The sequence below is a fragment of the Rattus norvegicus genome, chromosome 15 (genome assembly GCF_036323735.1).
Source record: "Rattus norvegicus strain BN/NHsdMcwi chromosome 15, GRCr8, whole genome shotgun sequence".
Taxonomy (NCBI): domain Eukaryota; kingdom Metazoa; phylum Chordata; class Mammalia; order Rodentia; family Muridae; genus Rattus; species Rattus norvegicus.
Window position 1 is genome coordinate 87936261 of NC_086033.1, and position 72089 is coordinate 88008349.

The window sequence follows — 72089 nt, forward strand, 5'->3', positions numbered from 1 at the left end:
CAGGCCGACAGGAGCCGGATGTATATCTCTCCTGAGAGACACAGCCAGAATACAACAAATACAGAGGCGAATGCCAGCAGCAAACCACCGAACTGAGAATAGGACCCCCGTTGAAGGAATCAGAGAAAGAACTGGAAGAGCTTGAAGGGGCTCGAGACCCCATATGTACAACAATGCCAAGCAACCAGAGCTTCCAGGGACTAAGCCACTACCTAAAGACTATACATGGACTGACCCTGGACTCTGACCTCATAGGTAGCAATGACTATCCTAGTAAGAGCACCAGTGGAAGGGGAAGCCCTGGGTCCTGCTAAGACTGAAACCCCAGTGAACGAGATTGTTGGGGGGAGGGCGGCAATGGGGGGAGGGTGGGAAGGGGAACACCCATAAAGAAGGGGAGGGGGAGGGATTAGGGGGATGTTTGCCCGGAAACCGGGAAAGGGAATAACACTCGAAGTGTATATAAGAAATACTCAAGTTAATAAAAAAAAAAAAAAAGAACAATCAGGAGGCTGTTGGAACACAGGAGCTGTCAAAGCACGACTAATGTCTACAATGGCAGAACAGAAGGAGTCAACACACCTCAGCTACTGACAGAGATTGAGATAACTGTTCTAGTCCCATTTCCCTTACTGTGATTTAAAAAAAAAAATCCCGCACATTAAAAACACACTCCACACAAAGCAATTTTAGGAAGAAAAAGCTTGTTTTATGTCATAATTCCAGGTTACAGTCCACTGTTGAAAGGATTTCGAGGCAGCAGGAACTTGAAGCAGCTAGTCTCCACACTCACCACAACAAGACGCTGTTCTGATGAGGGCTAAAAGCTATACTAGTGTATGGCATAAGGGTAAATATTTATAAAGCAGTTTGGTTCTGTATTAATTTAGCAAGATGATAATAGCAGCTACTACACTCCCAGCCATGGCGTCTTTTTTCAGATTTAGGCCCAAGAGTGAGTTACTCCTTATGTACCAGGCTTTAATTCTAAGTAAAAATCTGTTGGCGATTCCTGTACATTCTGCCAGACTGACTGTTCTTGGAGCTTACAGGATTGACAGGTAGATAAGACTGTAAGTGGCTCTTTTCCCCTGCAACCTGCAAAGCACTCCAGCACTATGAAAGCTAACTAATAGGAGGAAAAATTTTGAATCATCTATCAGCTTAATATTACCTTGTTCTGATATCAAAGTGTGTGGTATCTTCAGTAATAAGCGTTTACTATTACAAGTCTTGTGGATCGGGAGTTTTGTTGATAGCTTGTACTATTTCGTGGGACTCAAGGCATCCCCCCAAATCTGACAGTAAGCACCCCACATCTTACAACGAGCTTTTGGGTTAGCCTTTGACTTCACCCTTCATCAGAAATGCTACTTTGTGTAGAGGTTGGTGGCTAATACAGATATTCACAACTGGTCAGAGGGTGGCAAGTCGGTGATTGTGAAATTCATGCACCTAAATGAGACCTGTATGTTACACACACACACACACACACACACACACACACACACACACACACACACACCTCCTGCAAAACTCAGGTAACATCATGAAAGAGGATGTGGAAAGGTGGGAAGAGCTAGAAGTCATGGGAGGTTTCTGAAAAATAATGAATGTTCTCAGATATGGCATGACCATTGCACTCATGCTCTCACAGAAGCTGTGGTTGGTGCATAAGACCTATATTAGGTCAGCGTGTAGAGAGAAGGATATCATAATGTCCCATTCCTAGCTGGGGAGCCATAGATGGTTGACTCCGTAGAGAGGGAGGGTGTTTTCTTTAGCAGTATGACCAGAGGTAGGTTAAGCATCCTCCAGTAGGTGACATGCATAAGAGAGAAAGAGACAGGAAAAAAAAGAGAGAAATGAATGCATGCTTGCTGACTTGCTTACTTGTTCTCAGTCTGATTTAGCCACTCCTATGCAGTTCAAGACCCTTACTTAGGGAATAGTGCCATTCACAGTGGGCTGGGTTGGTCTTCCCATGTCAATTAGCATAATTAAGACAACCACACACAAGCCAACCAAGGTAGACAATCTCTCATTGAAATTTTCTTCCCAGAAGAGTCCAAGTTGTGTCATGTTGGCCAAGTTAAATATTGCAATAACCTAGCAGATTAAGAGAAAGTCAAATCTTGGATCACATTCTGGCCTTAAATTGTGTTTTGATCTTTTAAGAATCAAATATACTTTTTTTCCTCACTCTTGCCAAGGAACCCTCTTATTAATTCCTAGCTTATTCCTCATTAATGATCTAACTTGGTTGTGTAAATAAATCTTTTGGTCTACCTATAAACTTAAAAAACAAGTTTTTGATTCATGTGTTCTATGGATTAGAAAACTGTATTTTGACTCAATTTCTCAGAAGATTACAAAGCAGATATTGGCCAGAGCTGTATGTACACTTACATCTAAAGAAAGGATCAAACTTAAAGACCTTTTGTTTTGTTTTATTTTGTTTTGTTTTGTGTAGAGTCATATTATTTGTTGGTGGTTGATTGTTTGGTTTGATTTGGTTTTATTTACTCTAACCCAGGCTGCTCTAGAACTTACTATATAGCCCAGGTGGCTTTGGATTCATGACAATCCTACCTCAACCTCCCAAGTGCTATGGCCCTAAGAGTTCCAGTTCCTCTTGGGTATTTCCAGAAGGATCCAACAATTGTCAATTTGTCTTGTAGACTTCTCACAAGTGGATCATTTGATAGGCAGCAAGCTTCCCCAGAATAAGAAGGCAAAAGATGAAGGTCTCTGTTTTTTTATAAGCTTGTTCAAGAAGTAAATATCTGCTTTGATATAGTTAGATAATCAGAAAAAATATCACTAGGTCCAGTTCATCCCCAGAGATGGGATACTGAGAGGAGACAAGTGGTCATTGGAAGTCATATGAGAATCACATATCACAACTTTATTCCTGGAAGGAATCTGAAGAGGCATTTTTTATATAAACCAGGACATAGGATGAATGGTGAAGAAGGGTTACTTACGAGTGTCCTGCCAAATTCTTTACAGCAGTGGTTCTCAATCTTCCTAATTCTGTGATCCTTTAATACAGTTCCTCGTGCTATGATAACCTCAACTACAAAATTATTTTTGTTGCTACTTCACAACTGTAATTTTGCTACAATTATGAATCATGATGCTTTCTGTGTTTTCTGATGGTCTTAGGTAACCCCTATGAAAGGGTCAATTAACCCCCAAATGAGATGTCACCCACAGCACTCCTTTAGAGAGCTCAAGTGTACAATGTTCTGAAAAGCTGTATGTGGACTTGCCAGCACTGTAATTATTGATAACCAGTAAATTAATCAGTTCAGAGAATAACAGAGTATGGAAATTATTTGGTGATGAGGATTCCAAGAAAGTCAAGATAGATACAGCATATGCCATATACGTTCAACACTATCAGTTTGGTTCTTCTTAAACAGTGCCAGTTGTGTCCATGGGACATAGTGTTAAAATTTGGAATGGATGGATTTGATTGACAGTATTTTGTTTAACTCTTGCCAAGGGGATATTGTTGCCATCAAGGATGCTTTCAACTACCTCAATCACATGGTCTATATGTTCCAGCGTGGTTCCACACATGAAAACCCCATGACACAGTGAAGGCTGATGCCCAAAGGGGTCATCAACAAGAGGGTTATCTTCATGTTTCAGGAGGGAGATCCTGTCAACATCAACTGTGGTAATTCTGGAGCTAACTATTTTATGGAATCTAATGTTATCTTCACTATTATAAAAATGGCTGGGGACCTTCTGAAGGGTGCTACTAAAAGTGTCATCATCTTTATCCTTCTGCTAATGCCCCCAGGTTTGTAATGGTTGTGATCCATGCAAATTACAGCTTGGTCCAGATCATTATCAGTGCTTCATATAACATCAAACCCATAGCTTCCCTGGCCAAGGTCATCCAGGATAACTTGGGAATCATGGAGAGACTTATAACCACAATCAATGCTATTAACACTACCCAAAAGACTATGGGAGGCCTTTCATTATAGGACATTATGATGTAATAGCCAACAGGCTTCCCAGACACCATCCCTGTGTCCACTGATGCTGACAAGGTTGTAGGCTAGATCATCTCAATGCTGAATGGGAAGCTTGCAGTCTTCTAAGTTGCTGTGGTCAATGTGTTCATCATGGGACCTGACCTGCCTTTTGAAGAAAGCTGGTAACTGTGATAACCAAGAAAGTGGTCAGACAGGTATTGTATGGTCCTCTAAGGGATATCCTTAGGTCTCCCCCAGGGATGAACTGGACCTAGTGATATTTTTCTAATCACTGAACTATATCAAAGCAGATAGTGTTTACTTTTCAAATAAGTTTGTAAAAAAAAAACAGAGACCTTCATCTATTGCCCTCTTATTCTGGGGAAGCTCACTGCCTATCAAATGATGTACGTGTGAGAAGTCTATCAGAGAAATTGACAATTGATGGGTCCATCTGGAAATACCCAAGGGAAACTGGAATTCTTAGGGCCATAGCACTTAGGAGGTTGAGGTAGGATATCCTTAGGTCTCCTGAAACTTTAACAGTACATCCTCTCTTTCACCTTTGATGCTGTTGTGGCTGACATCTCAAGGAGCAATTTGCCAAGAACTTTTCTTAGTACAATAATAAATTTTGCTACAGTATCAAGGTAAAGGTCTTAAGGTCCACATAACTTCTTAGAGTTAAGAAGCCATAGATGATCCATCCCAGCGAGAACACAGGAAAAAGAGAGAGAACCTGGCTCAACTCCTGCACCACACTGAGAATGCCTCAAAGTTTACATCTTAGGTCAGTAGAAGAAGGGTAGAAACTTGGGGAGCCCTACTTTCTCACATCCCATCAACAACTCTCATGACATCCTGCACTAGCTCCATTTCAGACCAAATATATTGGAGAAGTTATTGGTGTTCTATTCTTGCCACAATAACAGAATGTCTTAAAATAATACAAGTTTCTTATCTTGGAGTGCAAAAGATCAGTGATCTTAATAGCCAAGTGATTGTAGGGCAATTGGAGTCCTTCTAAAGGCTATATATTGTTTTCCTTTCCCATCTTCTTGTGTCTGTAGGCATCTTTGTGGCCCTTACTCTTCTATGTTTGACTGCTGAAAAACTGAACTTTCTAAATCACGCCTTCTCTAACTGTAGTAGTTCTGCTTTTAATAAAGGTTGTTTTGATAGATGGAGACTACATGGTGATCTGAGATAATTTATCTCATTAGTTAATTACATTAGAAAGTCCCTTTGGCAAGGTGAGTATTATGACACATACCTATAACTTCAACTCTTTGAGTGTTAAGTGTAAAATTATGCATGTATGCTTTGTGGTTAATCGTGAAGTCATACTTATTTCAAATGAGCACTGTTCTCTTTTCTGTCTAATTGAATAATGGACTTCTGCTATTTCTCTTGTATAATCAAACATCTATGCTTTTAATTTAACACATGGAGATTCACAGAGTTCACTATACGTTACCTCTAATGGTAGCATATGATAAAAGATGTATGTTATGTATGCTTTTGTTTTTATAACTCTAAGTCAATAGGAGGTTGGGGAGTCAAACTCTTTTTGAGTATTATTACCCATGGAGGTTTGAATGAGTATCCTAGCTCACGGCTTCCATAAGCTCAGATACTTGAATGTGTGGTCCCCAGTTGATCAAACTATTTTGGAAGAGTTAGAATGCCTGGCTCTGTTAGAGTAGGGGTGTCACTGGCACTGAGCTCCGAAGCTCTGAAATTTCAAAAGCCTACACTATTCCTTGCTAACTCTGTCTTCCTCACATGTGTCTAATTGAGATGTGCCCCCCACCATGCCTAATGGACTGCTGCCATGGCCCCCCACCATAATGGTCACAGACTTTAATTCTCTGCAACTGGAGGCCCAAATTAATGTTTACTTATGCCTTGGCCATGGTGTTTTGTCATGGCAAAATAAAAGCAGTGAAGGCATTCCTTATTTATTTATAAAATGCATCACTATGGGGCCTATTTTTCTACTGTACTAAAATGAATATATTCCAGTCACGTGTTCATGGGATCAATTGAAACATTTAGCAAAAGAATGCACATACTTCAATTACCATTTGCTGAAAACACACACACAGAATAGACAGTATCTGTTGACTGTTGACAGGGTGCATGTATGGTGATAGAACTTGTATTTTTATCAAGGAAATTATATCATAATTAGGAAAAGTAAAGAGAGGCACAAAAGATTCTTTTGGTAATTGAGGGAATTCATTATAGGGTAGAACAACTTCTAAGGGAAGGAGGGACACATAGAAGGTAGTAAATGTAAACACTGTAAGATTTATAAGGAGTCTGGAGAATGTGTTTAAAATGCACTGCCTACATACATAAAATTTGCTCAGAAGTAGTGAAAATACTACTTAAATATTATAGTTTAAAGAATCACAAGGAAATAAAACATTTTCCCGATACTTTCTCATGGAAGGAATAAAATATTCTATTCTTGGGTTTTATTTATTTTTATGCAGTATATTTTGGTCATATTCTTTTTCCCTCTTCCAGCTCCCCCCAAATCCTCTATTTAAAAAAAAAAACTACAAAAGCAATGAAAAATGAAACTTAAAGAGATAAACGAAACTTAATACAATAAAAATCCCAAGACAAACTAAACAAAAAGCACACAAAATACCACAGACAGATTCTGTGTTGTTTTGCCCAACTGGTCTTGGCCATGGGGTGCTGTGCCTTTTAAAACATAACTTTACCATGAAAGATTTCAAACATAAGCTGTAATTTTTTTCTCCAGCTTTACTGGACTTGCTTTATCTATCCACACTCCTGGCCATTACTTTTCCAGACTTTATAAGGAGAATGTTTTGGCTATGTTTTGGAGATGGCTTATTTGAAAGATGCTGTCTTAGATACATAATTCTTACTATGGAGGTGGACAGCAATGAGGTGTACCAAGGATGCTGACTTTGCTCCCCATCCCTGACCCCTGACCGCTGTTCCTAATGTTTGTAGACAGGGACAACAAAACTGTATCCTGGTCTCCTGGGCTAGGTGACGTTTCAGCCCCTCTACTAATGTTTAACTACTTTTCTCCAGCATTATGTACTCATATCTTCTTTCTAATCAGAATAACTGCCTTGTTAATTCAAGAAAACCAAACACCAGCCTTGTTTGTGCCTATATTCTATATTGGCTTCTAACTGAAACACTAATACTTTCTTATCTTTTTTACAATTACTTGGCTTCATTTTTTTCCACCATATTCAGAAACCCTTTTGAAACCTTTTCTCAATATCTGTTAATGTTGCTCTTCTCTTTCTTGGAAATCTCTCTCTCTCTCTCTCCCCTCTCTCTCTCTCTCTCTCTCTCTCTCCCCTCTCTCTCTCTCCCTCTCTCCCTCTCTCCCTCTCCCTCTTTTCCTGTCTTCTTCTCACCCTCTCTTTCTCCTTCTCTCTCTCCCTCTCTCCTTCCCTTTCTCCCTTCCTCCTCCACTTCCTCCTCCCCTCCTCCTCCTTCTTCTCTCTCTCTCTCTCTCTCTCTCTCTCTCTCTCTCACTCTTGCTCTCACTCTCTCTCCCCCCTTCCATATGTTGAGATTATAGTTTGTATATTAAATCAGGGTGTTTTAATTTAATTTGTATTATACGGTTTGATATTTTATGAACTTATATTTTCTGGAAGCTTTTACTCGAAATTTGTCTGCTGATTTAATTTACATTCACACGAATCTAGGAGCTTGGGATTAATTTGGGATTGCTATTGGGAGGTAGTTATACCTGATATGGTTTACCTTACATCACAACATCTTATAATTAATAAATTACTCAATTCTCCATGCAGATAGACAGCTTTAGGAAAAAGGGAATCATTAAAAAATTTACTTACCAGTTTACAATGATTTACCAGTTTGCCCTCAGTTCTATTTCTGTCCAGTTGTTGCTCCCAACTTCAAGAAACCAATTCTTAAAATTAAATTTCCCAACATTCTTTGTTTGCTGGATAGGAGGACTTGGGTGGAAAACTGGGGAGTAAGAAAGGTGGAAAATGCCTCTATATTTCTGACCAACTTTTATTGAAGCAGTTTGTGTAATAAATGGTATCTCTCCAAAATTCTTCATTTTCTGTCATAAACCCTGCCAATCAGATGTTCTTACAAAACAGAGCACCTTCTCTCTCACCCCCATCCCTCGCTACAATGCCCAGTTGGTCACACACATACACACATACACACACACACACACACACACACACACACACACACACACACACACACCTCTGTATCTTCTCAGTCTGAGGGGTTTTAGCAGCTTTTTGCTGTGAAATCTCTGGGTTGCCTCTCAGTTCCTGGCTTGCCTTCCAGCTTTCTGAACACTTTCCCCCAACACATTTCTACACTTAATTCTATATATTAAAATTTAAAATGTAAATGGCATGGCCTGGTGTCTGTTTGATGGCTGCACTATTACTGAGACTCTATCCAGGTCTTGTATCTTGCTTCTCCAAAAGCATATTGTAGCCCTTTGGTTATCAGAGATCTGCTTGGAACGAAAGAGGCTTTAGAATTTGTGCTGGTAAGCAGAGAACATTTATATGAACCTAATGTCCATGTGCTCAGCTTAGAACACATACAGTATCTCTGTAGGAACATTTTGATCTCGTTGTTAATCTAAGACTCTTCTCACTGTGATACAACTTTCCCCACTTTTCACTTGGATGCAATTGTGTTCCTGTGACACCATGCTGCCTCTGTCCTCACAGATCTGACACAGAACCAAGTCACTACCACTGCCCAGACAATGAGGAGAGCTTGCTGTTCTTTCCTGGCTCCAAACAAGTGATGAAAGAAAATAACAAATTTACTTGGAGAATCAGAAACTCAAAGCTAAAGAATCTATGGACAGGAAGGGGACGGGAGCAAGAAAGAAAGAGACTCAAGGATGGACCATGCATACTGCTAATGAGATACCCTTCTTCGTGTCCTGCCTTGGCTTTCTGTGGAATCTACACTCCCCCAGTCGCCACTGCTCCTATAGCCAGGCTTTCAGCAGCTGGCAGTCCTCCAATCTTGCACTTCGCCTCACACAACGATCTAATGTTCACGTATCGACTAGTCTCCCTGGTGCCAGGGCAATTCCTCAACATTGTTTCATTTAGAGTGTTGATTATTGTTTTGTAGTGTGGGTGGAGGGTTCCCGTTATCAAACTAAACTCGCCTATACAGAACGTACTTCACTGCAGTGCCTGTACACCTGTACATAGCTCCACATAGGAGCTAATCTATTTTAAATGTATTTCTATATAAAGATTCGTATTTTAAGCGTACTCAACTACACACATCACATGTTAAGGATAAGGCTTATGGTGTACCTAGACAGCTTGTAAGTAAAATTGTGTGCTAGCAATTTGGATGGGAAATAACTTGCATGTAGTGTTTGCACATAGAGCATATATACTCCTCTGACTTAAGACACACCCTCTGCATTTGATCGTGGTTATGGGGGGTGTGGTACATGGCAAAATAAGACGATATTTATCACCGCCATTTGGTTTTTACAAGAAGAAGGACCACATTGCCACATTTTCACTTAAATACGATACTTCACTTTTCTTTTCTTGGCTGTCATTGTCCTGGTCTTGTTTATGTGGCCATTTCTAGGAGAGACTGTTTTATATCCAACTTCCTGGCCTTCTTACCTCTTGCTGCTGTTACTATTTACTTGCCAGAACTTGATGGTGTGGTCCTATGGCTGAAGACCCTACCTACTTGAGTCATAAAACATGGAGACGTCAAGCTAACATCAGTCTGGCAGCATCATAGTTAATTACATGTGAGCTTTCATGGTGCTGAAAAGCACTATTAAACATGATTAGAGGAGGGCGGCCGCACATGGAGTCTCACAGCAGTTCTGATCCATGTGCAAGACTGTGCAAGCTCAACCCAAGCCAAATCCCAGCCTGAGGAAATGAGGAGAGCACACAGTGTCCTAGTCAAGGGGGCTATGGTAATTGATTCCTGCTGGAGGAAGGGAAATCTGCCTTGACATTTCGTTCTAGCAACAAGGAAAGTATCAGATTACCCTTGTACAGCCTGCCCTATTCTTCACTTACAGGATCCACAGTCTAGGGATGAAAAAAAGTTAATTATAATTAGAACTACTTTATCACCTTTAGAGTAGAAAGGAAACACTCTCACAAAATCTTAGGCAGTGCGTTGACTCTTACTGCCCGCAGCAATGACTCCTTGTGGAACACTTACATTAATCAGGGCAAGGGACTCCAACTGTAGACAGGTAGAAAAAAATGCTCAGTTAGTTCTGAAATATATGGCTCCAGAGGTCTGCGCTGTCTGACTCAGCCTGTCAACCACTGAAGAGTTTGCTGGCCGGCACACATACCTTTCGTTTATCATAGGTCATCCCCTCTTCTGTTCTTGTTTAGCAAGCACATAACTGATTCCCTCTTTCCTCCAACCACTCACTCAGTTTTATTGTTTCCCTCTGAACCTCCTCCAACTTGTCGATGTATTTCTTTTATCAAAATGCCCCCTGAACTGTTGTAAAATCATCTGATAATTTTTTGATGGAACTAGTGTTAATATTAAACAGCCCCCCGAGCGTCAGCACATTTAAATCTGCGAACGACCTTCAACAACTTCGGCTCCCAGTCTCAGGCGGTTGCCTTCCCAGTAGGTCTACTTTACACATCTTCGCTGACTTTGATTACTCTGAGTGCCTTTCTAGACCATTCTGAAGTGATCGCTAAGGTTCACAGTATGGTTTTTGTTCTGTTGGATCTTTGGGTAATCCCATTAGGAGGAGTAATAAGTAAACTTACAGACGACTTTCTATGTCCTAGAAGGCTGGCCTACATGACGTTGACACAAAAGCTTTGAGAGGCAGGTAGCCCGCTGCTGTGTGGAGGAGGAGACGTGGTGGTCTTATTTAGTAAGTAAGATGACACTGCTCAAATATGAGATGACCTTTAAGTTTAGGCACTGTTCTGTGAAAGAAATGAACTCTTTCCAAGGGACGTTCCACTGCTGACTACCCAGTGTAGCATTGAACAGCACAGATCATGCAAGTAGAAGCCAGCAGTTGGAAGGACCTCAGGCATTACGCTGTCAGGAAATAAGGGAGCACTGCCGCATTACCAGGAAGCCTAGAACCAGCCAAGGCTGTCGTATGAGTCGGTCATGAAAAGCTTTAATTTTAAGAGAGCAACTATGACTCAGTGATAAACAAGCAGAAGCAAGAATCTGAGTTGACAGGATACAAACTGGCATGCTTGGCTTTTTACATGGGCATCAGAGATCAAAACAAAACAACAACAACGAAACCCTCAGGTCCTCATGCCTGTACCACAAACACTAAGCCACGGGGCTCATGAAACAACTCTTTACAGATCATTCACCCTAAATTAAAGTCCTCAGAGTTCTGTACCTCTGTTGTATCAGACACTGAAGAATAGCAGAACACTGTAGTTTGAAGAATATATATATTATATAATATATATATATCTGTGTGTATATGTATATGTGTATATATAGTATATATAATATATATAATATATATATTTTTTCGTTGCTCTTTAAAAGTATATTCTGAAACTGTAGATAGTCAAACTCGGGAGTCAAGGGAACATGGTATTCTTAGGAAGGACCAGGGTTTGATTCTCGTCTCACACGCGTCAGCTCATAACTGTCCAGGACAGTTCCAGGCAATCTGGAACCCTCTTCTAGTCTCCAAGAGGCATCAGACACGTGCATGGTACACACACATATATTTAGGCAAAAACTTCTACAAAATAAAAATAAACCAACCTATTTAAAGGGTATTCCAGAAGGTTCTGTTGGGCTAAACCACGAAATTCAAGCCCTGGGGCAAGTTGTTGCAGGTAAAGAGTGAATCGCGGAGTGTTTGTGCTTCTGAGTGGATTGAGTTGGATCTCTTCATTCTACGTCATTCTCCATCTCACAAAGGAAACCTGGAGTCTCCCAGGCTGTGAGTTGTTTTTTCTTCCCCCTTAAGGTTTATTATCCACACAAAGAAGAAATGCCCCACTAGAGTAAATAATTTGATAGAGTGTCTCAGATAAATATTAATTTAAAGTAGCTGATAAATGAATGATGGCAGTGGTTTATAATGTGATTGGAGCCTTACTCAGGATAGAAGAATAAAGACAGGGATTTAAGCCAGTGGCCATGATAAATAGCAGGCGATCCACTTACAAGGAGTCATCCAGGAACGCAACGAAAGGTCAATATTAAGTCCCAGCTTGGGGTCTGATAAGGACTGAATGTTTGTGTCACTTTCAGCTTGTGTTAACATCCTAACCCTCAAGGTGACAGTACCACCATCCCCTTTAGGAGGTAATAAAGTTTGTTTGGGTCACTGTGGGGTTCGCGTCCCCAAATCAAGTCTCACAGGGCTTCTTCACCTCTGCCATCAAATGAAGCTATAGTGAGAACAGGTCCTCGGTTACTGAGTCTATTGGCACATTGACCCTTGGTGTTTGATGGTGTCTGAGCCTTTACAACCGTGAGAAGTAAGCTTAGTTGATTGGTTTGGTTGTTTTTGTTTTTGTTGTTGCTGTTGATGATGATGATGATGATGTGATCGTGGTGGTACTAGGGATTGAACCTAGGACCTTGTATCTTCAAGATAAGCTATATCTAGCCCAGATTTTTCCTGGTTTGTGATAATTTGTTTTAACATTATGAAGAGAACAAGACAAGAGCTTAGCTAAACATATTAGAAATGTCATTTTTAATACTTATACCCACAGAGAAGTGTAGTTCTTGCCCCTCATCAAAGAAGCTTTCTTTTTGGAGAAGACAAAGCATTGCAGAAATCCACAATTGGTGATAATGTAAAGATCATCTGACATGGGGGTTCGATTCCAAGTTCATACATTTAGGGATCAGGAACCATCACAGAAGAGGGGACAGAAAAATTGTAAGAACTGAAGGCCTAGAACAGTTACAAAGGAAAGAGAACATGAAGCAGAGGTAGTATAGAGGATGGATGAGGTCTGGAAAGAGGTGGGGCTGAATATGATCAAAAATATGTTGTATGAAAGTCTCAAAAATTGATAAAAATATTATAATTTTATAAATTTAAGAGGCATTAATTGGCTAGATACTAGGAACATAGGTAAAGATAAAGATCTGGAGCAAATGGGTTTGTGAAAAATAGCAATATTAAGAAATAAAGAACGTCAAAAGGGGAAGATGAAGTCTAATATATTTGGAAATAAGTTCATTTCGAACCCCTATATTTAATTCCATTCCATTAATAATTCAGCACAGCTGGGAAGAAGCATTTGGATAAGAATAGTACTTAAAAAGATTTAAATATAATCATGATGAAGTTAAAAAAAAAGGTAGATAGGATTTTGCCAAACGAACCTGGAGAAATTGCTAATGTCATTGGGGCTTCAAGTTCTGCCAACCGTTGTCATGGGCATGAGTTATTCAAACTTGCTTTCTCTTTGTTCTGTGGTTTCAGTTCCTTGCATGGAAATCTTGTTCAAAACTTGAAGTGCATTATAGCAGGGACGGTAATGGCAAATCTTCATTGCTAAGTTGACCAAATTGAGAATCACATAGGTTGAACATTCTTCAGGGACACAAGGAATGAGGGAATTCAGTGATTTTAGAGAAATGTTAGGAAAACAACTTACAGCCTTAAAAATATTGACAGATAAAGGACATTCAAAAGTAGATGCAGACTTGCACCGAGATGAAGAGAACAGAGGGTGAAGAACGGGTAAGTCACACACACAAAGAACCTGGGTGGAGAACAGACGGAAGTCAGCCCAGACAAGGGAGCAAGACAGCCATCAGAAAGACAATTCCTCAGACAAGAGGTAGAAAGGATGGTGCTCATGGGAAGTGCTAGAGCAGCTTTTAATGTAAGGAATATGATAAGTTTTATAGCCCAAAAGAACTTGAACTTGGAAATTCACCAATTCACATAATAACTCTATACATTTTTATAAATTTCAATTCTATGACTTGTGTGGTGACAGGTGATAAATCAGCTTAGTACGGAAACACAGTCGACAGAAGAGAAGGAGCACAGGCTTAGGGAAAGGATTGCTGCATACTGGCTCTGACCATAATTAGATTTTCAGAGCCATCTAGCTTCTTGTAAAATTAGAGAATATTGGAACACTCAGCCTTAAATTGTATGTCGCCATAAAATTCCCCCAATCATGGATCAAGGCAGAAAGGGTTTAAGAGCCAGAGAAGGTCACCAAGGAAACGAGATGGACTGTGAGACACAAAAGGATCTATGGATGTGTGAACTCACAGGGCCTGCATGGGTCTGGACCCAACTGGGGTCCTAGAGCAGAAAGAAGTGGACACTGACCCAGAAGCTTCCTCCAATTTATAAACACTTACAAATAAACACTTAGTTTTCTCCAAGGCAGTCTCACTGGATAGAGTGAGGATAGGCCCTGCCCAGCAGGAGATTGCCAACAGAAGAGGAACTCAGAGGTGTCTAAGGGTCCTTGTTCACAAACCATGCTGTTTTCTTTTCCTCTCTCTTCAAACTTTACCATTTTTAATTTTTAAATCTCTTTTTTTCTACTCTACAGGTCCTTTGCATGTTACGTTATGCACTGTGGCTTCCAGTGTCATGGCTTTCTGAGATTCCTGAGTGTGTGCAAGGGCGGGTCTCTTCATCTGTGTCTGTATCTTGTGCTTCTTCTTGGTTTCTTTTCCTTCTGTTTGTTGCCTCCTATTCCGATGTGTTTGGTTTTGTTTTATCTTATGATGCTTTTTTATCATTAACCATTGGAGAAAAATAATTTTGAGATGTAGTTCTTGTAGTAATTAAGTTCATAAGGCTTTTTAATAAGGGATCATTGATATAGTAAGGGCTCAATGATGAGTATTCATGTTAATGCTATTAGTTTGCTTTTTAACCACTTGATGTTAGTATTAACCAGGAAAGTTTTAACATCATACAAATAATTGTGGATTTCTCTATTCTTCTAAATGCTGTTTTTTTTAAAGAACTATTAACTATTAACTCAAACCATTAACTATTTGGTTTGAGAAACACTGAATTTGATGCCATAGTTTCTAAAACACTTTCCCTTTGAGAAACAGTCTTATTACCTCTTTTATTTTTAAGATTTTAATATGTTCACATTGATTTTGCATTTCTTTTTGATTAGCCAAGACCTCCAATATACACTGCCTTCCTTCCTTTCAAATTTGTGACCTCTTTTTCCTTCATTGTTGTTATGTGCACACAGGCATCGGTATGTATGTGCTCAGTTTGTGTAATGTTACTGGTATGCATGTTTTCAGGGGTGCCCATTTGGTTTTGAATAGCCAATTGGTGTGCTCTTCCCTGAGAAATATCATTTTTCCTGCTCTCAGCATTTCTTAGTTGCCTGTAGTTTTTGATGTAGTGCTGAGGCCTGTGGCTTTTCTCCTGTACACTTTGGCATGCCTATTGTGGTTGTCCTTCCCTGTTCATCTAATGTTAGGCAGCCATATTGGGGAGGCTTTATTGGTGTAGCTTCTACATTACTAGGAGATACAGTATCACAGCAAACTCCCTGATCCTCTTACAATCTTTCTGTCCCCTCTGAGCCTTAGGGGCAGGAATATTTTGTAGTTGTATCCTGTGGGACTGGGCTTCACAATCATGCATTTTGATTAGCTGTAGTTTTCTGCAATGGTTTCCATCTGTTACAAAGAGATGGTCCCTTAATGTGGGCTGAAGACTGCATGCTGTGGGTATGAGAGCAAATATTTAGACTGTCATTAAGGAATTATGCTAGTTTGGTAAAATGATTGTGGTTATCCTCCAAGACCCATGATGTCATTAGTCCTGATAATTGGCTGTGTTTTATGTATTAGGCATGATTTTCCTGTTGTTGAAAGAGTCTTAAGTCCAACTAGAGAGCTGTTGGTTACTTCCAAGGTGTGTGTACCACTATATCCTTAGAGTTATGCTGGCCATAGTGAAAAACTCAAAATATTAATTTTTTTCTTCAATAAGTAATTTAATAGAAAGAAGTTTCTTTTGTCTACTAACCATGTTGCAGAAGCAGGGAGAGCTGCTTCTTCTTGTTCTATCTCTTAATTATAAAATCCCTCTTAAATCTATTCCCATAAGAGCTGACTCCGAGTTCATGAGAGCCAAAGAGCTAGCCCCACCCCTCACTTAGGCCCTGCCCCTCACCTGGGCACCATAGTAGAGCTGGCCCTGGTGGTGAGGGCATGGGTGAGCTGGCTCTAAGTGAATTAGAGCAGGAGAGCTTGTCACGATGGCGTGAGTACAGGAGAGCTAGTGGAATGACCAACTCAACTAACACTCGAGCCCAGATCCACCACAACATCTACCCCATCTACAGACTGCCGGAGCTCATGAAAGAGTCAGGCATAATAGATGTCACCCAGGTAGAGAGCACTATGTGAGACAGGAAGCAAGAACCAGGCAGGCAAGGTTCACTCTTCTTATAACAATCAATTTCCATAGTAAATAACGTCTACAAGGGTCTGCCACTCTAAGACCTGAACTAATTTTTCTTTTGAAGACATACCTTTGGAAGTGTCTACCAGTGAACATCGGCAATTAGGACCAAGCTTCCAGGACACGGGCTTCTGGAAAAATCATATATACACAATAGTAGCCTAAAATCATAGCATGTATAGTCCAGCTTATCCAACTGTTCCATGGAGGTCTCTCCATCAAAAGTCAGTTTTATTAAACATCTCATTCCAACAGTAGTTCTTCCTCCTCTACTGAAGTCCACTTACTTGGTACATTTAGCGAAGTCTCATAGCCAACAAGAATTCAGTGGTCTACGGTAGAAATTCTAAAGTGCCCCAGGGATTGGTTTAAGCTCAGGATCTATTTTCTTTTTTTTTTTTTTTTTTTTTGGTTCTTTTTTTCGGAGCTGGGGATCGAACCCAGGGCCTTGCGCTTCCTAGGTAAGCGCTCTACCACTGAGCTAAATCCCCAGCCCCAGGATCTATTTTCTACTTCAATTATAACTTGGGGTAAATGACTTCACTTCTCAAAACTTCAGTAACTCATACCTATAAAATTATTAAAATAATTATCCTACTTCTCCTGAGCAGGCTTTGAGGGTTAAATGAAGCCATTCAACATTAGCAACTTTTCTGGTAAAGGGGTGATTGGGCGATTACCATTAGCATTTTCTTCTGGTGACCTCAGTTCTTTCTCTAAATTAATTATTTGGATATATAGTGTTTTTACTAGGTAAAATATGGTATTTAAGAAAAAGTTACAGACTTGTGGTCTAAAGCAGTAACATTGATATTTGGCAAAATTATGAACAATATCATTCTTAGTAAAAATGTATAGCTCCTTAAAATTTATGTGATTTAAATGCTTTTAATCATCACTATAAAATTTTCCTTTAAAATAATATTGAAATGAAAAAAAAAAGTGCCACACCTGAAAGGATCCCCAGAAGGTGCCACATGGGCCAGGTGGGCAGATCTAGACTGAGATGACCCCAGCTCAGCGCCACAGTGGGCAAACCAAGCCAACGATGACCTCTGCCTGGGGCCACAGGACACAGGTGGGGCCTAACACTCCTGAGGTGACCCCAGACATCGAGAGGCACTGACACCACTAAGATGAACAAGTAAGTAATGGAGAAATGGGAGAGAAAGAAGCAGAAAGATGTGGACATAATGAAGAGAGTCCGAAATGGAGACTCAGGGGGTGGCGAGAAATAGACTGATGTGAATAGCCAGTGATGCCATCTAAGGCCATGGTGAGGTCCTGGCTCATGCTGACACCAAGGGCCAGTCATGTCTGTGTCTGTGGCTCTGCAGCTCAGGAGTCTGTTACCATCAGAGGCAAGGTAGACATCCCTGGTCTGGGCTGCTGCCTGGGCCATGTTGATCTCTGAGGGCTGTGCAGAGCTGGCCCACTCCTCATCCGGGCAATTGAGGGAAAGCTGGACCTGGGCTACGAGAGCAGGACAGCTGGCCCCACCCCTTGCCAGCTGCAGTGCAGACCCATACCTCACCCAGGAAACAGTAGAGTTCGTCCTGGTTGGGGGAATCGGGGTATAGGGGCATATTGTTGCAGATTACCCAGGAATGAATATGGGAGAGCTGTCCCTACCACTTGTCTGCAGCTGGTGGTGTGGGCAAGGGAGATGCCCTTCCTACCCTCTTGTCCCTTATTACCTGCACCGAGTGGAGATAACAGTCCTGGGGTCAGGAGAGCAGGAGAGCTATCCCTGTCCTTCACTGACCACAGAACTTAGGAGTGGGCCCTGTACCTCACCTGGGCAGAGCAATAGAACTGGCCTTGATGGTGTGTGTGTGTGTGTGTGTGTGTGTGTGTGTGTGTGTGTGTGTGTGTGTGTGTGTGTGTTGATGGTGAACCAGTCCAGAAGGCATGAGATCAGGAAAGCTAGCTCCGCTCCTTGCTGGCTCTGGAATTGGGTGACCTAGCTAGGGCAGTGCTGGAGAGCTCACCCTGGTGGTGTGGGTGCAGGAGAAATGGAGGGCTGACCTGCTCAGTTTCCTCCCAGGTACAGATCCAGGGCTTTGATTGGCCCACCCCAACCTCTACCTCACAGATGAACTACTAGAGCATCTGAAGGGGCTGGTCCTTCAGATCCAAAGCTGCAGGAACTCCCTGACACAGGGCCACAAGAGGATATGGGAGGAGTCCTAGTGAGGATCCAGTATTTATAGAGTAGCAGGAGCCAGAGGCCTCAAACCAGACCAATGACTCATAGCAGTGAACTTTTGCAAGTAAAGAAGTGTGGTCAAAGGGCATCACTGCGGGACACACGTGCGATACTACAGCTTCCACAATGAGAGTTTTTTTCTCTTTTGTGAGGGAGGTTGCAAGGGCAGGGGGTGCATGTGAAGGGGTGGGAGATGAGTGGGATTGGGGTTCATGATGTGAAATTCACATCAATAAAAAGTTGAATAAAAAATACGAGTGTTGGCATGTCTGTGGAGAAAGTATGACACGAGTGTAAAGCAGATTAGCACATCGGGGAAGAACTTGACAGTGCCTTAAAATGTTGAGCCTAGGGTTTTGTGAGTTATTTCCGGTTCTCAACTTGACTGGATCTAGAACCATCATGGAAACCCACTTCTGGGTGCATGTATGGGATATGATCAGATAATGATGAGGAAGAATGGCTCAGCCCAAACGTGGGTGCCATCATCTCAGGGTCAGGGACTGAAAGAATGGTCAAACTGAGCTGAATAGCATCAGACAGGAAGCTCCTGACTGTAGGAAGCAGCTTCCTGACTGCAGATGCAACGCGACTGGCTTTCTCACTGTGCAAGCATCAAGCCTTCCAGATCATTCTGTCCTGTACCCTCACACTGAGGAAAAAATCTTTCTGGGTTTTTTTTTATTTGCCAATTAGAATGGAAACTAATACAAGTTACCCTGTGACTTAAAAGTTTACCAACTAGTGAATAAATTACAGTGAAAGAATGAAGTGACCACTGTTTAGCAATGAAGAGAGATAGAGTTGGTGCCTAATAGTTCATAGAGGATCCTCAAACATATGCTGGTTGAAAGGAAACAGGTACGAATGAGCACATATTGATGACTCCATGTGTGTCCGGACTAGGGGAACCCACAGACATACCTATGACTATCCATATGTGTGTATACATACATGTATATACATGTATATATGGATATACATATATGTGTATACTTATATGTATATATACATGTATATATGTGTGTATACATACATGTATATATGTGTGTATATGTATATACATATGTGTACATCTATACACATATATATGTATGTATATAATCTGGGGACTGGAGGTGAATGTAGAGAAGGAAGGAATGCAAACCGCGTGGCTGCTACCCATACAGAGTTTAACTTTAGAGGGCAGGGACGACTGCTCATGCAATTAGTTCAGCTAATTGAGACAGTTAATGAACTGTTTTCAAGATGTTCCCATAGTTACCCATTTGACCAACCGATCGAGCAATGTCACAGGTGTTTGTGCATAGACATTAATGTCAGGCTTATTTATAACAGTAAAAACGTTAAAATAGAAAAAAAACCCAAATCTATAACGCCTGTCAATGGATAAATAATTTTATCAAATGCTAATATTACCAAAGCCCGCTGAACTGTACACTTAAAATGGATGAGTTTATAACAAGTTGTGTACTTTAATATAGTTGATTTAATTCTATAAACAATTTTACTTAATAAATTTAATTTATTTATGTAATTGAAATTTAATTCCATAAGCAACCACTTTTAATTTGTAGATGAAAATGTATTGAAAGCAACTTGCAAAGAGTCATTGAGAATCATTTAGACGAACAATCTAAAACTAGATTTTAAAAATTCTCACTTTAAGTCAAAATCACTTTTAAGCTGTGTGTCTAATTTTCAGAGCAAAGTGCCAATAGCAGCAGTATCTGGATATTTGCCGTGCACCAGAATCTGCTTCAGCCACATTAGCTCTAAGATGAATAGAGGACATCTAGATCCAGTCAGGAGGCATTAAGGCCCCTTCACAGATAAACCAATTAGACCAAGTAACTCTCCCAAGGTCACAAAGTTGGCAGAAAGCTAGAGAGATGTCAAGCCTGCCCCTATGATATTAAAACTCAGGTTCTGTCTCAGTCTCTACAGGACCGTGCAATCTCGCCTCTGTTCTTCTTACTGCCCTCCCTCCTTGATTTGGGTAACTCTTTGGCGGAGCTCAATGTGAAGGCCTCCACTCCTCAGCCACATGCCAACCTGATTTCAAATCAGGCTCTTAGACCCACTTGTACCCTTAGTCCTCATCACAGCGTTTCTGCATCTTTGCTCCCCCGTCTCGATGTTCCACAGCTGCTGAGTCTTTTAGTCACTGTAACTTCAACATCTAACACTGTATTTAGTATTTTGCATTTATTCAATTTTTTTTCATTAAATGCATTAGTAAGTCGATGAATGAATTAAGCATCAGCGGCAACTGATTTGCTATAGTAAGGAGCACCAGTGCTTAAGAGTAAGCTGTCCAACTGTCATCGAGGATGTTTGTTAAATGAGTTATGTCCCGATCTCCAGCTATGGCAAACATATGGAGATAAGTAGGTCCCAGTTTATTTTCATGTGTATAGGAGAGAAAGAGAAGATATGGTATGTGGTATATGCATGCGTGTATGCGTGTGTGTGTGTGTGTGTGTGTTTATGTCTGTGTGTGTGTGGGTCTGTGTATCTGTGTGTCTGCATGTGTCAAAATGCAGACAATTGTGAATAAAGGGTGAAAGAAGGATGTCTGGTACCCTTCTCTTCGTTCTCCACCTTATTCCTTTGAGATAATGTTTCAGTGAATCTGGAATTAGGTGGATCAACAGCCAGCTAGTGAGCCTCCTGTCTCTGAACCACTCAAGCCCCTAGGACTGTAAAGTCATTGCTGATGACCGTGCCCGCCTTTTTACATGGGTTATTAGATTGGAACTTATGCTCTCATGCTTGCAAACAGAGTGCTCTTACCCAATAAGCAAACTCTTCTGTTCTATGTCGTGTCTTATTAGCCTCCAAAATAGTGAGTTCCATTAGAGCTTTTCATATGTGTGTATGTATGTGTATGATGTGTGTATGTATGCATGTATGTATGTGTGTATATATGTGTGCATGTGTGTGTATGTATGTATATGTATAAATGTGTATATTTCTTATTTACCCCTCCCTATCTCTCCTTACCTCCTTCCCTGGTCACTTTCTTGCCTTACATTCTTCCTTATACCACTCTCTATCACTCTCACCATCTCCTCTCTCATATATATGTATACATATTCATATACATAAGAGAAATCATGAGACATTTTATCTTTTCCTTTTTTGTTAGAACTCACTATTTAGTCCTCTAAGACAGGCATTCATCTGGGTAATACAGTGCAGTATTTTAAGTCTTATATTATTTGTAGCAATAATTATAATCAAGTGTTAAAGGACTGTAGTGACGATAAGGAATTATATGTGCGGGGTGTTCATATTCTCTAATCCATGGGTTAATTTTCATGTGCTCCTGGGGTGTCTCACAGATTTTACTTTGGACCTTGTGAAAAGCCCACACATACTTACAATCTTCACAAGGAATCAAAGTCTTACCCATGGCATGTTTGATTCTTCGGATGTGATCAAAGACATCCTTGCTCACATTTAAAATATCTTAGGAAAAGCACTTCCTTTCTCTCGTATCATCGGAGTTATGCGAGGCAGACAGTCTCTGACACTCAAGTGTGATCATTCATTCTTCCCATGTCACTATGATTTTCCTCACCTGAGATAAATGTAGTGTGACATATTGATTATTCATTCTTGGCTGTGGGAGGGGATTCTGCTCATATTGATCGAACTGTTTAGGGATGTGTGTTTATATAGATGTCATGTGATGGATCATAAAGATGTGGCCCTACTAAATTATGCACTATGCACAGCCAACAGGAGGGGACTTGGGGCTTAAAGTCTGCCATGGGAAGGGCTAGCCTCCTATTTGTGTGCTAGCGGTATTAAGAGATCGACAGTGAGTCTGGCTATCTTAAACTGAAGTGTCTCTCCTTAAACGTATTTACTGGATTTTCAAGTTTTCTTACTGAATTTAGAACTTACACATCATAAAAGTTACTTGTTTTAATACTACAACTCAACCTTTACTTCAAATTCATTAAATTGACCATCACCACCATAACCCATCCTGGGATTACAACCGCCGTCTCACTAAGACCCCTGATGCCCGTTCATGGCTACTTCTCATTCCCTTCGTCACCTTCAGTGGCCACAGCATACTTCATGTCCCCAGAGATTTGTCTTTCATATGAATTTTGTATATGGAATACATATTAATAATGTATCCTTTATATTTAATTTTTCTACTCTTTGGTCATTTTGAACATTTTTAGAACCTCTGTATGTCATACCCACCCTCCCCTCTCCTCTCACCTCCTTCAAGCCCTATGGTTCTCCGTTTTGATACTCCTCCATGCTAGCTTAGCTGTACATTACTGACACACACTATTCTCTGTGAGCCCTTAGAACATTTTGTCTCGCTATTCAGCATTCATTGTACATGGGGGTGACTTTCAGGTTATTATGAATATTGTGCTCAATTCCTTTTGCAGATACATATTTTTGCAGTTATTTTGAATTGACACCCTGGAATGGAATCACTGGGTCACATCGTAGCTCTAGTTTCAACATCTTAAGGAAATAACCAACTGTTTTCAAAGTGGCTCCAGTATTTCATAATCCCATAGTGTCTGAGGGCCCCACTTTGTTGTGTTGTTTTCAACATCTTCTGCTGTGTTTATTTGTGTTACAGCTTTTGGTAATGGGTCTGAAGGGTGCATTACCTTCATTTTAGTTTGCATTTTGCTATTGAGAAATGATGCTAATTTTTAAAAAACATATTACTTTATTATTGTGTGTATGGGTGTCCGTGTGCCTCTGTGTACACATGTGTGTATGTGTGCATGTGTGTGCATGTGTATGTTTCTCTATGTGTCCAGCAAGAGACAACTTGTGTGAGTTGGTTCTTTTTTTTTTTTTTACCACATGTCTCCTACTACCCACCTCACTGGTCTGAGGATGTTAAATGTCTTTTCTTGTACTTTTTCCGACAGCTTCATATGATTCTTGGTGAAACATTTACTAAAGTTGTTCATTCAATTTTAAACTGGGTGTTTAATCTTCTTACAATTGTGCTGTGAAGTTTGTTTATAATTTTTTACACAAAATATTTATTCTTGTGTATTTTACTGTGGGGATGAAGTGTGTGTATGTGTCTGTGTGTGTGTCTGTGTGTGTGTGTGAGTGGTGTGTGTGAGTGGTGTGTGTGTGATATGTGTGTGTGTGTGTGGTATGTGTGCATGTGTGTGGTGTGTATGTGTGTGTCTGTGTGTGGTGTGTATGTCTGTGTGTGGTGTGTGTGTATGTGTGTGTAGGTGTGTGTATGTGTGTGTATAGTGTGTGTGTGTGCGGTGTGTTGTGTGTGTATGTGTGTGTGTATAGTATGTGTGTGTGGTGTGTGGTGTGTTGTGTGTGTGTGTGCGGTGTGTTTTGTGTGTATGTGTGTATGTATAGTGTGTGTGTGTGTGGTGTGTGGTGTGTGTGTGTGGTGTGTGTGTGTGGTGTGTGGTGTGTGTATGTGGTGTGTGTTTATGGTATGCTGCATGCATGCATTCATGTGGGTAGAGGCTAGGGAACAATTGAGTGCCATTTCTCAGAAGTCATCTACCTCGTTTTTTGATATAGGCTCTCTCACTGATTTGGATCTAGTTCATTAGGCAAAACTTGGTAACTTATGAGTACCAAATACTTTTCTTTTGCTATATCACTATACAACATGTTTATTACATGGGTTTTGGGTATCCAATTCAGATTTTGATATTTGCATGAAGGTTTTTTTTGTTTGAGAAATTGATATTCTTAGTTCATACATTGAGTTCTGTCATCTGTTTTGAGTTTACATAGTGTAGAATGAGTGTAGTTTGGATATGCAGGCATCTTCAGAGCATTTGCTAGGGAGTCAGTTATCACCCCCATTCAGTCGCTCTGACTCCTGTGTTGATTCCCAAGTGGCCTTATGCATTAGAGCTTATTTCTGTGTCTCAATTCTGTTCAGCTGATGTATATGTCCACCTCCAAGCCATCGCTCCACTGCTGTAGCAAGTTCTCAGTCAATGGAAACTTTTAACCCAAGAGACTAGCAATCCATGGTTGAATTTACTCTGCATTTTAAGTCTTTGGGAAAATACATATGTTTATAAATAACTAAATACAGAAAGATAAAGAAAATATTTTTTTAAAGAAACATGAGTACAGAAAAGTGAGGCACACATCATTACATGACTTCCGTGGTGCTATATCTCATTTTTGTGACTCAAAACTTGTCAACAATGAAGAAAAACATGGGAGCATGAACATAAAATAAGTTCAATAAAAAATGTACTGTGATTCCTTAGGCACAAACACAACTATTTTTGTCTCAGACTAGAGGGGATTTTGTCTGGTGTTCATGTAATTGAGGATAAACACTGTAATAAAACCATCCTTTCTTTCCATTCTTACCTTGCATCAACCAGGAATTGGTTCACTACTAAGTCATTGTCCCATACATTGTATTTCTTTCAACCTGATCTAATGAACTTGGTGACAAAAATAGAGAAAGAACGAAAAGAAAAAAAAAGGAGAAGAAATGAAAAATGGCATTTTCCCTGCAATAAGAACATGCCTTCTAGATATGACAGGGAAGCTATGCTCCTTAAATCTCAGCAACATGGTCAATTAACCCACAATGGGTTATCCAATCCAAAATGGACAGCCCTACAGATATACATGTAAGGACCACTGTACAGACCCAGCAGGTTACATTTCTATGCTAAGTCCTTTATGTGTATGTACAGCAGCAATAGTTAAAGAAGAGGAGGCTGCGGATTTGGAATGAGTTGGGAGAGCAGACGTGAATGGCATATGAGGAAAGAGAGAAAGAGAGGAAATGATATCATTACATTTTAATCAAATAAAATATTGTGATACTATGCCATAAATTAAGATCAAAATTTCTGTTTATAACAAAACCTCAAGCAAACAGATATTTTGATAAGGTTATTTTTCTCATTCAGATAACTAACCCCATCCACTATTAATAAGATGAGAGGAACCTATTCTTCCAAGGCATAGTCAAATTTTACAACCAAAAGCTGAATATATAGACTCTAAATCTAATATACCATAAAATCAAGAAAGATAATATAAGCAGACAATCATTCTAAAATCCAGGCAATTTTCGTTAATTAATACCGAGATTCTGTCAGAAAATACAAATACATCAAGGTACTTAATTCCACAATATTAGCTTACTGCACAGCTAGAGAGGAAAGCTGTAGATTTTCCAGGCGGGAAGAGTGCATAACCTTATTAGGCTGCTAAAACCAAATAAATACGCTGTCGATGCTGATACCACAACCTATATAAGAAGTCAAGGTCATCGGGAAGAAAGGGTGTAGAATGAGGTCATTGGAATGAGAATGGGTTTTCTTTGTTGATTGGTAAGCCAGTAATGGCCACCATCCTCAGCGCTGTGTAGGTAGTGATATAAAACCACAGACTGAGCCAGCTAAGTGCCCTTCCACCTATTACCAAAAACAAAGAAAAGATTTCTCTTCCTCAGCCTGCTCAACACGTTCCATTATTGTTTTGTGTAAACCCAAAAGACAAGTCATGATGGAATGGCAACCAACCTTGACCAAGTTACACAAGAGAAACTGAAGCAAGGTGTCAGGCATCCTAATGACAACTGGCTACCATGGGGGTTAGGCATCTTAAAAAATAGTAACTTTCCAATAATACGAGTCTCCTTGCTTTTAGAAAAGGAGATTCAGCCACTCCCAAATGCAATAAGTCCTTCCTGGCTAGGGCAGGGTCAAGGGCTTTCAGCCAAAGCTGACTTCTCTGTGCCTTGTTTTTTTTTAGTTCCAGTATGTTAAGTGAAACTCTAATGTCCAGTATAAGTTCTGGTAAGAGTCAGAAGCCGGCTCTGTACTGTACTAGAAATTCAGAATTTCATGCATCATCTAAGATCTAATAAATATGGAGGTCTAAGAGTGACACTTCCTACATTCTGGATTCGGTAAATCCTTCAGAGTGTTTAAATGAACTAAAGAAACTGGAGACACACTTTCCTTTTCTTTTCCTTGTTATGTGTGGTGCATGCATGGGTATCTGTAGTCAGTCACACACACACACACACACACACACACACACACACACACACACACACACACACACGTGGGAGCCAGAACTGGATATAGGCTTGTCTTCTGTCACTCTTCACGTTATTGCTTGGAGAAAGGGTCTTTTAATGAATCATGGTGTCACCCTGTGGGCCAGATTGTCTGAATAATGAGCCTTAATAATCTCTCTGTATCGCTCCTGCTAGTGCTGAAGTTACAGGCACGTGCACACAGGCACGTGCACCGTTCCTGGAATTTTACATGGATTCTCGAGATTCAAACTCAGGCTCTCAGGCTTGCAGAGCAAGTGATTTACACACTGAGCCATTGCCTGGCCCGTAGAAACATTCTTGTAAGATATGTAAAACAGGAAGGGTGACTGGAAGAATACATGATGTAGTCCATGTTTAATGATGACCATAAAGTAATCACATATCAAAGGAGCTGAAGAAGAACAATAAACAATGACAACTATATCATAGCACATCGTAAGTAAGATCCTAACCAAAGGTGATGGGACAAAATAAGTACAAAAACACACAACACAAACGGAGTAAAAATTAACAACATGGCCCATAATTGCTTCTTGTAAACAAGATCGGTGAAAGATCTATCATTGTTAATGTGAGGTTAGAAAAAACCTGTCAATTTAGAGTTCTAAAGCCCATGAAATTATGAAAGTATCCTTTAAAAATAAAGGTAAAAATTGTTCACTCATAAATCTGGCATGGCGAAACATGTCTTTCATCCAAGCACTGGAGAGACAAAAAGGACAGGTGGATCTCTATGAGTTCAAGGCCAGCCTAATCTACATAGTGAGGTCCAGGCAAGCCAGGGCTGTATAGTAAGAGCCTGTCTCAAAAAACCAACAACTGTAAATAGTGTTTTCACTCATAAAATTGTTTAATTAATCCCCCAAATCCTCACTGCATGAAATATTAAAGTATAAGTCCTCCGACACAAGAAATATGATACCAGATAGAAACATGAATTCTATATAAAGCAGCAAAATGTATAAGAAATGAGTACATTACTCAATATGTACGATGCTCACATTGTCTGAATCAATGTAAATGATAATTGAATAAAGAAAACTCACATAAATTAGAGATAAAATGTATGACAATGCTGAGGGAGAAACATAAGCAAGTTGTCCTAATGTTCTTATGTCAAAGGTGGCCTACTATAATATCACCTCAATGTAGATTATGATAAATTTAAAATGTATAACTTACATCATAATATAACTACCAGCATAAATCAGACTCAAAGCCAATGAATCAAAAGAAATAGATAAAATCATGTACTAAAATATAGCACAGTGTTGTGGGAAAAAAGTCAACAGAATTGATTAAAAACTAAGTAATAAAAGCAAAATAATTCAATCCAGAAAGGTACTAAAAGGAAGGAAAAAATAGAGGGCACATAGGACACAAGGAACTAATAACTAATATATTGCCTGATCCCGTCTTACAATGACTTTGTAATTGGTATATATTGACCATTTACATTTAATATAATTATTGCTATGCTTAGGTTTGGAATGATGACCTTGATACTGCTTTTTATTTGCATTTTAAAATTAGTCAAAATACATTCAAAGTTAAAATATTAATGAATTTAGATAGATTTAGCATTCATGTGTGTGTGTGTGTGTTCATTAATGTGGTCAATATTCAATAGATACCTTTCTATAGATACCTTTCTAGATAGGCTTCTGCCATTTCCTTAGGCAAATGACTTACAAACAACTTTGGTGTCTATTTTACCCTTGTTCAACATCTACAGTAGATTTATTCCATTGAAGAGCTTTAATTCTTTTTCTGTAACGGTAAGAGAGTAATACATGTGAGGTCATAATCTATAAAGAACATCATTTGTGCACCAGTTCCTTTGAGACTATAAAAAATCAAAAGATGTGAATGGTGATAGTTTACTGTGGCAACACGTTTATTTGAAGACTGATTCTTTAAAGGTGACAAATTTTCAAAATTCCCAACATTCACCCAGAAATTAAGATATGATTCTTGTATGGCTTTGTATAGTGGTTCTTGCATTCTCTCTGATGGGCTCTAAAATCATTAAATACCCAGAGCTGAGCTACCTTTGCAACTTTATATTTTCAACATTCTTGCTTATCACTAAATATGCAAAAAGCAAACAACCACAGTAAGCCTGTACTCAGATTTATATTTTCTCCCTAATGCACTGCCTTTGGCATCTGATGAAAGTCCTTAGGGGCAAATCTAATTGTTTCTTGGTAGTTTACTGCTTCGTGCCTGCACACTCCTGCCCATTGGTGGCTATCTTACCAAACATTTCATTCTACCTCATATCCCTTTATGGTGTTGGAGATTTTAGTAGAATTTACTTAATCATTCAAACTTAACATGCTTTTTAAACAAGAGATTGGTGGATGTGAAGTTCTTTGTCTCTATTTCCAGATAATGAAACTATTTTCAATGTGACATTTTTGTGGGATCACATGGACCCGTATACACAATATTCCCCAAGCATAGATGGAATGCTCGACAGGAAACAAGAGATCCTATACAGAAAAGAAATGCTATATGATGGTTCTTCTTACTGGTTCCCACGGCTGTGGTAATTTTTGTCATCAAAGTCAGAGTTAGAATTCCAATTATCAGTATTTTTGGAATTCTTTGGCATGAAAGACACTCAGGAGAGACAGATTGTTCAAACTGGAATTTTCACATCCTAAGTGTTCACCTTAATGTTTCTTTGCTCACAGTGCTCCAAACTTGCCTCTAATTATTGATACAACTAATGACTTCAGACAAGCCAGATTGCACCCATACTTACAACTGAAGAGAGATAATTTTAGAAACAGCCGTTTCAGAAAGTTTTTTCAGATTTCTAGAGTTTAAGCAAGTTATAACTACTTCAAAGCATGCCTTGTTCTAAATGTTCCCTCTTTTCTATCTTCATCTATTTTTGCCTACACCCTTCTTAAACGAATTACACCGTCACTCTCAAGGCAGCTATTGGTACACATGCTTTGTCTCAAATGGAAATGAAGCAGAGAATTTCAATGGCTTGGCAAGTGTTATGACCTACTCCAGCCCACAGGAGGTTAAAGTAGAAAGATTACAAGTTCAAGGCCAACCCAGTTATATAGGGAGACCCTACGTCAAACAAGAAGAATAAATCTACTTACAGAGACCCAAAGAACTTCCCAGTTGAGCATAAATTTGCCGAGGTCTTTGCTTTCCCACAATTCAATAATTATAGCATGGAATTGAACTTATTACATGTCTGACATCTCCTGTCTAATTCAGACTCTGTCCCAAGTTGCTTCCTATTGCTGTGGTATCACAATTAAAAGCAAAGGTTTTATTTCTCTCTACTACTTATAGTCCTTCATGAAGTGAAGACAGGGCCGGAACTTGAGGCAGTCACCTGGAGGCAAAAGCTGGAGCAACGGCCACGGAAGATGTTGCCTGCTGGCTTGTTCTTCCTGGCTTGCTCATTTTGTTTTTGATATTGAACCCAAGACTACCTGATAAGAGGGTGGCATCCCCAACCATGACATAGGCCCTCCCACACCAATCGTTAACTCATTAAAAGCTCCACAGATGTGCCTACAGGCCAATTGAACAGAGACATTTTCTCAATTGACGTGCCTTCTTCCAGATGATTTCTACCTTGTGTCAAGTTGACAAAGAAACCGAACCAGGCCAAACATTTTCATAAATATTTTGATGCATTTTCTTTCTAGGAAGCCCAAAAATAATGGTTATATTTTTCAAGAAACTATTGTGTCCTGAACCAGTGTCCATGATTTTTTTTTCTTAACAAGACCCTACCATCACCAACATTTAGTCACTTGCTACTGTGTTATTAAATGTGTCTCTTCTGATAGGTGGTATATAACATTGTAACTCCTACCCTTTAATAATCTCTGCCCCTGAGTGCAGGTAGGACCTGTAGATATAATATGAAATCAGACTTCTGCTATGGTATATGAAGGAGCTGGAAGGATTTAGCATATGCAATCACAGGTCCCTATTCAAATCACTGCATTAACAAAGGGGAGGGTATCCCAGTGGGTCAGAGTTGTTGCAGGAAGCAAAAGAGGGCTTCTAACTTTGCTGGGCCAAGGGAGAGTCTGTCTACATTTAAACCAGTAAGCCATTATGGGTTCCGTCACTCCAAATAAATTATTGTTAAAACCACCTGAGCTTGGAAAAGGATGCTAACAGCTTAATTGCAGCTGTTGAGTCTCTGAGGACAGGACCCAGTTAGACTGTGCCCAGACTCCTGAGTCCCCAAAAGTACAGGTGACAGATTGTGTGTTGTTTTCAGCAGCACATGGAGCTTTGTGACGCTTGGTGACATAGCAGTATCACATAAGTCCTGGGTTACACTAGCTTCTCGTGCCAGCTGAAGTTCCTAAAGGGCAGTGCAGTGGCTACGTTCTTTCACCTTGATCACGTCAATATGTAGGGAGACGTTTTATAAATGACAAATATCTAATTTTTTATTAAGAAGGGCTTAAAAGTTAATACTCTGAAAGTGAAAAATACAAAAAGACTTATTTAGGCCTTGGTAGGGCCTTCTGTCTTAATTCTGAAATTTCAAATTACAGCTTATCTTGGAAAAATTAATGAATCCCATTTGGTTTTCAATTTTCTTCATCTTTATAACCTTGAGATCTATTAAAACCATCTACTGAAAATAACAGTTCTAGATCCAGGGGAAGGGATAGCAATTTGAAGACATCCCTCACTACTATGGTAATGTTTACAAAATCAATGAAACAGATCTTCACTAAAATACGAAATGCTAGTGGGGCCAGAACAAATTGGTGTCAGGGGCTTAAGAAAAGAAAACTTAGATCTTGAACTGAAATAGCTTAATCTTTTTAAAATCAAGAAAATGATAATCACATACAAGTTCACCATACATAATTTTCAAAATATTAATGTTTAATGTAATTTCTGGGTAGCTCTGGAGTCATTGAATAAATTAATATTTCTAATGTACCTAAAGGTACTTTGATTAAATATGTTAGAACACTACAAAAATCTGAATCTCTAGTAAGGTGATAGCTGCACTATCTTAAAAAATATATAAAACACATAAAATAAGAATTTTAATGAGAATACAGAGTTTTTTTTAAAAGTCAGTATCTATGAAGTATCAGATGGGAAAGATTTTAATTTTTAAGGCTATTTAGCAAAATCTAATGCCGGTTGGATTATTTTTATCTCTGTTATTCTTATCCTTATTCTTAGTTAAATTCTTGTTTGGAGTAGAGTTAATTAAAGATTAACCCAGTTGGGCAGATAATAAATACGACATTCTTGAAGAAATGTTAAATTCAGACTTAGACATCGATCACCCCATTGCTTTATTTTAATACATATTTTTAGAACTGCACTCTGATAAGTTAACTCGACTACAACTTCACAGTGAACTATTTAGGAGTTAAGTCTCTTGACCAATTTAGAAAGCGTGGTGTCGCACTTCCGGTAACGATTTAAACCCATGGTCATGAATGCAGTACTGAGATCAGAGGTAAAATTCTCCAAAGGAGGTTGGGAGGGGAGCTATTTTGTAAGCTAGAGATAAAAAAAAAATTATTACGGGCTAAGCCTTTCTCAGGTCAATTTCTTAAATGTGGAAAGTATCCAATGAACCCATTAAATACATTTTGACAGACTAACAGCAGGAGGCTTGTTGACCTTTCACCTCCTATCGATTTCCCCTTCAGTCCTTTTCCTTGGTGATTTCCACTTTTCCTGCATATATTTTGCCTCGCAGTCTAGTCCTCTCATGGCACATCTGTTATCACCAGCCGAGGAAACCCACAAAGCCCTCAGCCACACTTATGCTTAGGAGGACCTCAAAAAATCAAGCGGCCGCTTTATTCCCATCTGTCAGCAAGTTCTTTAATCAGCAAATGTTTCTGTAAGAAAGACTTCCTGGCTATCTCCATAGGTGAGTCCAAATGGTGATTAATCATTATCTATTCATATGGTCATCAGCTGCACCACCAGCATTGGTTGATCCCCCTCAAATCATGAGACGGGAATGAAAAGCCAAAGGAAGGGTAACGCTCTTTACCGAGGCATTTAGAAATATCATGTGTAGGGAAAAAACAAGCAGTCAAAATAACACTTACGGGTACTGGGGAGAAACCTGCGTGGATCGCCTTATTGCCAATAATGTTGCAAGCTAACGGCAGGGGTTGGAGTTTGCTCAGGCTCTGATTTTTGAAAATCATTTTCTCTGTCATGTCTGAGGTCCAGAGGGGAAGCTCCTGGTCCTGTGGAGGATTGATGCCCCAGCACAGGGGGATGCTGGAGCGGTGGGGCGGGAGAGGGTGAGTGGGTCAGGGAGCACCCTCATAGCGGCAAATGGGAGGGGGCAGGGCAGAGGGTGGATGTTGGACGGGGGTTTGTAAAGAGGTAGCCAGGAAGTGGGATAACATTTGAGATGTAAACAATAAAAAATAAAAGTGAAAATATAAATAAATAATTTTTAAAAAAAAGTTGGATCACAGGGCTCTGGATCTTGGTAATGACAAAATTAAGGTGAATTTTAAATGGCATTTCAAGAGGTTTTTATGACTTTACACTGAATTTCAAGGATCCTCCAATGTAGATTCATCTACATCACTATTCCTGAAGCCCTGTCTTCAAATTAAAAAAATAATAAAATGCAAAAAAGAATGTCAGATATCTTGAAAATAATGGTTACTAAGATGGGTCAGATTGTGCTGCAGCCAAAGCTATAGTGAAAGGCCAAGGGTTGTGGGGGGGGGGGGCTCAGGGTGAACACGTGAGTTGTGAAAGTACTTGAGGTGCTTAAAGTAACTTCAAGGAACTAGCACCTGTCATCTGTACGGAAAACTAAACCTTCAAAAACTAAAACGATCCTTAGTCAATATTAAATACACCATCGGGCTTTGTGCAAATCAGCTTAAAACCATCCCTCCATATTAATTCCCTTATGTTTGCTTTTGGGAGCACATGCTTGTGCCCAAGCTGTGTCTGCTTCCAAATAATGAAATCATCAAGTACCAGGGTCCACTTAAATTCCATGTCAATGGGGGAGTGAGGAAAACAGACAATGATGTTCTTGTCCAAATGTTTTTCCCTTTTCTATTGAGTTTGGAAACATGAAGAAATAAAAATAATTTAACTTTAAAACAGGCAAAGAGGGAAATCAAAATACTCAATAGCCTTTAAATTCTTTATCAGCTCCCTTTTATTTCTTCAACAAACATCCAAAAGAGCCCCTTCTCTCTGCAACTCTCCACTCTGAAATGAAAGTTTGGATCTTCTCTAAATTCATTTGTTGACACTCTATGCTGTAGATGCTCCGTAAAGAAGCAGTGAAGATTCAACTGGGTCCTAGATGAAGCCTATAATAGGCCTGGAATCATTCAGCCACAGAAAAGAGACACCAGCTTTCTCTCTGGCTGCCATGTAAGCACATAAAGGGAAAAAAATAGCCCTTACCACCAAGCAGTTCTAACTCCAACTTTCAATACCACTGACGCCTCTTTGGTTGCAGGATCTATTTCATTTCACCAAATTTGTAGCCTAGAAATTAGTTCAGAATCCCAGGGCCAGACAGCCTTGCATTTAAGTTCCTTCTCAGCCAAACGCCAGCTCTGCAGACGGTAAGTTCTTCATGTCGAGATCCATCTACCTTATATGTAAAATGAAGGTGACAGTGGCTACTTAGGGAGTATTTGGAAGGTAAAGTCGACGCAGGTTAAATGCTTAGCACAAAGTGGCGTGTATCTAGAACACTCCATTATCTCTCTGGCTGAGCACATCTGTAAAGAAGGGCACAGTCAGCCTGTTCAACATTTCACATCTGACCTTACTCTTCCTTATCGTGACCTTTAGGAGGTTCCATTTATGCAGAGTCTGGCTGGAACCAAAGAACAATCATCTTTCTCTTTCTCCCAATTAGTGCGCAGACATGCTGGTGACTCTCAGGTGATCTAGTGCCCTGGGCTCATGAACAAGGCTACAGTGATTATGAGGGTAGAAATATCTTCCTATGGATATAAGTGCAGTATTAAGATTTTGAATCATATTGTGCTTCCAGTTTAAAGTTTTTGAAACTTTATATTGATATTTGTGTGTTCATTCTATATCTGGCGATTTTACTTGATTTACTTTTTAGTTTTACTAGAATTGCATTTTCTAGTATGTAAGACCACGGCATCTGTGAACTGAACAATTTTATTTTTCCTTTGACAGTTTAGATGCTTTTTTAAATTTTGCTTTTGTTTGTTTGTTTTTGTATAATTGTCCCACTTGGGACTTTTAACACTGTATTGAACAGGACTGATGTGCCCCATATCTTAAAAATGAAGATTTCAGCCTTTCACCATCGAGTATAATTCTTGTCACATATGGTTGTATTGTGCTATGATACATTCCTTTTGTACCAAGTTTATTAAAAGTTTTTTTTTTTTTGGTTCTTTTTTTTCGGAGCTGGGGACCGAACCCAGGGTCTTGCGCTTCCTAGGCAAGCGCTCTACCACTGAGCTAAATCCCCAACCCCTTATTAAAAGTTTTTATCACAAAAAAGATACTTTTCCTTCAAATGGCTTTTCTGTGTGTATCGAGTTCATCCTGTGCTTTTGGCTCTCCGTCCTATTATCAATGTACTATGTAATAGTTGTAGATTAGTATATTGTTAAAACATCCTAGATTCCTGGTTGGCTCTCGCTTGATTACAGTGAGAGATCCAACCAGTGTAATCTAGAATTTATTTTTACTACCTTGGGGAGTATACTTCTATACTCATCAGTGATATTCGGCTATCGTTTTATTTTCTGTTAGCTGACTTTTTCTGATTTTGATTTAGGAGTAGTGCTGGACTCACAAGTTTTGTCTAGAAAGGTTATCTCCTTTTTAGTTTCTACAGCAGTCTAAACCCAATTCCTGACATTTCCCCTTCTGGATTATTGTCATGTCTCATTACTGAATTCTCGGCCTCATGTATTGTCTTAGTTAGGATATTTTTGCTGTGAACAGACACCATGGCCAATGCAACTTTTATAAAGGACACCATTTAATTGGGGCTGGCTTACAGGTTCAGAGGTTCAGTCCATTATCATCAAGGCAGGAACATGGCAGCATCCAGGCAGGCATGGTGCAGGAGGAGCTGAGTTCTACATCTTCACCCGAAGGAGGCCAGGAGCAGACTGAGCATCCTCAGGCAGCTAGGAGGAGGGTCTCCAAGCCCACCCCACAGTGACACACTTCCTCCAACAAGGCCACACCTTCTAACAGTGCTACTCCCTGGGCCAAGCATATGCAAACCATCACATGTATCAATCCATTTTTTGCATTTTTGTCAAAATAACCTCTTGAATGAAATGTCAATCGTGCTATTCTTCTGCTTGGAAATATCTCAAGCCTCCCATTCTGTGTGAACTAATAAATAGCCAACTCAGACGTTACCTGCTCTTGGGCCAGTGGCTCCCATCGTTCCCCAGTCAGGCTCTCGCTCTAGCTCCTCTGTGGCCTTGACCTTTTTGCTGCCTGTACTATCTTTCCAGGGTGTTCTTCCCCCCTCCCTCAGGCTACGTGCTACCTGCGACCCTCTGGAGGCCTGCCCCGACACACTGGTCTTGCTTCCCCTAGAGCTTACCTAGAGAAGTGTCTACCTCATTTACAACAGATGGGGGAAAAGGACCAATGTATTAAAGGAGACAGTACTAAAGTCTAAAAGAATTGGCATTCTTTACAATTTCAGAAAAGTGAAATAATTGGTGGGTAAAAGGGCTAAACTGGGTGATTATCACTTAAAATACTGTTTGTTTGGGAAAAATTCTTCAATAATTAATGTTTGAGCTCTTGACTACATAGTATCTAAGTCATATCTGAGAGAAATTGTATGCTAGATTGCTATGTAGAAACTTATGGGTGCCATGCCCATACGCTTGGCAACACAGATTTTGCCTTGGAAATGAAAAATTTCCTCAACGAACTAATTCTAGAAGAAAGGTAGCAAACATTCACAAGGTCAGCTTTGTCATTTTTTCCCACCCAGTTAAAATAATGTTCTGTTAAGAGTAAGCTAAATTCTGATACAGCTAGAAACACTCATTTTGGCATTACTGAGACAAACTCAACTGTGTGATAAAATCATACTTTAGATGCTCTTCAAGATACCTCATGAACTCAAGCACAGTGTTTTTTGTTTGTTTTTTGTTGTTGTTGTTTTTTGTTTTTTTTTCTCCATCTTTATTAACTTGAGTATTTCTTATTTACATTTCAATTGTTATTCCCTTTCCCGGTTTCCAGGCCAACATTCCCCTAACCCCTCCCCCTCCCCTTCTATATGGTCTTCCCCTCCCCATCCTCCCCCCATTACTGCCCTTCCCCCAACAATCACGTTCACTGGGGATTCAGTCTCGGCAGGACCAAGGGTTTCCCCTTCTACTGGTGCCTTTACTAGGTCAAGCACACTGTTAATGACAGTTATACAACCTGAGATTTATATTTTCATTGACACAATTATTTGTGTATGTATACATGTATAGATAATATATCACATACTCACGTATTTGCAGGTGCATAAAAAACACATTGCATGTCCCGATCTTTCTGTTTTTAGAAAATGTGTCTACAAGCCCAGACTTTTCAAACTGTGGGTCTCCATCTGATGACGATGGATCGAAATGTCAACTTGGCTTTAATCACAACTCTAAAAAATGAATAAAAGTAGAAGTGATGAAACAAAACAAAATCACATTAAGAGAGTTATTATTACTTCTTCAAATGTAGGAGGTGGGCCTGGGTTAAAAGAGCAATGCATTGAGGCTTAGGGAAGAATTCAGACACATGAACTCTGAGGGCTTTTGTCTAGTGCTACAAGCTGCTGAAATTGTCAGCTCTCCATTAGGCCTATGAACAAAGGCATCCTTATCGACACTGTGTCATTTTCCCGCTTGCTCTGTGTTGCCAGCTAGTGCTCTGTGTTAGATTCCCTTGGGTGTCTGGCACCCCCTGTACCATTTAGCAATGAGAACCTCTTGTGCTTGTTCACTTTATACCAACTTGACCTAGCTATATTCATCTGAGAGGAAAGCATGCCAATTGAGAGATTCTTCCCATAATCTGTTCCCCAACAGTGCTTCCTTGTCTGGCCTCAGTGGGAGAGGATGTGCAAGAGACATCAAATTTCCTGCAAAGACTTGGTGGGGAAGGGTAGGGGGATACCCAATGGGGGCTCCATCCTCTCACAGAAGGGGAGGAAAGATGGGGGGAGAGGGGCTCTTTTAGGGGGGAGCAGAAGGTGGCAGCATTTGGGATGTAAACAAAATAAACATAAATAAATAAACATTATGGGGAATCTTTTTAATTAGTGATTGATAGGGGAGGGCCCAGCCCATTGGAGGTGGGGTCACCACTTGACTGGTAGTCCTGAGTTACATACGAATGTAAGCTGAACAAGTCATGGGGAGCAAGTCAGTAAGCAGCACCCCTCCATGGCCTTTTGCTTCTGCTCCCGTCTCCAGGTTCTTGCCCTGCTTGAGTTCCTGTCCTGACTTTCTTCAGCAATGGACTACAATGTAGAAATGTTAGCCAAATGAATTGTTTCCTCTCCAAGTTGCTTTTGGTCACGGTGTTTCATGACAACCATAGAAACCTTAACCTGTTCTCTTTTCTGGTTGCTAGCAGATGTGAATTAAGTTTAGCACATTTTGAGTTTTCATAGCCACATGGATTCCCTATTAGTCCTTTGATTGTCCTTATCTGGTTACTGTATCCTCTTCCCCCAGAACACCTTACTTCACTTAAGCCATGTCTAATGGTATTCAGTGGTCTTCACTTCTTAATCTTGCGAATTTATTAGACGAACCTCAGAACCTTTCTGAAAATGCTGACTCGTGGGTTGGCGCTATTAATTTATTCTTTTATTTATGAGCTACCTGACAAAAGTATGAAAATCACTATGTGCAGAAAAATTTAAATCCCTCCCCCTTTCTTTTACTAATGCTGGGGGATGAGTATATAGATAAACTCCATATCCATAGAAAGGATTATCTGGGGAGGGTTGGAAAAAATAAATGATTATCTGCTCTTTAACCTACACTGTTTTCACTTGGTCTGATTACACTGGAAATGGCAAAATGTTAGAAAATGTGGCTTTCTTTTCTAGCCTAAAGAATGGGTAAAGAGGAATGGTCTAGAGGGTACACACGAGTCTCCCAGGAAGGGAAAAATATTAGATTTCATGAGCAGAGTAGAGGGGTGACAGGATAGGAATGGGAAGAGGGGGTGAGGTAGGGTAGAGGAAGAAAATGAAAAGTGAGAGAGCTGGGAACAAGAGGCTCGGAGAGATGCTATAAAAACCTAATGCTGTGAAATGTTCCTAAATTATACGAAGATGATTCTAATGAGGTTTCCTATGAATAGGGGACATGGAGTCTTCACTGGCAATCTCTCATTAGCAAATGAGGCTTTCAGTAGTGGGAATGTGCTTTATTCAATTAAGTTGTTGGCCACGGGGTCCCATGGAAACCTCTAAATAACCCAGGCTGTTGCTAAGGTTGCCCTCTGCAAACTGGCAGCACGGCCCCATTGCTGAAGGATATACGTACACAGCTCACTGAACAGAGAGAAGTTGAGCTGGTGCCTACACGGAGTCTTTACCCCTGTGCTCCAGGCTCCTTAGTGTGAAAAAGTACTCTGCAGGATACAAAAATGAAAAGGAAGGAAGGAAGGTGAGAGAAAGGAGAGAGAGAAAGAAAGAAGGAAAGGAAGAAGGGAGGGAGGATAAACAAAGAAACAAAATGCCTGAAAGTTGAAAATTTTTCTGACATAAAAAATAGTCAAAGAGGACACAAAATTTTAGTGTTCTGTAGTAGAGTACTTCCCTCATTCCATTCATCTCAAGAAGCAGTTAAATAAAACATTTTGCTTTAATTTATTAAGTTCCTCAAGTGGGAACTGAGGATTGCTTTGTGAACCTTAAAGATACATCTCACATGTATCTTAGAAGTTTGAAGAGCTTTCTAGCTGTAAGAGTGATATTTTACATATTTATCCTGTGTGTTTGTGTGCGTGTGTGTTATGAATGCATGTATGCATATTTTTATACATGTGTGGAGCACATATATGAATATGTGCAGATGTATGTGAAGGGAATTATCTTTACCTGTGCAGAACATCTGAAGCAAACGCGGTTTTGCTATATGAATGTCCTCGCCAGTTAGCTTGCTCTCATGATGCCCGGCCTCTGCCTTCTGAGGCAGGAAATTACAGGTGGGCAGCCACACCCAAAAGGTCATTTTAAATCACATAATGTGAAACTGTAAACCATATTTATCAGATATTTCCATCTTCCTCCTTACCCTCAGATGTGATGAAGATGATCGCTGGGCCTGAATAGATCATTAGACCTAAAAGCATTGTGTCTTAATGGAGATAACAGAGGTGCCTATTTCCACATTCCTACAACTAGAACCAGAAGGCACTAGAAACTGAGCTAGCCCTGGGTTCCCAAGCCACTACTATTTGCTATCTTGGTCCAGTGCATAACTAAGGCTGCTATTTATGTGGAATAATGTCCACCCCTATTTTAATGATGATGAAGAGAAGCTGATCAAAACCACTATCACATGACCTGTCTGAGAAAAGAGGCCAATCTACATGAGAATACTTAGAGTCCAATTAGCTCAACGGCCATGGCATTACGCTTTCAAAATTAAAGGAATGTCAAAAACAGACATATAAACAATAGTAATTGTTTCATTGGTTTATGTGGAATAGAATTAGAATTGGGAGCCTCTGGGGATTTGAGTCCACCTTCCCAAGGAAAGGCAAGCTTTGGTTGATCCAAAACACCTGGGCCTTCGACAGCAAGAGCAATAGAGTTGATGTGTGCTTGGGAAGTTCTTCTAGGTCTACTGTTGGAATTCTGACTGGGTGTGTTCACATTGTCCAGGAGGACATGGGTAATACCAAGTGTCATGGAAGTCAGTGAAAGGAGCGCTGGTTGTCCTTTGGTGCCGATGGAAGATACAGAGGTCACGGTGACACAGCGTTAGGGTGCGAATCATTTCTTCAGACTTCACTGTCAGACTTAGCAAATACAAGTCCAGGAGACATCAAAATTGTCCCCAAAATCCAATGAGTGATTTCTAGTATAAGCACCTGTCAAATACTATATATTACAATTGCTTGCTGTTCATATGAGATATAATTGCATGTCCTGTTTATGTGGAAGCAGTATTTCAGGGCATGACAAATATTTGCATTATAGATCAAATGTATGCTATTAACCCATCTTAGGGTTATTTCAGTTGACATAAGGTTCTTTTGGAAAATATTTCAGGTTACAAGGATCTTTATTTGCGATAAAGTAAGAGCAGGCAGATGGAGACACCCGACAGGTCTCGCCTTCCCTTGCAACTGGCAGAATGGTTAGACAGGAAAATGAGGAACCCCTTTGATTTCCTTCTGTAATTCTTAATGAATTGAAAGTATCAATTGTCCATGATGACGTAGTGCAGAAAACGGTGTTGTAGAGATCCAGGAGTCCAAATGCTGATAGTTTTCACTTGGAGATAGCTTGTGAGAGAAATGGTGATAATGACCCATGCTTCGTCTTATTGCACTAGAATTACATGGGAGTCTCAGAGTGTTGAGTGAGCGTTGAAACATGTGTGTGTGTGTGTGTGTGTGTGTGTGTGTGTGTGTGTGTGTTTGGCCCTGACCATTAATATTTTCATGCTTTCACACCGCTTGATCTTAGTATAAGGAGCAGTTAAGAAGACTACAGGAGTGTTGGTTCTGAAAGCCACTTTACAGTATGGTTTGTCTTCTAAAATAGTGCTTTGTCGTTGACATCTGTCATTCATCATATGACTCTGTTCCCTTGTCCCAGGATGGAGAGTGTTCCCTGCTGCTTAGAGAAGGGGAAATCTGTCTTAGACTTAGCATCTTGCCTAAGGTCATCCATCGGTGGAGAAGGCAGCATAGGCAAGAAACCCCCCCAGGTCTTTTGGCCCCAGTACAGAGCTCTCTCTGTTAGGTCAAGTTACAGTCTGTGTAATGAGTTTAACGTTTACACCTTGGAGAGTTTTTGAGAATACACCACTGAAAATGATACTGGCGTTCTTTCTGAGTACATGGAGACAATGTACTTCATTAATTGTTGTGCCTTTCTCGACTTGATCTTATTGGATACTTCACTTAGGATGCAGGTTGCCGCTGTGTCTGTGAATCTCAGAAACTGACACCACACCAACAGTGTCGCACCTGGCCCTTTCAAACCTCCTCCTTCTCCTGGTTCTGCAGCATGCTATACCTCCAGTATTATTTCCATTATCTCTCTGAAAATGTAGTGACAGGAAATTAATGAAGATGAGGACAATAAAGGGGACTTCTGAATTTCCAGTTCTCCTCTTACTTTAATAGCACTTCTCCTTTGTGTCTTCACCTTCAATCCAGGCATACTCCCCCTCCCTGATTCTGATCCAGTCTCCATAGGCAAATGTCCAAGTAGCTTGAGACACAGTAAATTTTGTAAAATATCCAGTAATATTATTTCATTCTCTCCATTCCCCAGAGACCCTTCACTAACTTCTAATTTACGTGTCTGAACATTTGGCTCTGTGATACTCATCACCTCCTGAGTCCATGTTCAAGAACTGCATTACAGAATTTTTAAAATCACATAATTTAAGTAAGCTTATTTTGTTTTGGTTTGCATTCAGAGGTATCCTCAGTCACATGTAGGACATACCTGCAACTTTGGATCGCTCGGTAAAATTTTAATCAATACTAGAAGTGATGCTGTATCATATATTTACTCTTACTCTTAGTTAAACATAGCAATAAAGCACAACGTGACTTCAAAATAATGCAAAGAACTAATAAATGATGAAAAATAAAGATATCCCGGGCTGTACCTTGGAGCCCTTGAGTACCCTGACTAACTCGTGTGGCCCCTGCCCATCTTGACAGTGTATCTCACTCTAGCCTGCACTACTGCTTACCTTTGAATAACACTGCCTTGTTACTTTTGAAAAATATTAAGCTATAACAATGAGAGAGAAGCTAACCAGTAGGACAGTAGACAGCTTGGAAATAAATGTATACATTGAATCCATTAAGTTTTGGAAAAGTTGCCAAGCATATACAATAAAGGAAGAAAAATCTCTTCAATTACTGGTATTGAGAAAACTGGATATTCGAATGTTTTAAAAAGAATAAAACCAGATGCTAGTCTGATAGCCTATTCAAGTCAACTCAAAATTGGTTAGAAACTTAAACATGAAGCTTCAAACTGTAAGGAAACATTAAATGCCCTACACTAGTGGCCGAGCAAATATGTTTTTCTAGATATGACGTAAAAAGTACAAACAGTAAATGTAGATGACAAAAATACAACCAAAGGGGAGAAGGTTCCATAGAAGTGGAGAAAAACATTTAAACTATATTTCTGATAAAGACTGATATCCAAAATATACAAGGGAATTGAAACAATTCAATTAAGAATAAATCAGTACTCCAATTAATAATGAACAAACAACCTAAGCCTTCAGTTCTCAGACAAAGGCATTCTCATAGCAAATGGGCAGGGAGAAGAGCACTTGAAATCATCAGAGAAACGCAAGCTAAAATCATCACAGTGCCATCACTCCATGGGTGTTCAAATGGCAACTATCCAGATGGCAAACGGCAATGAGTCTTGATGACCCGGGGTCAAGTTCTTTACCTTGCATGCTGCTAATGATAGTGCAACTTGATATACCCAATATAAGTTATACCCAATATAATAGTATGGCAGCTTCCCAACTACATTACAACTAGAACTAGCCAATGATCTAGGAACCTCACTACCGTATAAATATTCACAGAAAATGAAACCAGCACGTTGAAGACATAGATGTGCTCCTATGTTTACTATATCATTAAGCATCATAATCTAGACATAGAATCAAAGTTTCCATCAGATGATAGACTATGAAATTATATGTGTGTGTGTGTGTGTACATACACAATTGACACCAACCCAGTCATAAAACCTTAGACACAATTTCTTTTACCAACAAATGTGCAGGGGTGAAGATTGAGTAGAAATTGAGGAAATGACCAATCAATGACTGGCCCAACATGAGACCCATGCCATGAGAGTGCCTTCCTTTTGACACTATTAATGATATTCTGCAATACTTGCAGACAGGTACCTAACATAATCATCATCAGAGTGGCTTCACTCAGCAACTGATGGAAACAGATGCAGAGACCCACAGCCAAATATTAGGCAGAGCTGGGCGAATCCTGTGGAAGAGGGAAATGAAGGAGTGAAGGAGGCAGAGAGGTCAGGCTTACCACAAGAAAACATACAGAGTAAACTAACCTGGGCCCATAGGGGCCCACAGAGACAGAACTACCAAATGGAAAACTTACTTGAGAAAGATCTAAGCCATTGGCACATATGTAACAGTTGTGCAACTTGGCCTTCATGTGGGTGGGACTGCTAAACAGGGGCAGGAGCGGGGGTAGGGGGGAAGAGGCAGGGGCGGGATCAGGAGTGGGAACAGTTGCTGTATCTGACTCTGTAACCTACTTTGGATCCCTTCCTCCTAACTGGGCTGCCTTGCTTAGCTACAGTAGGAGAAGATGTAACCATTCCTACTGTACCTTGACATGCCAAAGATAGTTGATATCCATGGGAGGCCTATGTTTTTTGAGAAGACAGAAAGGATGGGAGGATGGCCTGGAAGTGAAGTGAGAGAGGGAGGGACTGGGAAGGCAGGAGACAGGGGAAAGTTTTGACTGGGATATGAAGTTGACTAATTAATTAACTAATTAGTTAATTTAAAAAAGATATTCAGAAGAAAAAAATAGACGAGCCGTAGGCTTATCTTAAGTGGAACAAGCCAAGGATAAACAGACATATATCGGATGATCTCATTTATATTTGACGTCTTAAGGAATTGATCTCACTGAAATGGAGCATAGAATGGCAGCCACCAAGGGTTAGAATAAGGGAAATGGGGAATGGGAAAGAGAATGTTGGTGACAGGAAAAGAAATAGAGAGGGCTGAAGGGATGGCTCAATGGTTAAAGACCAGCTAACCTTCCAGAAGACCCAGGTTGAGTTCTAACTCCCACATGGCAGCTCATGACCACCTGCAACTCCAGTCTCAGAAGACACAGCACCCTCTTCTGGCTCCCAAGAGCCCCAGGCGTGCAAGTAGTCCACAGCCATCCTTCAGACAGAACCCCAGGCACATAAAATAAATAAATTAATTAACTATTAGAAATTGAACAGGATAAACTAGATCCGAAGATCTATTTACCATATAGTAACTATGATTACAAATAATTCACTCTATAGATTTCAGTATTACCACCACAAAAACGGTCAGTAGTAGAAGTCATACATCTGTTAATTAGCTTAGATCCTTACATAATATGCACATATTTCAGAGCAGCATGTTGCAGATGATAAATATGTAAAATTTTATTTACAAGTTAAAAAATTTACATTCTCGGGTTTGGGGGGGGGCAGTGTTGGACATTGTTTCGGAGACAGATTAGTTGAGGATAAACTAATCACATGCACATTCTATGACCAGTTAAGAGGCTGGGGCGGTATAGTACAAAACCATTGTCAGTAGCAGAAGGCAGAAAACAGGTAAGAGGGAAAACTGAAGAACCAGAGGCTGTTCCAATAAGACTTAATGTTCCAACCATCGTATATCCAGTTCTGCTCTCAAACGACCATCTTGTCCTCCAAGCCACCCCAGTGCCAACTGACTGAGTTCTTTCTTAAAGCTAACACATCCTTAATGCCTATCATGGGCACATTATTCACAATGAACCTGGAGCTCCATGGGTAGTGCCGTTAGCACGAACATGTAATCATATGTTAACTATATAGCTTAAAAACAAAGCCCAGACCAGCCTTTTCTGCTTAATTTTTTTAAAAGCCCAATGGGAATAATTTTGTAGAGTTATGAAGAACGTTTAGTGAAATACAACCACTTCAATACCATTCATTAATCTGTTCAACAAGTTATTTGAATGACTGCTGTTTAGAATGCACATTTTATAAAAGTGTTTCACAAGCCCTACATTGCGTTTTCTCAAAGAGCTTGTTAGGATGCAAACTTGTACATAAATTGCCTGAGCACTAAGCAGAAAGCAGTGAGGGGAAAGAAAACATGTTACAGATCTAACATAAATATATACATGAGGATCAATATGTAAGATAAATACATTTACATATCTTTTACATTTATACAAAAATGTATATGGCATGCCATTTGAAATACAATTAGAGGCAGTGAGACATCAACATATCGCCCTTTACAAAAGAAACTCTGCAACATATGGAGACCATTACAGAAAACCACAACTGATCCTAAGAGATTATGTGGTGCTGAGTTCTGGCTGATACACTTATACACCTACCACACAATTCCTACAACTAAGGCTCAGGAATCATTGATGAAGAAGGGGCAGAAAGATTGTGAGAGTCAGAGAATGGGGAGTTTGTGTTTATTAGAAATGTCAGAGAAGCTACACCCATGAAGTTTCATCAAAATGTTTGCCTAAACAAGACCTGAACAGGGGCACCAACAGCCATCGACGGGCTAATGTGGAAGGAAGAAAGCAAGAGGAAGCATCCTAGACAAAGACATCCGGGGAAATTCTGAGAGTGGGCAAAATAGTTATCTACAGAGAAGAGACCCCTATTGGGTAGCCAATACTAAGGGTCAGCCCTGAAATCAAATACAGGTAACATTTTAAGGCCTGGCATGTTTATTTATGTATGTAGGGACATGTGCGTCAACCGTTAAAGAAGGGCTCATGGTTTTTGAGAGAGGACAACGGGAGTTTGAGAGAAGAAAGGAAAGTGGGGAACTGATATGTTTATATTATAATTAAAAATATTATTTTAAAAACACTTTTTAAGAGATCCATATTCACAGTATTCCCTCTTCCCTTATTTCAGATCATTTTGTTCTTATAAAGAGTTCCTCATGGCAGATCCATAGCTCCTAGCTCACCTCTGTTCATCATGAGGACACTATTTCCTTTACTCTCTAGCACAGTATAAAACCGCTTGGGAGAGAACAGTTGATGTTTACTTCTAAAGAAAGTTCTAGAACACACAGATTTTGTTTTCTGCATTGCTCACCTTGAGACATCCATCGTGTTTCCAAGTTTTGCTTTGGAGCTGTGCTAGCAAGCCTATCTTTTACCCCGTTTATAGAATGGCACGCACATAGCTTAAACCCATTCTTGTTCTTAGACCACAAATAGAATCTATGACCTATGACAAAATAGAGCTGTTTTCCATTCTTAGCCGCGGAAAGTCTGCAGTATCTTTTCATTTTTTTAGAGGACACCGGAGATACAGTTATCTGACCCATGATGTCTAAAGCCTGCATCCTTAAATGCTTGCCTGATGGGAAGGCAGAGCAGCCTTCCTGAAATACTAGCAGACATTGCTTTTCCTCACGGGTCTAATTCTCGAGACACGAAAGATACTATAACCTTTCTGACCATCTGTGTGGGGCTGCAGAGAGGTCTATCAACCTATACCAATCACTCAGAAGAAATAAAAATGACCATGACTGAGCTGCTCGAGGGCAAAGGGACAATCCGTGTTTCACATGGCTGCAGAGCACCGTGATTCTTTAAATGTAAACTGAGGGTTTGACTGGATAGGCATCCTTCTTCGCAGCCTCAGAAACACAGCATTAGTGAAATGTCAGCTTGCGTTAAGATCACCAGTGGCCTTTGTGGCTCACATTCTTCCGTGTTTCTGCACAAAGATAGGGGAGCCCAGCCATGCCTCTGCTCTGGAGATCGATCTGCCTTCGTGTCTGATATTACCTTACATCGCCGGGGCCAGGTGGGTGTGAGAGCAGGGGGCAGGGGGAGCATGTTCACTCACTGAACCTTGAGTGCAGCCTCGGCAAGTGGTCAGGCAGCTTTGAATCACTGAACTGACTGCAGTTGGGAGGCCTCTTCTAGGGTCTGCAGTGATAAGAACAGACCTCTGAGGAGTTGAATGTCTGCGTGATCTAAAACCCAGGGCAGTCAGGCTGAAGAGAATGTGTGCTCTAACCTGTTTGCACTGAATACTCTCCATAAATAATTTACAGCCGAGACTGCTGGCTATTATTGCAAAAATACCGGATTGCGTTTTGACACATGCATCCAGCTTGTAAGTCAATAGATACAGTTTCACCCAGTGTGTGCCGACTTAGCTTAAGTCACCCATCCAAGTGTGTTTTCCAATAACGTAATTTAACACTCAAACCAGAGTGGGAAGAAATGTCTAAGAAGCCTCGTCCTGAGACAATAGATTGTCCTTCCAATTCGTATTTAATTATTCCTAATAACTGGGCTTACGGTTTTCTCCTACCTGGCATTAACATCTTTAGGAATATAAAGTCATTTGCACCTAACGGCAGAATAAAACTATTTAGGTGTGAAAAATATTCTTTTGTTTTCCTTATTCGAATGACACCTTCCATGGCAATACCAGGAGTTTTCTCCAAAATATGCTTGAGCCAGAAAGCATTTTTGCTATGGAAAATTTTCACCTCCCACCCCCTTTCCTTCCAAATAATACCACGGGCTTCACCAGGCATTCAATTTTACCACAGTAAATTAGCTCTTGAAGAATAAACCTGTGACTTCTAAGATTGTTTTCAATGTGAGAAACAGTTTGTTCTTTCTGTGGTCTCAGAAACGTGATACAGCATCCGGATAGACATGCAAGGAAGGGGCCTCATCAGCCCTGCCCAGGATCACTGGCCAAGTTATTTCACTTCTCCCTTTTTATTTCTAAAATGAAAGTATAAAAGGAAAAAAGAGACTCAGATGCCACACTGCCTCTATGATCGATCAGTAACAGAACTGCAATGTCTCCCCTTTTTTGTTTTTTGTTTTTTTGATAAGGTGCACTTGCGCGCAACAAGTGGTTACATGTATGTATGCAGCAAGGGGTTACGTGTACGTGTGCAGCAAGGGGTTGCATGCATGTGTGCAGCAAGGGGTTACATGTATGTGTGCAGCAAGGGGTTACGTGTATGTGTGCAGCAAAGGGTTACGTGTATGTGTGCAGCAAGGGGTTACGTGTATATTTAATAAGTTACCCCATCATGTGTATGCATGACAGAAAAATTAGATGCTCATGCTGGATGTAGTAATACTATAATAAGAAATGCATCCAAAAATTATCTGCCTCAGACTTAAAAGAAGAATCCCAGTTGGATGACAAAGGAAATGATGGTTGGAGGAGAGGGTGAGAGTGGAGTCAAAGGAGACGATGTAGTAGCATGACGGATTTTCTCAATGGAAATATCTGTTCTACAGTGGGAAAATGCCTACAGCGTGGAAAAGGATCCTTGAGGATGGGCATAACTTTCCTTCACAGTGGCTTTCCGTATTTCCTCACATGACATCAGCAGTCCTTGCGGTGGCTAATCTCAGTTGTTAACTGCATCAAGAACCTACCAAACAGAAGCTGCTGAGTGCTCTTGTGAGGAATTTTCTGAATCAGACCGTTGGATCGTCTCCCTAACTCTGGGTCGCAGCTTCTGGTGACCACCCACATGAAAGACATGACAGAAGGAACCTTTGGGTTTTGCCTACTTACCCTCACTCTTGCTGACATCCTCATCCATCGTGTGGCTGAGGTACCCCTCAACCAATATTAGAACTTCTTTGGTTTTTAACGTAGACAAGAAGCCCAGCAGCAACCCATACACCTTTCAGGCCTTCAGTCCCAGACTTGGGCTTCTTAAGTTTCCAGCCTTGTGGTCTGAAGAAGTATTATTTTCTCAGCCTCTCCAGTGTGAGGTGGCCACTGTTGAACTACCCAGAGTGCACCTTTTAAGCCAATATAGTAAATTCCCTCTTAATATATATTCATCCTATCAACTCTGTTCATTTAGAGAACTTTTTGTGAAACGTGTATTACTTGATAGAGGCACAGTAGCCAGTAGACTGTGGTGTATTCTGAACGCATATTTGCAATTTTCCCAAAAGAAGTAACTTTGAAATGTTTAACCCTATGGTTACAAGTCTTGCCCAGTCGACTGGCTGGGCTCAGTCTCACCACCTTCCTACATCAGCCTCCCAGATACTGAGGGTGCACTCATGGAAATCGTCACCTGGCTGCAGATGGTAGATTGCCTTTAGTTAGTCAGTAGGTCTGAGTCACTAAAGTACCATCGACCCTTTCAAACGCAACAAAGAAATTAAAGAAGAAATCATCATCAACAAATACCATCTGATACTGGCAATTCTTTTATAAGAAAAAAGAGAAAATTATACCAAAGGAAAACAACCAATGACCTGCTGTGGGTGTCACTACTACGATGGACAAATGTATGATGGAGAGATGGGAAAGAATTATGCAGAGATATGGAAGAAAAGTAAAGCTGAGGGGTTTGTACGCTGTGGAGAAAGATGAAGCAGGAGACTAGATGCCAGTGAGGATCAGGCAGATGTGAAGAGGCCATAGTGAAGTCTTTGCCCCAGCTGCCACCAAAGGTCAGTGGCCTGAGTTACCATCAAAAGCCAAGCAGAGGGTTGGGGATTTAGCTCAGTGGTAGAGCACTTGCCTAGCAAGCACAAGGCCCTGGGTTCGGTCCCCAGCTCCGGGAAAAAAAAAAAGAAAAAAAGGGGGGGGAAAGCCAAGCAGATATCCCAGATATCTGTCCGTGGTCTAGGTCTAGGCCACCACCAGACACCATGAGGGCCATGCTGATCTGATTGGCCCGTGTTGCCACCTGATGCTGTGGCACATCTGGGCCCATGCCACTGCTGGGGACCATGTCTGAGTCTGTGGTTCTATGGCCACTATGGTCTGTGGTGATGCCCCAGGCCTGTGTTACCACCACAGGCAATGCAGAATGTCCGTGGTCTGGACTGACCCTGAGGCACTGTGATGAGCTGGAACTATTCCTTGTCAGCTACCACATTCAGGGAGAGTTGGCCCTGCCCCTCTCCTGTGCACCACAGTAGAACTGGCCCTGGTGGTGGGGGAGCACATGAGCCAGCCCCAAGGGCATAAGTGTGGGTGAACCGGTACCACCCTCATCTGCTGTGGCAGATGAAATGCCCTCCACACTATGCCCCTTCCTGTCTCTAGCACCCTGCCCCTCTCTGGCTGCCACATTCAGGAGAGCAGGCCCTGCAAGTCTCTTGGGCAGCACAGTAGTAGCACCCTGGTGGCAGATGAGCTGCCCCCAACAGCTTGAAAACAAGAGAGCTGACACTAACCCTTGACAGCTTCGCTAGCTAGTGGGCTTAGCAGCTCAGCCTACCCAGGCCCAGATCCAGGGCCTTGTGTTGGTCCACCCCATCTATGATCTGCTAGAGCACACGAAAGAGCTGGTCCTGCAGATTCAGAATTTCAGAATCTCCATGACACAGGGCAACAGCAGGATATCTGAACGGAGTTCTCTGTGAAGATCCAGTATGAATAGTGTAACAGAAGCCGGAGGCCTCAAAATAGACAAATGACTCATTGCAATGACCATTTGCAAGTAAATATGTATAGAAAAGGGGGACCATAGAGCACACCGTGACATGCTACAGCCTCCAAAAACAAGCTTTTTTCTTTGTGATTCTACCTTATTTTCTTTCCTTTGTTGGGGAAGGGAGCATGTAGGTTGCAAAGTCAGAGGGGACAGGGAGGTAAATGGGATTGGGCTACATGATGCGACATTCACAGAGAATCGATAAATTGTTATTTTAAATGCGTGAATTATAGATTAACCAAGGTTTGGCTAGTCTGATATGCTGAGAAGAGCTATGACACGCAGTTAAGGGAAGAGAGCATCTCGGAATTGCTTTTAATAAGGTGGCGTTACTTCCATGTACGTCTATGCGTCTACATACTATCGTATGCTGTCCCTACCTTGCATCTTGAACTCACCCTTACTCTTTTTTTTTTTTCCTTTTCATTTTTCCGGAGCTGGGGATCGAACCCAGGGCCTTGCGCCTCCTAGGCAAGCGCTCTACCGCTGAGCCAAATCCCCAACCCCCCACCCTTACTCTTTATTCCAGTCTCCATGAGGCCTAACATCCAAGCTGTTTTCAGGATGCTTGCCCTCACTCTGCTTGGACTCCTGGGATGGCACTTCTTTCCATCCAACCGACCAGTAGGCCTTCCATGGTGGCTTCCTACACAAGGACTCACAGGCTGCCCTCACCCCTACCCGGATCTGTGCTGAAGTGCTAGGTTCTCACAATGAAAACATCTTACTTTCACAGGAGGTGCCCTCAGGGTAAATAAGTCTTCATATAGAGCCCCAGAACCCCTTAGACCTCAGGCCTAAATAAGTCTGCAGTCAACAAAGCATTAGGATTCCATCAGCATCTAACCCTCTTCTGCCGAAACTTTCTCCCCCACTCCAGGCAAGGACAACTACAGCTATAAGCAGAAGACATCTGTCTACCGTGAGTCTTTAAATCTTGGCTCATTCTTACGGGCAATAGATATTGTGATTGAAATAAGGAGTTAAACTCGGTACATTTCAGAATACAAGTCTCCACAGAATAGTAATTCTAAAAGGAAAAAAACAAACAAAAAAAGCAACACAACACACATTCACTTGTTTGCTTTGTCCATTCATTGGGAAGGGAGGGTCAGAGTTAACAGCAAACTATGGATTTTCAATCAGAATAGCGTTATGCAGAATGAAAAATGGTGCTAGCTGCAGTCATAATGTAACAGCGTTGGTTATCCTCACAGCATTTAAACTATGATGAGTAAACACAGAGGCTCTAAAATAGATAAAGACTTTCACTAGGTCAAACGAATAAAAATACGCTGACTGTGAACTATATTACACAAACACAAATGTATTAAATCCTATTTTAAGTTACCTTGAGAAGATGAGCCACTGTCCCCACCCCTTGCTTTCTTTGTCAGCCTTTCCATGTCTTTGTAATCAAAACCACAAGAAGACAGAAGGAGGGTCCCAGCACAGGTTTGGATGCAGCCTCCAGAAGTCTCCCCTATGTAGCCCTCTACTTTGAAGGATGTAGAAGGCTTTCAGGATGTTCTGTGAGAGACCAGTTTGCTAGGTCTTCTATGTGCCATCCTCAAAGACACAGCATACTGAGGCTAGAAATAAAGAGAAGGCATAAATCAGTATATTCCAAAAGTGGAAATTTTGTATCCCCAGATAAAGTGCAAACATATTGTTTGCTGATTGACTATCTCTGAGGAGAGTAGCAGCTGCCATGCTGCTGTGGGTGCTAAAGAGTCACCCTGGCTAACTGCTAAAAGGCTCTTATTTTTTTTAATGCATTGAAGTTAGTCTATTTTCCTTCACAGCGATGACATTTGATCTCTCCTTGTTTCGAAAAATGGAATTTAAGTGCACAAGGTTAGAAGTTCGAATCCTTGTTCTCCAAAAGTCCTTACCTCAGAGCCACACGTTCCGTGCATGTGTTTGCAGTTCACCCGAGATTCAGCTCCTGCCTATCAAGTGCTGGGTAAATGACAGCAGCAAGTGTGTGCTCTGGGGATGGGATGGACTCCTCTGGGATGTCTGTTAAGTCACCAGTGCACCTTTCTTGCCTAGGTTGGAGGACATGAAGAAAAGTTTTTTCCTATCTGCGAGCAGTCACCCCACATTAGCACCCCACCTCTGTGACCCCACATTGGTACACTTAATTAAACGGATCTCATTCCATTCACCAGTGAAGGAATTGTGTTTTTTATATCTATCCCGTATACACAGAACAGCAACCTGTGACAGTCAACGAGCACAGGCTCCACGGGGCACCGCTGTCCCAGGTACTGAATATTTGTGTTCCCCTTTTCATCCCTTCCCGGTTTTCGATGTTCTTTTCATTTGCAGTTTCATTTCTCGATCTTGAGAGGTGAGAAGGTGGCAGCATTCTAAAACAAATGCAAAGCCTCTCACGTTCTCCATTCTCCATGGATGGCTCAAAAGGACTGCCTCACTGGATGCAGCCTGCACTTAATTGCTGCCAAATTCAGAACCACAAGCATGGCCTTGATCATCCAAAGGCATCTGTGATGGATAGCCGCTCCAGGCTGCTACCCGGCCATCCATCTCTGCAGGAAAACAATGGTGATACCTGGAGACAGGAGCGCTGACATCAGCAGAAGTGACCACAAGAGTCAGACGTCAAGGCAGCCAAGGAAGGGAATTGGTCTTTAATCTGTTCTTCGAAGCTTGATGTGAATGAGGGGAATTCTAGTCACTTTGGTGCAGGCACTTTGCAGATTGTTCAGTGCAAGGAAAATAGCATATCTCTAGAGGGCAGGCAGCCACAAGAGTTTAGTTGAGCTTGTGGGTGGAGATTATTGGTCATCTGACTTTCCTCAAATCCTGAGAGATGGAGACACACACCAAGGCAAAGTGTACATCAATCCATCAGCTTCATGGGTCTATTTTATGGATTGGAACTTTGCTATTGAGAAAAGCTTCCATGGTGTCCAGCCAAGCCAATGAAAGTGGCCTGGTTATTATCCTCAACCAGGCATGTTAACCCTGGTTAACATTTGCTATATAAATATAGAAGAGACTTGGGCCCCAGGACTCTTATGTGACTTAAATTAGCATATGTCCAAAATGTTATTTTAAGATGAATGAGCTTGATGATATTAAGCAAACAAAACCTCCTAATGCTACTTTTACCAGTAATTAGAAAAGGTGTTGTTGATATTTCACATTTTATTTTGTTGGAGGAGGTATAATAATAACCCCGAAAATATATGTTCACATGAAACCTAGGAGGGTACACAAATTTAAAAATAGGCATGTTTACAGATATACTTCAAGTGGAGATCGTCCTTGATTAACATGGTCCCTACATCCCTTCATGGGTATTTTTATACAGAGACATAAGGAAGAAAACAGTGTAAAGACACAGAAGGCAGAAGACGGGATAACACGTCTGCAAGCCAAAGTCCACCAAGGACTGAGGGCAGCCACAAGAAATGAAGAAAAAGCACAGTGCAGGTGCCTTCAGCCCCTCAGCTCTTCCTGGAGACTCCAACACATCTGCCACCTTGATGTCCAACTCCTGATCTCTAGAACTATAAAAGCAATTTCTGTTATTTGAAGACATTCGGTCTGCAGAAAATTGTGTGGCATCGTGATGTTATTGTATTTTATAGTGGTCATTTCAGCCCAAATTGTTGCCCAAGATCTCAGCTTCAGACTCTTAGGCCAACTGCCTAATGTCATATTCCCAGTTAGCTATTGTAGTATTCTAGGAACTCCAGAGAAACAGGAGATTGTACGTGTGTGTGTGTGTGTGTGTGTGTGTGTGTGTGTGTGTGCGCGCGCGCGTGTCTGTGGTTGTGTGCGCATGTATTTAAAAGGATTTCTCACGTGATTACGGGAGGTCGCAGAGGTGAAATCAGTAGTACAAACTGGCTATCTGGAGGTGTAGTTGAGAATTATGATTGCAGTCTTGAATCTGAATCCCAGGATCTTAGGTGGATTTCTGTGTTGTAGGGAGGAATAGGAATTCCTTCCTGTAGAAATTTGGAATCTATTGATGATGAATAATATCAACATTTAAAAACACCTTTATTGTAAAATCTAGACTGATGCTTACCTAAACACACACACACACACACACACACACACACACACATGCATACACCTGCATACACACACTCATGATCACACACATACACACACATGTGTGCACACACACATTTACATGCACAGGCACACATTCATTCACACACACACACAGGAATAAATATAATGAAGAAAATTCAAGGCTTCTGTGATGAAAATTTTAGGGCACTGAAGACAGAAATCATAGAGAAAACAAGATGTCAGAAAGACATCCAATGCTCATAGGTTAGAAGAATTAATTTTGTAGAACATGACCCGATGCAATCCTAATAAATATCCCACGGCTACTCTTTACAAACATAGAAAAAACAATCCAAAATCTGTTCGAGACACAAAGAATAGTGAAGCAATCCAGAACAAAAGGAATACTGTGATATCCATCACCATCCTGGATTTCAAACTATCGGGCACAGCCGTAGTAATGAAAACAAATGAGGTGGCATAGAAGCCCAGGCCCCTGTCAGAGGGACGGGAGGGAGCACCAGGAATAAGGAAGGACACACAATAGGTGCCTGGGTGTTGTTGTTGTTGTGGTAGCGGTTGTTGTTGTTTTACAAGGATGTCAAAAATATACATCGGAGCAAAGACAGCATCTTGAGGAAATGTTGCTAGGAAAAGTGGATTTCGAAATGAAGAAAAATCAAAGTAAATCCTTACCTCTCACCCTTCATAAAACTCAGGTTCAAAAGGATCAAGGATCTCAGTATAAGATTCATTACCCTAAAAGTGTTATGCAAAAAAAAAAGTTGGAGTTCCCCTTGAAGCTAAAGACAACACTTAAGGCACTGAATAAGGCCCCAGTGGCAAGAGAAGCAAGACCAAGACCCACAGAGGAGACCTCATGAATCTAGAAAGTATCTAAAAGTATCTAAAAGTACAGAAAAGGAAACTTTGGAGCGGGTGCATAGGCAGCCCACAGAATGGGGAGAAAATCTTTCCCGTCTATGTATCTGGCGGATGATGAGTATCTGGAATATACAAAAAGAAGTCAGAAAGATAACCACTAAGAAAACAAACAGCTCATTTTAAAAATAGGCTATGGAACTGAACAGAAAATCCTCCGAAGGAAAAATATGCATGACTAGGAAAACTCCACCCTTACTTAGCATGGAAAAGCAAATTTAAAATAATTTTAAAATTCCACCCCACCCACGTCAGAAGGGCCAGCATCAGGAATACAAGTATCGTGCTCTGCTGGTGTGGATGGGGCAAAGGAAAACGTGTATGCAGTTTGGTGGAGTGGAAACCAGGGTAATCAGTTTGGATGCTTCTTGAAACCTGGAAATATGACTATCGTATAGCCCAGCCAAACCATCCTGGGCATACACCCAACAGACTTTACATCCTACCACAGAGAAACTTGCACACCCCTGTGCCTCCCTGGTGCTGGGATTACCAGTGCACACCACTGTGCTTGGCTTTCGGTGTGTGCTGGGGTTCTGAACTCAGGTCTGCACTCTTCCCTGGGAAGTCCTTTGCTAATGGGGCCATCACCCAGCCTGGCTTCTTCTCCTCTTTATCGTTCAAAAACCTCTTAAAATCTCTTTCTCTGTTCTCACCTCTGCTCAGTTTCTCTGCCCTTGTGGTTACAAATGTTCCTAAGATGCTACACTACTATACTAGAGCTGTTGTGTAAAGGAAGAGAAAATCTAATAGTCCAGACCACCCATGTTTTTCTTCCCATTAACCCCTTCTGTATATTTAGTGAAGCAATGAGAGACTATCTAGTGTGATGCCCAGGTCCTGAATTTGAGGTTAAATAAACCTGCTTTATATTCTAGCTTTGTGATTTTGTGGGTATGTGATTTTCTGCCTGCCACTCAACTGTTCTGCCCAATCTAGCAGAGTCACCTAAAAACACATTGACGGAGAAAAGTCCATTGAATTGGGTAATTAGAAGGCCATTGGTTACCTTCATGGCATAGAGTGATAAGGGCAGAAGCCAAGCTTTACTGGGACTCATTAATTAGTTATGTTTCTACCAGTGTACTGCATGTGTGTCTCCTCCAGCAGTTCCTAGCAGGGCCGTCTGTGAGTTACCTGTGCCTTTTGGTCTCTGCTTATTTTGCCAGATGCTTTAGTATTTCAGTGTGCTGCCAGGTTGTAAGCACGCTTTTCCTTCAAGGCTCATATAAGCCAGCTGTTGCAACAAGCTTCAAACGCTCCCCGAAAAACTGGCAGGAGTCTGAATGCCCTCGGAGCTCTGGAGGGACCTGGTACAAGCATCAGAGCCAGAGGATTGTTTAGGGAAGGCAGTGTGGGAGAGTAAGACGGAACGAAGAGTCACTCAGCATGGGCAAGAGTGGAGACCCTCCTGACAAGAGTATTGACCGAAAGATATGGGGCTGGGGGAAATCCTGGAGGAAAAATTAACACCAGAAAGAAAAAAGAGGTGGGGAAAGCCGTTCTCAATCTTCTCGGCCTGGCCCTTGCTAGGATGTCAAACCCACTGTAATTAGCTTGGATACTCCAACATAACTCTTGCCCAAAGCAGACACGTCCTGTTGGAAGGCAGAGATGAACTTCCTGCTACTCTTCCTAGGCAGAATCTGTCTTGACTCTCACGGAAGAACATCCTGCTTGTGGTCACAGGACAGCTTAGATGGCTGTCAGATGAAAGCTCGCAAGGCTCTAAGTTCTAGTCAGTGCTTTGCTACCTCGGTCATACAGGACCGCTTGTTTGTTTGTTTGTTTGCTTGCTTGTTTGTTTGTTTGTTTGACGGTCTTACTACATGATCCATTTTCATAAACTATTGCCCAGCTACACATGTTGGTGGAAAACTACTTGAACCAAAATGTCATTATTTATTCTTCTCAGAAACAAATTTTAAAATTTCCTAGACTGGGGAATAATAAACCCAGCAGCTGAAAAATATACATTTTAGTACATGGATTCAATGCCAATTTTGGAATCTCTGTACCTGAGGAATAATTCTTATGACTCCTTTTTTTAATGTAAAAATATAGATCAAGGGCTCATGTATAAACTGATCTAATTGAAGTTTATTCTAGTACATTCTAAAAAAAATCAAAATATTGCTTATAAAATTCTCCTAGAAAGTCCTTATCTTAATCATCAGTCAGCATTTTATTATATTATCATCCTTAATTGATTGACGTTTAATCACAGTCTTTGTATTTTACTGTCCCTTGTCTCATAAGAGGCAATTTTCTCTTTACTGTAGTTTAACAGCTGATGAAAAAGATTTAAGGAAACCTATAAACTTAAGATTGGTTAATGGTCCCTTATAAAAGAATATTATACTTCCAGGATCCATTGCACAGATGTGATACTCAATTGTAGAAATGTGCATGGGGTTTATTAAATTACAGCACAAATCTTCAGTCTTCTGAGTTATTGTCCATGTTGGGATTGTTAGGCAAATGGGGAGACACATTATTGCTTCCAGTTGTTCGCATTACTGTGGTGCGATGCAGTCAGAGACAGCTGGCACATCGCTGTAGGCAAGTGCAGCGCTTCGGCAGCTGCTGAGAACTGGGCCCGAGTGAAAGTCCAAGTCCGCTGACTCAGTGCCGGCCACCTCATCAAAGGTTTCCAGAACATGGGAAATAAATGAAGCAAGCTGGCTGTCAGAGAGCGAGCAAAGGAGGATGAGAAAAGAGCTAACTACCATGGGGAGGCAGTAGGGTTACCTTGGATGCAGAGCGCTCCTTGTTCCGATGGCATTTCTTTTCAGGTGTCCTGCCTCCCTGCGACAGGGACTGATCATGTTAAAAACAGCCTTTAGGCTTCGGTTGATGGTGTGGTTCTGGTGGTGAGATGGGATCTTATTCTGTGGCTCTGTTTGGCTGGAACTCAGCACAAAGCCCAAGTTGCCTTGGAACTCAGGGAAAAATCCTCCTGCTGAGCTCAGCCAATAAGGGGCTAGAATTCTAAGCTCTCCGCCCTGCTTCCCCCCCCCCCCCGACTTTCTTCAGCTCTGTTTGTTGCTACATTGTACTCTGTTAAAATGTTGCTACTGTGTTTTCCTCTGCTTTGGTTTTAGCACTGCAGTACCAACCTGTTTGAAAATGAGAGGCGATCACAGGCCAGTGGAAAGGCCTTTGACTTTGGCATCTGAACAACAAAATCTCCCCATTGATAGTAGGTGATAAGAATGATCTCCTCTGTGTTGGGACTGCAGATGTGTGCACCATACCCAGCATTTTATGTAGGTTCTGGGGACCCAAACTCAAGTCGTCATGCTTGTGTGGCAAGCACATAACCAACTAAGCCACATTCCCTTCCATTGTTGGCACTGTGATTTTACAGAATAAAAGGGAAGTTCTTAAAAGCTAGAATGAGGACTTGGTTAAAGGCCCACTACCTCGCCCAAAGGTTTATTTCAAAGTCCCACCTAGAGAAACACACACACACACACACACACACACACACACACACACACACACACACACACACAGTGAACAAGTCCAGTTCTTAACCCACACAGAAGCCACTACCTGTGTGATGCCTGGAAAAATACATTGTCTTTAAGCTTTCCTTGTCTTACCACAGAAGGGGAAAAATAATGGTGTGTGCCTAATAAGATCATTTTGGAAATTAAGGTTCATCTATGTAGGCATACCTTTTGTCATGGTGTCTATGAAAATAAAAGGCCTCTAGCAAGTGGTAACTACTATTTCATGTAAGTCTTAAAACTCGAATTGCATTCTCATAAGTAGATCTAAACTTGGCTTTCTCCTGTCTTCCAGTTATAATTTTCTTTTTAAACGTTTAAAATCCCTTTCTATGTGCCCTTTGCTTAGGTTATTCCTGATTTGACCTGAAACTTTGAGCAAGTTTTAGACGTAAACACTATTGTCTGTCAAGTACGCATTCATCCGATGCTCCCTGACTGGAAGTCTACTTGCTGTACTCACATGATATTTCAGGGGAAGATGGGAAGGGACGCAGACCTAGGAGGAGGGTAAAGTAGGATTCAGGAGTGGATATAAACAAATGTATGATGTGAAGCTCTCAAATATTTGTGATATATATATATACATATATATATATATATAAAATTTTTGGCACTGAATTTTCAGACTGCAAACAACAAATGTACAAGAGCCCTTTCCTTCACAAAATGTCTGGTACGCTAAGGTTAAACAGTCAAATGCAAAAACATGCTGTTCCTATGAAAAATGCTAACACAGGACGTACCAGAGTGCTCCCCCCCCCAATGAAGCTCACATCTACAGCCAGGATTTATTAAATATCCCCTATATGTTAGACAATAGAGGTTCAAAATAAGACAGGATGCATTTCCTTCCTGTCCCTTCACTGGCTGCATTCCGAATCCTCCATCAGTACTTTCCAGGGAGGTCTCTGGTGAGCCGTCCACTGCCCAAACTAGCAAGCAAGAACTAGATGGTGCAATCTGGTGTGACTTTCCAAGACCCAAAGCAAATCCAAAGGGAGATCTCCTTTCTTCTGGCTATACATCTTTTTAGATTTGACTAATGGCCAGCTTCCTTCAATTTTCCTTAAAAGCTGCCTCCATCTCGGACCCCACCTCTAAACTGATTCAAGCATGTAATAACGGAAATTGCTGGTGCCCTTGTTCATTTTCTACTTCCTTTCTTCACCTCTGTGCCTAAAATGCCGATGGACACTCAGCAAATAAATAGACAACTAAATAAATATGGGTCAGATTTAGAGGGCAGATGAGTCACGATTAAGGAGTCAGTTGCAGCTCTTATATACATAGCAACTGAGTAAAACTACAAATCCTCGGAGAACGTTTTTTTTTTTTTTTTTTTTTTTTTTTTTTTTTTTTTTTTTTGCTGAAGACCTGAAATCAGTGGGCTTAATTGTGGAGCTTTGAAAAAGTAGCCAGATATAGGCACAGGAGAGAAGCACAAGCCAGGATATCTCAGGAGGCCAAGCATGTGAAAAGAAGGAGTTGTAGGTAAGGGAGCCCCACCACTTTGTACTCCAAGTCTTAGTTTATTTTCATAACACCTCTGTGGATTTACTCCTACTGATGCCCATTGATGGTATAAAATCTAGATGCCACCTCTCTAGACAACGGGCCACTCTCCGGACCACTCTGAATGAAGCGTGAACCCGTGCGGTTGCTTTCTGCCCGGTGTGGCAGCTCCTCCTGTTGCCTTTGCATCTTCCAGCCTCTCGTTCTGCCAAATAAAAGGTTCTAGAAAGGCCCTGGGGGTACCAGGCTCCTCCTTGATATAGCCCAGCCACCGTTTCACCCTTAAACTGCCATCTATCTTTGGTTTTAGGAAAGAGAACTGAGATAAAAGGGGGAAAAAAACTTGGCCAATTTAGTCATTTTTGTTTGAAAGATCAATCAGTTCCCTAGGAGAGATTTTCCTGGCACGAGAACCAGAGTACCTGGGACCTAAAAGCAATGTCTCCAGCACAGACACTCCATTAGCTGTCAGCAGTAATCATACTTACATCCTCGTTCCCGGCCTCCAGCTAGGAGGGGATGCCTTTACACTCTCCCTGCCTGCTTGCAAACCTCTCCCCAGCACATGCACACACAGACACAGCTGAATGGAGCTGGGGGCAAGTTCCTGGCACCAAGAACCCTCCAGCAGGTGTATATCAACTCGCACATCCTGTGCTTGGCACACGCCACCAGGACCTAGGATGGTTTTTTGGGCGAGGAATTTGTCTACAGCTGAGTAAAAGTTGACTGCAAATTCAGGAGTAAACGCCACTTTAAAAGGCTCAGCCTTCGTCACGGAGAGGGGTGCCTTCCACCTCTGCGATGGGGTGGCTTGTGCCATTACAGAATGTTGCCTAGACTTGTCCTTTTCCAGAAACAGGCTAGTTCGAAAGCATGCAAACATCCACACATATGAGGTTATAGTCTGGGGCCTTGTGCTCCTCACCTTTAAATATTTCAGTGTCCTGGCGCAGGCTTCATCCATAATGAGGCCCCTCAAGGAAGCCAGGCAGCCTTCAGAACACAGAGGGTTAACTGCTTTTCCCTGGGCTTCTGCTGTGTGGAGTACAGCCCTGCATTTTCTTATGAGTGGCTGTTGGCTTTGCATTGAGCCTGGAGCAGGAGAGCTCCTTATTAAAACCGACTTCTAGGTACCCCTAGGCTGAAGGAGAGCCTCAGGCCAGGGTAATTAAAATGTAGCCTTAAACAACATGGCCATATGATATGCGACCCTAGGATGAAAGATTATCAAATGATTTTAATTGCAGGGAGGAAAAAGGCGAACACATCCAAAATAATAAACTGCCTCGGTGGCCCTACTTTGTTGAATGGATAACTGTTAGCAGCAAATTCTCACACAGAAAACTTCTATTCACCCATCAGTGCCCCTTTCCATTATTCCTCAGTTTGCCAAGTCACGACACATTTTTGTCATTTATTCGTTGTTTTGTTCCTATTAAGTTTTTGTAAAATAATTTTTGTGATTATCAAATAAAAAATAATAGAAAGATTCTCCCTGTCTCTCCATACCCACTATCCTGCTGTTTAAAAAGGAGCTAACACCGGCCCTTGCATTGTCTCACCTTTGATTCCAGCATAAAAGGAAGAACAATCTCCTCTATGAAATCAGCAGTCTGGGTCGAGTGACCACCTCAGGCATACGGGAATGGTGGGGACTGTGGAAAACAGTAGCACTGAGCAAAGGCAGCAGCCAATTGCTACTGTATGGAGATGTGAGATCACCACCATTTCACCGAGAAAAAAAAAAAAAAACAGAGACAAAGGCAAAAAGCCAAAATGAAGTTTTAAATCGTGTCTGAATTGCTGCCTACGTCTAGCCTAATTTTCAAAGTTTATGGACAACAGTCATTCTCTTTTTTTTCACTACTCCCTAAATGGCATTGTGTAGCAGAGAGAGACAGAGAGAGAGAGAGAGAGAGAGAGAGAGAGAGAGAGAGAGAGAGAGACAGAGAGAGAGAGACAGAGAGAGAGACAGAGACAGAGAGAGACAGAGAGAGGCAGAGAGACAGAGAGACAGACAGAGAGACAGAGAGACAGAGAGAAACAAAGACAGAGAGACAGAGACAGACAGAGACAGACAGAAAGAGAGGCTGACAGATCTGGGAGCAGTGTACTACATTAGTGTATCCATTGGCCCTTATCAATCGTGGTACCGGTGTGAACTTCTCTACCTTCTCCCATTTCGTATAGAGAAGAGCAGAGGAAACTTTATTTGGCCTTCTGCTTATGATGCACATTCTCACTGTCCCAGACACTGAAGCTTTCCCCTCCACTTCCTTCTATCGTTTGTGGGGTCCACATTTCAGTCCATCGACCTGCTGAAAGCATTGAGCCTCAGTAGTATTAAACACTTCTTTACAGCAGAGTCATGTGGAGGACTCTGTCCTTGAGACAGAGAGCTAAGAAGTGCCCCTCAGACCTGAGGTGGCTCCAAAAATTTGTATCAAGTTGCCAGAGGCTAACGATCGAGACACCACATATGAAGGAGGAAACATGGCTGCCACTGGGGCTCTGTCCAGCTCAGGAATGAATCTCTAGAGCTGGCAAGGTGAATGCCCCCGTATTGACAGTATTCATGCCATTTGCTTTGGCTTCCTTATCAAACCAACGTATTGATCATCTGTCCATGTCAGTTGAAAAGTAGTGGCTGATCCATTGCAGAGAACTCTCATATCTCAAATACACATTGAATCAAGGAGCTTGAAAATTCCCTCCTTCTGGCCATGATCATGAAATTCAATGCAAGCATTTTATAAATGGAGAAGACACAATGGCCGTTCTGTGCTCCACTTTACAGTTTTGTTCCATTTTTTTCAACATTCTCTGTGAACAAAGCAAGACCTTGAAGCTTCCTTGATTGCTATATTCATAGCAAATATGACCACAGGATAAATACCCGTTGAACACTTGAAACCATCAGTGTGAGACCTAAGATCCTCCAGTGTCTAAACTCCATTGTGTTCTTCTAAAGGGCTGAAAACCATGGTAACGAATAGGATCTTATTTCTGGAATATAGAACGTGGGTTAAAATGCTGGCGATGATGTAAGCCCAACCTCAAAATATACCGAATATTGAACGGAGCAAAATATTCCGTGAGTCCATTCCCATGATTTGCAGTCTTTCGTCTGTCACTACTTCTCCATGCCTAGGAACCATGGCGAGAAAGAAATACAAAATTCTTGGGACTTTTGTGTTTGCCTCTGGATAGTAGAATGTTTTATGTGTAGAGCTGAAGAGGATACATAGGTGGTATTTGCAAACTTTATTAATGAGTTACACTAATTTTCAACTCTAGAATAGGTAAAAAATCTTTAAAGTAAAAACACCTTAACTTTTAGAACAATATATTACAATCCTTTACCCTATAAAGTCAAGTTTTCCTTTATTCAGTTCACTGGGGACATTGCCACCCCCTTCTCACTCCCTCCATGATTAGAGAAGATTTCATATTTCATGATGATAATTGAGCAGCTAAAACAAGGGTTTTCCCAGATATCTGTAATATGATGAGCCTTGATTTCTGTGTCATGGGTATAGTATTCAAACAATGGAGTTTACCATCTGGCCTTGAGAAGTTTCTGCCTTTGTGTATACAACAGCAGACACAAACAAGCCAAGAGTGCAGTTGTAGATCATGGCAAATGCTACAAAACAAATTATACAAGCAAAAGGGTAAGAGTCACGATATCCACGAGGGGAGGGTTGTTCACGTGGAAGGTCAAAGGGTGTCATTTGCTATGCCTAAGACAGAGGCCAAGATGCAAACATGGGCAGAGGACAGCAGGTGCAATGGTCCTGGGGTGGGAAGGGGCCCGCCATTTTTAAAAGGCTCAAAAGGACCAGTGTGGATGAGGTGGGAAAGGAGAGAATGTTGCTGTGGTCTTCTACCTTGCTTTGTGTCACTGTGATGAACCCCGGGATGAAACACAACTTAGGGAGGAAAGGGTTTCTTTCAGCTCCCATCTCCAGGTCACAATTCCTCCGAGGAACATCAGGGCAGGCACTGAAATGGAAACCATGAGGAATAGTGACCGTGAGGATCACGCTGCCCTCACACAACACAAAACTGAAAATATGTGGGTTCCAACCACAGTTATCCAGTCTTTAAAGCACCTGGAACATGCGGCTCCTTGTAAGGAGAAAGACTGTCAAAATGTGTCAGCCTTAAGAAGTGTCAGACAAAGGCTATAAAACAGACATTTAAGTAACTTCCATAGGTAAAGCTAAGAGCTTTCAAAATAAGTGGGAATGCAAGTACTTTCCAATGATTGTCAAGTATAAGTCAACACACACAAAAATATTGCATACAAATGTATTACTTATTTTAATAGAAAGTGTTTTGAAATTAAAATTTAATTATATCATTTCCACCATTTAGAAACTACAACCCAAATACACCATGCTTGAGTCTCCTGTTCTGTTCTAGACTAGCTGCTGACTAGAGGGATGGCTTTACCATCTATCCGGTGCCCAGGAACTGTTAGCATAGCTCTATCCAGTGCCAGTGATAGACTTGCTTCTTCCTATGTATTTTAAAGCTCAACTGCTTAAACGTAGCCTCGTGAGTCGTCCTCTGCCTCTGACCTGCCACAGTCTTACACACAGATTACCAGTGCCCCATACTGAGCTTTTACACTCCTTTATTTCTGCTCCTAATTCAGAATGCTCCTGGTAAGAACATTTCGTGGGAGAAATGCAATCACCTTTTCCTTTCTTAAGCCTCGTGAACAGGGCTAGCGAGATGGCTCTGCGGTTGAGTGTTCTTGCTCACGCAGAGGACGGGTTCAGTTCCAGCATCTGTTATCAGGCGTCTCACAACTGCATGCAGCTATAACTTCAGGGGATCTGACTCCCAGGCTCCCGCTCCTGGCCTTCATAGGCACCTGTACCTGTGTGTGCATCACCACCTCTCAAACACACACACACACACACACACACACACACACACACACACACACACACACACGAGAGAGAGAGAGAGAGAGAGAGAGAGAGAGAGAGAGAGAGGACAGAGACACTCAGAGAAAAAAGTAAAATAAAATTTAAAGATCAGAAACAGCTGCTCCTATGTGTGAAATAACCCCCACGGCTATGCTATTTCCCCTCTGCCAGCTTCACCAGTCCTACTTCTGGGCCACTTCCTGCCTCACAGTTTAAACTCTAGCCAAGGTAGGTTATTTATGATTTCCAAATAACCCTGCTGGCTTGACTTAATAGACGTTTATATTTCCTATATCTGTTATCTGCAATTTCCCCCTGATGCCTTCTCTACAAATAGCGACCCTCGCAACCGATGCTTGTTGAACACCTCAGTGTCCCTTGGTCTCGTTGTCGCCTTGCACTGATTCCTTAGAACTACCTCAAGCTAGATATCCTCGAGCTGCTGTATTCATCATGTCAATTGTCAAAAACAAGGGAGCAGAGGGGGTTAAATTACCACATGAGAAAAAAGATGGATGCAAGATCCAAACCTTGGAGTTTTAACCCCCAGATGCTTCGTTGTGCCCAAAGAACTTCTAGCTTTGTACCTTCAGTACAGCCATCAGTGTTTGAATACTGAACACTGCCATTTTCTAAGACTGACTAGAAACCTCTGTTGGTCTCCCAGACTCACTTGCACCTCTCTTATAATAGGAGTCATTTGGCAGAACAACTCTATTGATTTCCAGCCATAAATACAGTTCCTAAGATTCTGTTTGCTGAACTTCCTAACTAAAATGTCTTGCAAAGTACTTCCCGCAGTAGCCACTCTTTAAGTAGTTGTTTTGGTGGGTGTAAAGAGCTTTCTTTATGAGACGTCTGCCTTCGTTTGGGCTTTAATGATGTGAAGAGACACCATGACCAAGGCAACTCTTACGAAGGAAAACATTTCATTGGGGCTGGCTTACAGGTTCAGAGGTTTGGTCCATTATCATCATGGTGGGAAAAATGGAAGCTTGCAGGTAGACATGGTGCTGGAGAAGGAGCTAAGAGTTCTACGTCTTGATCTAAAGGTGGCATAAGGAGACTGTGTCCCACACTAAATATAGGTTGAGCATAGGAGACCTCAAAGCCTTCACCTGAAGTGACACACTTCTTCCAACACAGCCACACCTACTCCAAGAAGGCCACACCTCCTACCAGTGCCACTTCCCATGGGTGAGCATTCAAATACACGAGTCTATGGGGGACATTCTTATTCAAATTGCCACATTATACACACACACACACACACACACATGCCCGCCCGCCCCTATAGGCTGGTAGCTGTACTATAATGCTGAACTACTGTCTAGCTTCAAAAGTTTCCGTAGTCTATAACAGTCTCAAACTTGCTTAAACATCCAAAGTTCAAAGTCTCTTCTGAGAGTCATATAATCTTTTAACTCTAACCTGTAAATCAAAGTAAAAAGCAAGGTCACACACTTCCAATATATAATGGCACAGGATATGTGTCACCGTTCCAAAATGTAGGGGAGGGAGCATAGGGATGAGACACTGTACTGGACCAAAGCAAGACTCACAACGGGGGTCAAACTCCAACCTCTGCATTTCCATATCTGAAGTCAGATCTCTCTTCAGATCTCCACCTTCTCTCAACTGTGTTGACTGCAGTGTACTCCTCTCTCTTGGGCTGGGTCCACTCCTCTTAGCAGCTCTCCTTGACAGGTATCCCAGGACTTTGGTATCTCCAAAATCCTGAGATCTCCTAGGCAACGTCAACCTCATAGCGTCATGCAATGGCTTCTCTGGACCTCCATGCAAGGACACTCCTGCCTAATGCCTACCCTCAGGAGGCTGAGGAGGGAGATATTATAACTTCTTTCTTCTATCCTTGACCCTAAACCCAGAACCATGTGGCTGGAGCTGCAAAGTTCTGGCTGCTTGCTTGGGCTGGAACATGGCCCTCTCATTCAATAACACCTTCACCAGCCTTCTGTTTGCTATGATTTTCCTCACTGTCTTGACCGTCCTGGAACTTACTCTGTAGACTCAGCTCTTCATGCCTCTTTCTCCTGAGTGCTGGGATTACGGTTATGGACCACTAGGCCTGAACCCAAACTGTTGTTTTCACAAGATGGAAGATTGGTTGGGTAGGATACCGCCTGAGGTCACCACCCCCTCTATTCCATTTTATATTTTTAATCTGTTTATTTCCTTGAACATAGGCTTTAGCTCCATTCCACTTCCTGCTGTCCTTTTACTCCCTGAACCATACATTTTGTATTGTTACCTGCTTGGCTTTCTCCTTTTCATCGAAACTCTCTTCATGAGAGTGAACACTAGTAACTGCATGACAGAGTCTATACTAGGCTGTTTTGTGATTTCTTTTTGCCACTGCAATTTATCTAAATCCCTTCCAGTTAGTCTCAGACAGACTCTTCAGATGAGGGCAAAAAGCAGTCACACTGTTAATCAAATACCACAAGATCATCTCCTTCGAAACTCCCTGAACCAGGCCCCACAGTTCAAATCTCACGCAGCACCACAGTCTTCAATGTTCTTACTGTTATGGCCCCACTTAAAGAATTCCACTACTTTCCTAATCCCAAAATGCCAAAATCTGCATCCCTCAAGTTAAAGCATGGTTGGGCCTGTTGCAGAAATGGCTCGATCCCTGCTACCCGACTTCTTAGTTAGGATTTTATTGCTGTGAAGAGATACCATGACTCAGGCAAGTCTTAGAAAGACATGTAGCTGGGACCAGCTTACAGCTTCAGAGGTTTAGTCCGCTATCGTCGTAGCAGGAAACATAGTGGCATTCAAGAAGACGGGGCAGTGGTGAAGGAGCTAAAAGTTCTACACCTTGATCTGAAGGCAGCAAGAGGAAACTGTGTGCCACACAAATGGTGTAGTTCGAGCGTAGGAGACATAAATGCCTACCCAACGATGACATACTTTCTCCCACAAGGCCACGCCTACTCTAACAAAGCTGCTCTTCCTAACTGTGCCACTACCTATGGGCCAAGCATTCAGATACTTTAGTGTTGTGGTAAATATTTTAAAAACTGGTAACCTTTTATCCCACACTACTGCCGGCACACATAGGGCCACATAGCACTGCGGGGTACTTTTATCTCAGCAGCTCCATGCTGTCCCCAAGTATTCTCTGAGAATTTAACCTAGCACTAGCACCCATAAGGCCACATGGCGCTATGACGTATCTTGCACTCTCTCTAGTGTTTGTACCCATGGGGCCACATGGCACTTGGTTCTCTTTTGACTTACCTAGCACCTGCACGTGGCACTGTGAGTATCCTTATCTCAGGACCTCCACGCTGCCCCCAAGTACTCTCTGACCCAGACAGTCAGTGGGCCAGCATGGCACCTTGCCTATCATGGCTCCCTACCACGAACTCTGCTCACAGTCCCAACAACAACTCCCTGGTAGCTGAGGTATAAACTCCCAACTACCCAGTGAAATCAGGACTCCATAACTGTAATTTATCAATCAGGTTTAGTTAAATTCTCAATCCACAATACATCCACACAATAAACTCACAACCAGTTGACAAAGATATAAACCTCCCACCTAGATAAGATAAACTGACCTATAAAAATCCATCCCTTAAGAAATATTCATAACAACCTGTATCTAATCCGGGGATGCATGGCAAGGATCATTTAAGTCTGCCTCCATGTTGCTTCTCTTTTCTGCCTCTCCCTCTCCTTCTAAAACCTCTGATCCCTCCTCCCTTCCTTCTTGTCCAATGACAGGCCTTGTTTTATCTTGTGTCTGCCTTCACCTACGTCAACCTACACTTTAGTCTATGAGGGCCATACCTATTCTAATCACCACAACATCTGTGCTTAACTAACACAGTTCGATGCCATTCAAGTCTCTCATCAGTAGTCAAGAGTGTTCTAGACAAAGTGAAACTTGCACACGGCCCTTCCATTTCTTAAGATTGTTCTTAACTCTATGATTCCTTTTTTTGATTAATGTACCAAAGTCTGTCCAATTAACCAAACCTTAAAAATCTAAGAGTCATCCAATATTTGTCTCTCATGAAAAATAACTGACTTATGAGCCACCAAACACCCTCAAATCCACCGTTATGGGTCATTTAGATTCTTCTTCTTTCTTGTAAGCCCATGTGACTCTGTTTCATTCATTCCAGTAACATTACAAGGCATCGTGATTATTTATGGACTCATTTTCTCTCCTTCCCTCACTGTGCTGCAGAGTTCTTGAGAAAGGGATATTGGATTTATTCCTGTGCTCGCTACATCAAGGTTCTTCTGAGTGATAACGCTGGCCGTGGATCAAATGACTGCATTGTATATTCTGGTGACTACTGTCTCAAACTTTGAGGTTACCTAACGAGGCAATTTCTCTCTGCAGACACTATGCTTTTGATGACCATTGGAGCCGTTCAGAAACATCCCAGCTCTTCTCTCCTGCGGGGTGTTTTCTAGGATTGCACTTTGATTGCCCAGTTCAAAGTTCTGTAGGCATGAATGGACTTCTGTCAGCGAAAGATGCAGTGAGATAATGTCTGCACGGGCATTTTTAGGACACGTGTTCACACAGTGCTCATTTTACTTCAACGATGGTGAGCAGGGAAGGATGTGGGAATGACGATCGGGTCACATGAAATGTAAATTGGAAATAAACTCGTGTCGAATCAAGCCAATGGGTTTAAGAAGTACCAATGCAATGTGACGTAGCCTGTCTTACCTAGTTATAATATCCTCAAGTGCTGGTATTACTCCTCTTTTGGTGTCCCAGTGTTCAGATAAGAACTTGCTGTTTGTCCCTCTCTTGTCTCCTGCCTTAAATTGGGTTCCAGCTCCGATTCAAGTTCCAGTCTGGCAATATACAGCTTACGAATCACTCGTAGAAGGAGAACGTCCACCATATCGACTTGAAGAATACTTATGAGCTGTTAGCATGTAAGAAAGAAATGTGTGTAGGCTCAGGCTCATGTAAGCCTTTCCTGCCTGCTAACTTAAAACATAGCCAGAGGATGAGGACAGCAACTGTTTAAGGTTTCCTGATTTTGACGACCTCAAGTGGGAAGCATGGTAGCACAGCTGCACCTGTAAGCGTTTGGAATTCGTACTAACGGTAAGCAGTCTGCATCCTAGGAAAAACTACACAGGGATAAATATCGCTCATCACCAGGTCCTGCTTGCTAAAAGTACAACATTAATCACAATGTCTACTTCTCTACCACGAGGAACTAGAAATGCAGATGATCCCTAGAGAATTTAAATATTTTTATTTCAATTTACTAATGTTTTAATTAAAATATAATTGTATGCAATTTTCCCCATTCTGTTTCTCCCTCCAAACTCTACTACCTCTCCTCTTGCTGTCTCTCAAATTCTTTTCCCTTGATCATTGTTATTATGGACAAACTAAGAACACGCTTAGTTCGGGGTTACGTCCATGTGTATAATTTCAGACCGTTTTGTATTGGGAAATCAACAAGGACGCTTATGACTGGGAAAACAATTTTTCTGCTCTCAGCACTCCATAGCTGCCTATAGTTCTTTGTCTAGGGGTGGGGCCTTGTGCGATTTCCCACTTCCGTGTCAGCGGTCTCGTGCTGTGCTTCTTCAGGTCTCGTTGGGGCGGCCAAATTGTTGCAGTGTAATGGCTGCTTTCTAGTGATTTCTAGGAATGTAGTCTCACAGCAGCAAGCTTCCTAGTTCCCGGGTTCGTACACTCTTTCTCCCTTCACTTCCCTGGTGCTCCCTGTGCCTTTGGCACAGGAACTGTGCTGTAGATGAGTCATTTGGGCTTGGGTACCTGGTAACCAGTTGCTGTCTGAATTTCTGATCACTTGTGGTTTTCTTTAATGAACCCTG